Here is a 65198-nt window from a genome sequence, read left to right on the forward strand (position 1 = left end):
AAGAAAGGGAGATGAGCACTGCCCCCTATAGTCAGACACGACTGGACAGGGGAAACCTTTACCTTTTATAAATACTATTCTAAATGCTACAGTACAGTAGGCTGATTGAAAAAGAAATGGTCTTCAGATGTCTTAATACAAGACATGTTACAAAGAGCAGGTTGAGAAAAGAATGGTACCGAAGTTCACTTGATAGCCATGAATTAGAATACATGATGGCTTATGGGTTATACAGTTCACCTCACTAGTTACAGATATTTGTTAATATTTTCATACTGACAACCTTTGAGGGAGTCTTGTATACAGTCACAGTTAATAGAGAGAGCTTAATTTGAATCTCTTTAGTCCTTTCCTACATTTTACCTTGCACTTGACTAGGAAGAATTTATTATTTAAATTAAATATAAATTCTTTTATTTTCTTTTACATTCCTCAGATGTTTTTGTAATAATTTAAGAAAAAAAAATTGTGGAGATCTTTGAAAGCTTGTACATTTTGTGAACCTTTATTTGGCTTAACCATAATATATATTAGTTAATGTGCTTTTTAGAATATTGCATCTAATTAAGACGTCAGCCTTTGCTTTTTAGTCATCAAAGTTAGGCATTTTCTATTGCAATTATCTAGTACTTTGTATAATTACATAATTATATTCCTTGCTTGAATACTTTCTCCCTGAAGATAATGTAATGATATTTAGCAGTATCAAATGCAAATTTCTTCCCTTAGGAATCAGAAATCAAATCTACAGGTATAGGATGGAGGACACCTGGCTTGGTAATAGTACTTACATAAACATTTTGAAAAAGTAGATAATTACATACAATATATGAGTGAATGGTGCAATGTAGCTGCAAAAAAGGCAAGGACAATTTGGATACTTTTAAAAACACAGGAAGAAAGTGCTCCATTTCATTGTGTTGGCCAAATCCCATGTTGAATATTTTGTACAATTTGGAGCATAACACTAAGAAGGATTCAGAGAGATCCAGAGAATAACAACAGAAATAAATCCAGGGGAATTTAATATGCTCCAGTTATTGTGTCGGCAACTTTAGGATTATATTATTCAACAGCAGCTGTGTTTTATGTACTCCTGAAGATAGAGACTTTTGCAAGACCATCCAAGTGTCCAAACATTTTAGTTTCCTTACTATTGTTTTAAATTCCCAAGAACAAAAACTGGGTGGCTAAGATTGACCAAACATAACTGCTTGAAGAATCATACCACTTTAATCCTGAATTCACAGATTCCACAGTCTTATTTTTTAATTATGCATGAATTTGTATGAATACATTTTTTTCAACTAATCACAGCTAAGCCAACAATGGTTATTCATGGAAACAGATCTCGATCACCCCTGTAAACCCATAGTTTGCTTACTCCTAATGATTTCGGTACTTTCTTTGCTCACACATATAGCTAAATGTGAGATTTAAATGCCCATCTTGATTTACAAGCCACAAATAAGCAAACCACAGCCTGTTAACACAGCTGCACAAATATGTTCACCGCTTTTGTTGTCTCTTCCAGATGACTTGTCGGATGCAAGAGACTTTTGAAGTCCCACACAAACATTTGGCGGAACCAAAATTATGTTAGTATCAGAGAAAAAGATCAGTCGGGACGGGAATCTCTCCCCCCCCCCCCCTATGATTTTTGGCCTTCAACGAGCTGCGTGAACAGGAGGGCAAAGCTCTGCCGAGGGGATTTCAATCCAGACCCCCAACAGCTCTAAGTCGGCCCCAAAATAGTCGCTCTGCAATCGCCTTAAAGGCGCAGGCGACCCGTCGAGGGAAAGGCCCGGAGCGGCCCCTAAGGACCCAGAAGGGGCAAATGTCTGTCGTAGCGAGGCGCTCGCGGTGTCTTTAAGGCGCTGTCCCCGCCCCGTTTTCAGTCTGCTGGACACCCCGCCTTCCTCCTGCCGAACCGGCGGCGGAGGAGCGAGCAGTGCCGTGAGAGGCTACGAACCGCAGGTGTAGGCGAGGCGAGCGCTCCCACACGGCGGCGGCGGCGGCGGCGGCGTGGCCGGAGGAGGTCATCTTCGTCGGCAGCCATACCTCCGGCGACGCTCCCCGAAGCCCCGATCGCCCGGAGGAACGGATCTGCCCACGAGGCTGAGCTGGAACATGTCGGTGGTTACCGGAGGTAGCGAACCGGGCCCCGCCGCCGCCGCCGCCGGGGGAGGCACCGGCGGAGGGACCCGGGTTTTCTTTCAGAGCCCGCGCGGGGGAAGCGCCTCCCGTGAAGATTCGGTCGCCCCAGCCGCCGTGGTCCAAGTCCAGCAGCAGCGGCGCCACCAGCAGGGCAAAGTGACGGTCAAGTACGATCGGAAAGAGCTGCGCAAAAGGCTCGTGCTGGAGGAGTGGATCGTGGAGCAGCTCGGGCAGCTGTACGGCTGCGAGGTACCCGTCGTTGTTGCGCCCCTTCGCAGACCGATCTCGCCCTGTAGGCGCGTCCGAATTACGGACGCCCCGAGCCGTCGAGGCAAGCGCGCCACACCCCTGACGGTCCGGCTCTCCTTCGGGAGAGCTGAGCCGCTGGAAAGCGGGAGCCGCGGACTGGGCTCTCGCTGCCTGCCTTGTGCAGCTGGAGGGGAGGCTGCGCTGCTCTCGGCCACCTCGCCGGGAAGCTTTAGCTCACCCTCGCGGCTCCTTCCTCGCGGGATTAAGTCTCTCCCTTTTCTACTCGTGTTTTTGCAGTTCAGACGTTCCGGAGTAGAGACGGAACCACCCATCCGCTAGCGAGGAGGTCCTTTCCTAACAGTTTGAAAAGGACGAGGGTTGGGGGAGTGGGTGGGAAATGTAGTTTGCCTTATTGGGAGCGGGCGTGAGTGTCCCTGAGCGCTGCCACCTCCAAATGACATTCCTGATGTTCCTTCTCCCTTCTTTGCCGCCTTTTCCTGCTTCCTCTCCTTTTATTTGCCAGGGCATTCGGTGCATCAATGAAGGGGTCTTATTTTGCACACTGTGATAGTTACCTTTGTTGTTTCTTGAAAATAAGTAGACCGTATGTATACAGTTTGGGGGGGGGAGCTTAACGTTCATGCATGCGGTGTGTGTGCTTTATGTACCATGTGATACATGTCATACTCTGTGTTTCTGCCTATATCAGTTTAGCTGAGGTCCTTAACCCGGCAAGGCAGTGAAGCTCTGATTTATTTCAGCCAGGAGGAGGAGGTGTCCTTTTCCTGCCTTCCTGGGTTTAAAATTCCTAGTGACATATAATACCACACAGTTTTTGTAATTATAGATGCCATGTCTGTTCATCTTTCTGACTGCTAAATTCCCTCCATCTGGGATTCTAAACTGCAGTTTTAGGATGAAAATAGGTTTTATTAATCTCAGTTGGTTAGGCGAAGTGGGCTTTTCTGATTAAGTAAAGCCACCTAAGGTGGAAAGAACTTTAGGGATGAACCTCTTGCAATCTTCTCCCCTTCCCCCCAGTATATTTAAAGCTTGAGCCGGAATCTGTTGAGGCTTGTGAATAGAGAAGGTAAATGAGAACCTGATTTATTTTCCTCTGCACCAAGGATCTTCCCGTTGAGTGAAAAGTGACATTTCGATGTGTGCGCTAGTGAAAGCGAACACTGAATTAGTAAAAGATTATTAGTTGTCCCTAGAGCCAAAGGAAATACAGTGTTAGCAAATAGCATTTTATGTAGGTTCTTTTAAAAGTGCACCTGAAGGGATAGTTTTCAGCTTCTTCTGGTTCTCAAATGTATTCTAGTGGGGTTTGATTTTTTTTTTTTAAAAAAAAAATGTTAATCAACAAAATTACACAATGACAGCATCGGTTTCCATAAACATTTTGCCATTTTTAAATCTTTCACTGCCTCACGTCGTGGCAATAAATAAATGAAGTCTGCTCCTTTAGAAGTAGCCATGATAGCCTATAATACCAAAGTCAGTTTCCTAAGAAACTATCACTTTACTGCACAGCTAATATTTTGAAAGCAGACCTTTCTTTAAAACCCGAGGAACAATTGGGCAAAGGAATTTTTAAGAAACTGGTGCATTTTACAAAATCTCCCATATTTTCCCCATCACCTCTTCTATCTTTTTGCTTACCAGAAAGTTCATTAAGGAGGGAAAGCTGGTATAGCTCCATATCTGTTTTGACAGCACTAGGGCAGTGTTTTTCAACCTTGGCCATTGTAAGGTAGGTAGACTTCAAGTCCCAGAATTCTCCAGGCAGCATAGCTCTCTGGAGAATTCTGGGAGTTGAAGTCCACACATTTTAAAGTTGCTTAAGTTGAGAAGCCTAGAAATTAATTATCTGCAACAGGGAAGTGGAGACAGTGGGTCCAATCCCATATGTCAGACTGGACTATCTGACTTGTGGATGTCAGGTGAGGTCATGCTGTCTTCCCCTTTGGTAGCTGCTCAGTGCTTTCCTCCACCACAGCCAGCTGCTCTGGGCTGTCTTAGCACCATGCCTGGCATATGTGTCAGACAAACCACTCCGGATTTGTCTGACCTATGTTTTTTTTTTTTTTCCCATTGGGAAAGCGTATGTCAAAATACAAGGATTTCTGCTCTGACAGGAATCGTCTTTTAACTCCAAAACTTTTAACTATGCTTTTGAAGATTGAGAAGTGCAGTTACGCTGTTTCAAGTCAGTAGAGGTTAATTTACTCTGAGATGGGGCTTTGTTGCAACCGAACAAGAACAAAGGATTTAATTAACAATGGATTATGTTGCAAGGTACGTGTAAGCTATGTCTTAGCACAACCACCCGATCTACAACAGAGGTAGAATAGAGAATGATATTGGAATAAAATAGTGAATGATGTTGGAAGGTTGTTACGTATTATTCTTTCTATCTAACCTACAGTGCAGTAAGGAAATAAAAATACTGGATAATATTATGGGATATTATAATCTGTATTTCATTCAGTCTTCGTTCAAAATTTAATATAGCTGGACCACATCATAGGCTGCATTCACCCAACATAAATAATGTGATTACTGAATCAGCCAGTGTACTGAGTTTGTATAGTACATTGAACCTTAGTCTAACCAAATGACCTGTTTTTTCTTTCTTGCTAGAGAAAAACTAACCAAGTTAGCTTTTAGTAAATGTAGCTGCTAGGTGTGTAAGTAACCCGTTTAAGCAACTTGGGCAACCTGAGCTTGTGAGATTACTATGAACCATTAATATGTAGTGTGAACCATGTTGTATGGCTGTCACACCCTGCTGTCTCTCAGGTCCTTCCATTCTGCAAGATGGGCAATGCTTTTTATGAACAAGGCTATTAGTTTAACATGTCATGCTAAATAAGAACAGGATTAGAAAAGAATAAGAATACTACTCTTTTCTGCTAACTTCTTCAGTTGGGAAACTGGAATGAGCTAGATCAGGGGTAGGCAACCTTGGCTCTTTTATGACTCGTGGATTTTAACTCCCAGAATTCCTGAGCCAGCATGGCTGGCTCAGGAATTCTGGGAGTTGAAGTCCATGAGTCATAAAAGAGCCAAGGTTGCCTACCCCTGGGCTAGATGGACAGATGCCCTCTTCCAGTTATTTGCGCATCTTACTTTTTCTTCACTGATTTGTGTGGTAGAGCTCACTTCCATGCCTGTGGACATTTAAATTTTCAGAACAATTCAGGAAAGATGCCTGTGGCTGGTGGTAGATCATTTTCTGGCTAGATGCTGCAGAACTACTGTGAAGATGACAAAGTAAGTTAAAACAAACTGGGCAACTGCTTTTTAACTTTCATGCTTGAAAGGAGACACTCACCAGTGGTCATGTTCACCAGTAAGCCACATTTTGGCTTGTCGAGTCATTTCAATACCCAACTAATGTTTATTCCTAAGAGCTCCATTTTTAGCTTTCTTTCTAAAGATTTCTTGAACTAACACACTGCCAATAGTTCTCTGGCGTCGGTTGACATCTGACATTTATGTGTGGAACCTGCAGTTTTGACTACATACAAGATGGCATTCCCGTTGAAGACTAAAAATAAAATACATCAGAGAATAGACATGTTGGAAGCCTATCCTTAATATTGTAGACTTTGATCAAAAGAATAGCATGGGTGGAGAAAAGAGCCAAGTCAATCTTCTTTCCCTCCTCCCCCAACCCATTTTTGGGTGTATCCTCTCTTGCATGGAGAACGTATGAATGCCGGTATCCCTCCACCAGGGATAAATCAATACTGGCCGGCAATGAAAGGGTAATATCTTTCCTCGCTGTTTGTTCTCACTCTTGCTAGTCTTTTTATTTAGGGAAAAGGTGATAGACTGTCACTGTCCTAGGAGTGGGAGTGGGAAAACAAGAAGAAATACATATTTGATCTATTACCTTTCCTGTTCAATGCCCTCATCCCGGTAACATCTTATTGCTTGGTCTTGTTCAGCTTGCTATAACTAAACATTGAGAATGAGAATGAAGAGTGAGAAAGGGCTCAAAATGTATTAAAGGTAATCCTCAACCTACAACAGTTCATTTAGTGACCATTCAAAGTTACAGCGGCACTGAATATAGTGACTTATGACCGTTTTTCAGATAACTATTGCAGCATCCCCATGGTCACATGATTAAAATTCGGACACTTGGCAAATGACTCATATTTTTTGATGGTAGCAGTGTTCCGGGGTCACGTGGGGGGTCACCTTTTGTGACCTTCTGCCAAGCAAAATCAATGGGGAAGCCAGATTCACTTAACAGCCGTGTTATTAACTTGACAACTGCAGTGATTCGCTTAACAACTGTGGTGAGAAAGGTCATAAAATGGGGCAAAACTCACTTAACAAGCGTCTCATTTAGCAACTGAAATTTTGGGCTCAGTTTTGGTTGTAAGTTGAGAACTACTTGTACTTCTTGACTCACTGCTGTGCTTAAGTTCTGTTGCTTAAGATAAAGACAATACTGTTGATGTTCCGAGGAGATTTGTTCATTCATGAATTCTCATTCAGGAATAGAATGAACAAAAATAAACTTCTTGCTGTCCATATGAAAGAGAACTTGGATTTTATTTTTTCTATATTATTGGCAGAGAGCAAGAGACACCAAATCCTAACATGCTGCTATTATAAACAGAGACTACCCCAAATTGAACTTGATTCCTGGTGATTACAGGGATAATCCATATCATTTTCTCAGCAGAGTAAGAAATTGGTTTGCCACTTTCTTCTTTTGGGAGCTTTTTTATAACTTCCCAATCTAATCTGCTGTCCTGGGATTTCCTACTGTAGTGTATGGACATCCAGGTGCTAATCAAGACAGATCTTGCTTAGCTGTCTTAGAACTCAACTGTGGTTGACTCAGTGTTGTCATCTTTGGTGATACCCTCATTATAGCTCTATTCAAATATGACGTGTAATGTATATTACTTTGCTTGAATCTTGGGAGCAAAAGATTAGAGAACAATGAACTACCAAAATGGTTCATTTATTTTTCGGTAAACATGATCTTCCTTTTCTATTAAAATACTCAAGGTGACTTACAGCAACAGTTCAAATAAGACAAGTGCACTCTAAAATCACAAGGTAAATGGAAAAAATGGAATATAGCAGAAAATTAATAGATCAGCAATTTGCCATCTCATTTTTCTGCTTGAAACAAGCCATTGTGAGCCAATTGCAGAACATCATGGAGAATGTAACACAAGCCTCCTAGCCTACTGAAAAGGTTTTCACAGATTAGGTAAGCCTTCTCAACATGGGATATCCTTCTGGGATTTTGCTGGCATGATGGACAGGTATTCTGGTTGAGGTCTTAAAGAGAAAATTCCAGCCTGTATCCTAACCAAACACAAACCATATGTTGACAAATAATAAAAATTGTCAGTGGCTGACCTAGAATGGATCCTGCAGTATTATCCTGGGACACGTATATTCACCTTCGTTCGCAATAAGAATTCCCTCTGCAATAGATTCAGTAGTTTCATAAAGGAGATCTTCTTGATCTTAGTTCATTTAAGATTTATGGTAAAAAAAGATGAGACCACAAATGAACTAGAAGCTGGTGAAAAATTTACAAAAAGTAGGGTCACAGCCTTCTAAGAACTGACCTGTGTCAGAAACATTGCTGGTACTGAATTGTATCAAACAAATTTCTTAAAATGCTCAGAAAGACAATCAAGTGTAAAGAAGATTTCAGTGATGCAGTGATAATGTGATTAGGGCACAGCTCTAGAAATGGGTCTGCTAGTTTAAAGTGGACAAAAGCGTATTTGCTCAGAGCCAGGAGGATCTCAAGAGGATGAACCTGGTTTCTCAAGTGGACTAGAGCATAAACACAAATCCAAATAAGGACCTATTCTCAGATAAAATGTTCTATGCCTGCAAGCAATTTGGATTACTGAGAAAGCAATTATGTCTTTCAAATAACTTGAGCACTGTGCAAATTCTTGTTTGAATCATAACTGTATTACCCAGATTAAGAATGTGAGTTGCCAGCAGGCAGGGCTTATTTGTTGCCTTTTTCCAAGCATGTGTGTAATCCATTTGCCTGACTGAGATAATGCCACTTGAATATTTCAGACTCACTTTCTTGGGAAAGGGAAATGTGAAATTTTGCCTTCCAAATTTCAGTTATGTGTGCATCCTGAATATACATACAGAGAATTTGATGAAAGCACAATTTTAAAGTTGTGATGTAAATATGGGTGTCAAAATGGCAGATATCATTCAACATAAGCAAGTCTAAAGGATTGCATATTGGTGCATAATATAAACAATCCTATCTACTAAAATCTAAAATCAATAGGACCAGAGATTAACAGTGAAAAATGAAGAAAGAGATCTAATGGTAAATAGTTCAATGAAGGTGTCAGTTCGATTAGTTTTTTTTAAAAAAGAGATTGACCAATTCATGGAAATTTGGGGGATCAACAGTTATTAATATTGATGGGAATGTGACTGCCTCTGAAGGCCATCTCCTGGGAGACTATTAGGCTTCCTTGTGCAATTGGTTGGCCACTATAAGAACAGACCGCTGGATAAATGGGCCAGGGGTCTGATCTAACAGGGCCATTCTTATTTCTAATGTAGGCTGGATGGATGGATGGAATTATTCTAAAGGATGTTCATTGGTCTAAGGATTTCAAATGTTAGTGGTAAGTTATCAAATCTTACTATGTAGAATCATTCTTTTAGGTCAAGGGACTTCAAACTTGGCAACTTTAAGACTTGTGGACTTGTGGACTTCAACTCCAAGAATTCCTCAGCCAGCCAGGGGAATTGAAGTCCACAAGCCAAGTTTGAAGACCCTGTTTTAGGTATTAGGAGCCAAAGGTACTATTATTGTGCCTTGTTTCTGTTGTTCAATAGAGATATCTCCATTAGAGCTGTGCAAATCTTTGAAAATCTGTTTTGCTCGGTTAGGTATTTGAATGAATCCCCCCCCCCACATTCACATACCTTCAAACCAATGAGAGTGGCACCCTGCTCCCCACCAGTGAAGTGTCTGGGTTCTGCATATGTGTTCTGCGTCCACGAAAGCAAGATGGATTTTCCAACATTTCGTTGAGGCAAAGCAGCCCATCCCTACGAGATGAAATGCTTATGTTGAGGTGAATCCCCTACAAAAATCTGTGAAGGATGGGGAGGCATTTGGCAAAGTTGGGGGCACCTGGTGGTTTTTTTTTTTAATTAAGAAAGGATATGTCTTCCAGAACAAGCGCTGAATGTGAACAGAAAGAAAGCTTCTCAAGAGCTTAACAATACTTCTGAACAGAAATGATTCTTTCCTTATCAGATCAGCAGGGAATAACTAGCACTACTTGTTGAAGATACCAGATGCAGTTGGTAGGAGAAGATATGGAATATAATAAGGTACATCCATCACAATAATCTATCCTTACTCAATACATTCTGCACTCTTGGCTCTAAAAAAAGAGCCATGTCACAAAATTGGCTGTGTCTTTAGTAAAAATGGCGGAACTAAAACCCATTATCTACAATGTAGATAAAATAATCAGAAAAGAGGCTGAAAATAAGTAGCCAAGACCAGTTCTCAATTCTTTAGAGATCAATGAATTGCCTCCACATCCATTCAAATTAAGAAAGAGTGCACTTATTTTTTTAATATAAACAATAGATTAATGAATGAAATATACCGCAGATACTGAATATGCACAAAAGCTGATGGAATTGAGGATAAATGCAGGGAAAATCTGTGTTTCATCTACTATTTCTAAGAACTAGGTGTTCCTTCAGACAATTTTTAAAAAAAAAATACACAAAGTAATTTCCTATCAACTTAGCATTTGCAATTATAATAATTTAAGGACAAATCTCAAAAATTCAGTTATATTCAAAAAAATTCATTGATGGAAAATTAAAGATACATATAAAAATCTAAGATCAGATCCTTTAAAAACTTAAAATGATATATTTGCCAGGCAGCTATAGCATACAAGGAGCTCAAGAAGAAAACCTGTACTGTTCAACAATAATTTTTTTAGAGCAGTAATGGGGGTCCTTTTGGAAAGTAAAGGAATGTCTGATAGCTTTCGAAAAAAGGGAGATTTATCCAAATGGCTTGTAATATTAGCTTTGTTTACACATTAAAACAATTAATTACAGATAGTCTTCGACTTATAACTAGTTGCTTAGCTTCCAAAGTTAAACAGACCTACTTTGGGGTTACAACCCAGATTGAAAGTTCTGATAATCGCCCACCCATCATGATTATAGTGAATTTGGGGCGCTTGGCAGTGCAGCTATATTTAGAGCCATTTGCCATTTCCTGCAGTCAAGTGACCACATTTTGGTTTTCAGCACAGTTTCTGACTGTCGTGACTTATGACCATAATGGGTAGTCTCCAGAATAGATGTAATTTGAAGACTACCTGTAATAAATAAAACAGCCCCTGAAAAAAATATGTAACTTTTTAAAATTTTACATTCTCCTGTATTCACATCCTGCAGTTGGTTCAAACCCCCCTAGATCCTTCAAATATTTACATTACATTTCCCAACAGCTTTTTTGTTCCCTTTGCTTTCTTTTCCTCCCTAGTATACTTTCGGACCCAAACTGATATTATTATCCTACGACAGTGATGGCGAACCTTTTAGAGACCGAGTGCCCAAAAACTGGCCCTGTCCCCACTCCACCCCCTGCCCTGCCCCCGCTCCACCCCATCCCCCGCCCGCCCACAGGACCACTCACTGCCTCCAGGGCCCGCCGCAGATCATCCAGGCAGCCCAGCAGCGCTATGGAGGCCACACCCTCTGCCCGTGCCCTGAAGCATCAACTGCATGATGGGGTGTGAGGGCAGAGTCTTGTCTACGCTGCCTGGCTGCCATGTCCTTGGCTGCGCTGCTCCGTGTGGGCCACGCTCGGGGGCGACTCTCCTTCAGGGGGGCTGCTGGAGAGGAAGGGGTTATGGGGGGAGGCAAGGCTGGGGCAACAGCACGTGTGCTCACAAAGAGGGCTCCGAGTGCCGCCTCTGGCACCCGTGCCTTAGGTTTGCCACCACTGTCCTAGGATCAACTTCCCTTATTTCATGTGTTTGTTTCTCTGTACAGTATATAAGTGGATCATTGAATACAAAGTGGATTATAGAATGTGTGTGCTTTTTAGAATATAACAGATAATAGACCATTCATTCATTCATTCATTCATTCATTTAACTTCTTCTAACCAACTCAAGGTGGTTCCTAATAATAGACGGTTGAAGTTCTTGTTTAAAATAATATTAGGTCTGCAGGCTAATGTAAGTATTTCCCCTCCTAGGTGGGTGGATGGAGGAGGGGGGGATGCTTTGCTTTTATGAAGCTCTAATTGGATAATTACTAGCTCAAAGGGCATAAGTATAGTACTTATAGCAATACTCTGCCTGAATACTGTATGTACCTTTCAGACATCAGTAACTAAATGAATAAATTGCAATGCTGCTGATTTTGCATATAAAAAAATGTGATTATATAAGTAAGTGGTTGGAACCCAGCCATTCTCTTCAAGGGAAAAATGAGTTGTGTTAATGAAGCTAGAAGCTCCTTTGATAGATTGTGAAAATTAAGTCACCAAGCCAGAAATCTGTTTTTATTCTATCTTCTTATCCTCATCAAGAAAAGTTATATCATACATAACTTTGTCAACGAAGAAAGGCATTGAATTTCATGTTTTTCTTACATGTTCCTGCTTAAAAGAATTTACTCTGGAATTTTATAATTCAGACCTGCAAAGATTTATATTATATTAAATGTTATATTATTAGCTCTTCGAACTGACAGCTGTTAAGTGAAACTTTTATTAATACTTATAAAATCGGTACAGCTTTTGCATACATTCTAAATGAATTTAGAATACATGTTAGCCCCCAAAATAATCCTTCTGCTAGAAAATGAATCTGTTTGCACATTGCTACTTGTATGTCCTGTCTAATAGTTGCACCATGAGAGAACATTTTTGATTCCAGGCATACACTATTTTTATCTGCTTTTTTTCTCCTTAAGCCTTGAAATGTATGTAGTATAAGAAAAAAAATCTTATGTCAGGCTGCATGTTGCAAAATGTTAATCAAATATAGATTAAAATAGTATTCTTGAATGGTTTTTGGTTCACACACACTGAAGACTTTATCAGGTGGACCATCAGTAATAACCAGTAGTAAGCCATGTAATAGAACATGAAAAAAATCTCATTAATCTCATTAACATTTATCCAAATGTGATTTTTTTTCCCAGTTCTGGTGCGTCTTCATTTCTATTTTATGCCGTGTTCAGTTTATATTTTGATAGTTTTCCTGTTGCATAACCTTTTTGATCGCTGTTGCCAGCAGTTGCTCTTCTGTGTTCAGAGAAGGTGATGGGAACATCCAGACAGTTTCAGTTTGAAGAAATTATGGGACAATTTACACATTACAAGAGAATCTCAGAATAGCTGTACGTCTTTAGGCCTTGGAATAGGCATAAAGCTGTCCATTTAGAAGCATCCATAGTTCAGCAGTATGATTTGTGTTAATACCAGTTGAAGGAGTTATATCCAAAGAGTCTATAAACCTTCATTTTGACAGGAGAGGAAACTATGATTTCTTAGTTATTAAAAGTACATATAGCAGCAAGAACATTGTGGTGTACATTGCTTTTAGCATCTTATGAAGGGGCAGTAGAATTCTTTAAAACTTAAGTGATTAACTGGATATTTCAAAAGCATATTTAAATCTAAACTTTATACTTTATTTTAAGCTTCTTTGCTTAGCCATTATACCTTGCACTGCTGCTGCATGAAGCAACATGAAGCCTCCCTGCTGGCTTTGAGCAAATTTGAAAACTGAAGCTTGGGAATTGTAGTCTGCAGAGATGAGAGTTCTTTATAAATAGATATAGTTGCTTGAGAGATTTTGATTCATCTGGATGCTAGGAATTGCCTCTCTATCATCATTTTCTCCACTGTTTGACTGAGGTCTATAGGAACTACATATTTACAGGATTGTATGTTTTAGTTCTAGTGTCTCATTATCTTTAAAAATCGGCCCATTGGGTAGAGAAATAATTGTAATGTTTCTTTCTCCATATGATTGCTTCTGGCAAGCATTCTCTGGCAGCATAGGAGATGCGTCCCAAAGCATTCAAGTTTTTTCATTCTGAAGTAAAAAGCCCATAGTTTTTTTTTCTTTAAAAGTGGTTTACCCCTTATTATATTTCTTCAAAAAACTGGAGCTACCCATTTTTAGAAACAAGACAACTATTTGATATTTATATCATGGAACAGTGGTTAGTTCTCAAACTAATCTTTAGTAATTTTCATAGGGATCACTACAATGCAGTAATGCCTCACAGGAGCCAATTATGGTTGTACTGAATCATTGTCTTGAATGCTACATCAGATGTCCCGGGGGGCCTTATGTGGCCCTTGAGAAAACGTGGCTGTCATGCTGCAAAGCAACTCTGAAGACTAATCTTGTGACCTGCGTTTGTTGTCCTTCAGCATCTCAGCAGAAGTTTTGGAAGATGTAGGAGGCCCTATATAGGTAATCCTTGACTTACAACCTCTTGTTTAATGACCATTCAAAATTACAACACACTGAAAAAAGTGACTTATGACCATTTTTCACACATGACAATTGCTGCATCCCTAAGGTCACATGATTAAAATTTGATATGTATTATGATTGCAGTGTCCTTGGGTCATTAAATCATCTTTTGCGACTGAACAGAATAACGAAGTTGGAAAGGACTTTGGAGGTCTTTTAGTCCAACCCCTGCTTAAGCAGGAAGCCCTATACCATTTCAGATAAATGGCGGTCCAACCTCTTAAAAACCTCCAGCGTTGGAGCACCCATAACTTCTGAAGGCAAGTCATTCTAACGGTCAGGAAATTTCTCCTTAGTTCTAGGTTGGTTTTCTCCTTGATTATTTTCCATCCATTGCTTCTTATCTTGTCTTCAGGTGCTTTAGAGAATAGGTTGATCTCCTCTTCTTTGTGGCAACCCCTCGGAAGTTGGAACACTGCTACCATGTCATCCCAGTCCTTCTTTTCTTTAAACTAGACATACCCAATTCCTGCAACCATTTTTTGTATTTTTTAGCCTCTAGACCTCTAATCATCTTTGTTATTCTTCTCTGCACTATTTCTAGAGTCTCAACATCTTTTTTATAATGTGGTGACCCAAATTGGATGCAATATTCCAAGTGTGGTCTTAGTAAGGCATTATAAAACAGCATTAACACATCACGTGATCTTGATTCTACCCCTCTGTTAATGCAGCCTAGCACTGTGTTGGTTTTTTTGGCAGCTGCAGCACACTGCTGGCTCATATTTAAGTGACTGTCACTAGAACTCCAAGATCCTCTCAGAGTTACCATTATTGACCCAGGTTCCACCTATTCTGTACCTGTGCATTTGATTTTTCTTGCCTAAATGTAGAACCTTACTTTTCTCACTATTGAATTTCATTTTATTAGATGGGGCTCAGTGTTCAAGTCTGTCAATATCCTTTCGAATCTTAAGCCTATATTCTGGGATGTTGGCTATTCCTGCCAGTTTGATGAGTTCTCCGTCTATCCCTTTGTCTAGATAATTGATGCAGATATTGAAGATTACTGGGCCTAAGACAGTACTCCACTGCACACTTCCCTCCATGTATATGCAATTCCATTAAGGATGACTTTCTGACAAGCAAGGTCAATGGGGAAGGCAGATTCACTTAACAATTGTGTTACCGGTACTAACCTAACAAGTGCAGTGATTCACTTAACAACTGTGGCAAGAAAGATCATAAAATGGGGCAAAACTCACTTAACAACTGCCTTGCTTGGCAATGGAAATTTTAGGCTCCATTGTAAGTCCTAACTCAAGCAATACTTGTCTACATGGATGACATCAATGGATTTGTAGGACAGTCTCTAGACTGAGTAGCTTGTTACTTCTAGAGGCAATAATTTTAACATACATTATCTAAGCATAAGTAATCTGGGATAAAAGTTGAAATCACACTAATCAAGCACTCCACTTCCAAAGCAATAACCCAACCTCCCACAAGAGAAGCTGCATCAGAACTTTATTTAGATGAGCACAAACTCATTGTAGCAAACTTGAACAACAGCAACATACACAACCCATCACAGCAATATTTAACATTATCAATTCAGATGAAATTTATCTCTTCAGTTAATGGATTTGGAAAATAATGAATAAAGATTTTGTAGGGTCTGCTGCTTTAAAAATCTGGAAACTTGATGGGCTTAGCTATATTTAGAATATAAATAAATTATTCAAGGAACCCTTTTTAATAGTATTCTAAGGCAGCAGGAAGGGATTTCAAAATGCTGGTTCCCACAAATAAGAGTGCCATTTAATACCACAGGATGAGGAAAATAGTGTATAGTAAGCATGTTTAAAGTAGCCCATATCTGATTTTTAATAATATGAAATTGGATTGGGTTCATATATAAGCAGACACAAAGAAAAACCAATGTCTTCCATGTTCTTAAAATAGACTTAGATAACAATAAAATTCACTTATCAACAAGTTTGTTCCAGGAGTTCAGGTCAGATTGTCTTGAGAGGATTTTTACTTTAACCTAATATCTTTCTCAAGTATATGATGCAGGAGTGACATTAATACACAGAGCTGTGTTCACACTGCAAGCAGTAGAAAAGCTTCAGCATGAATTATGATCCTGTAGACTCTTCTGCTCAAACTACTAACCAGAGTATCAGCTATGTTCACTAGCATGGGTGAGGTCCATTTTCTTCCTGTACAAATTTAGGTGGAAGAATATCTGTCACTCCAAGACCCACTAAGATTACAGAACTGCTGTTAGAACTTTGGAAAATAATGTAAATCTCATTTTGAGGTTGTTGGTTTTTACTCCCCCATGTATTTATTCATTGAACACAAAGCAGCTAGGACTAGGTGATCATGGGCCAGTCATTTTCTCTCAACCTTAGGAAAGAGGCAATGGCAAACCACTTCTGGAAAATCTTGCCAAGAAACCTGCAGGGCCATGTCTAGACAGTCTCAGAGAATCTCATACGAAGAGAGAGAGAGAGAGAGAGAGAGAGAAAGCTCGACATATGAGCGTAATGGAGCCTGCCCATTACAGTTGTATGTCATAATGGTTGTAAAATAGGTCAGTCATGTGACCAATCCTATTTTACAATGGTTTTTTGTGGCTATTGTTAAGCAAATACCATGGTTGTTAAGTGAATCATTGATTTGCTGTCATTGTGATTTTGCCAAAAATCCAGAAGTAAATGCCAGTTTTCAGCAAAACGATCATAAAATAGTCACTTGACTGCAGGATGCTACAAACAGCCGTAAATGTGGCCATCTTGCTGAGCACCTGATGTTTAGTGACATAACTGTAGAGGAGACCATTAGAACTCATAAGTTACCTTTTTTGGGGGTAGGTCATTAGTCAAGGATTATCTGTCTGTCTGTCTGTCTGTCTGTCTATCTATTATTTATCTATCTATCTGAAATATAATTTATTAGTCCTAAGGAAATGACCTTGCAGAATCCACAAAAGCTTATCATTCACTTTAGATTTTTTTTTATTCTATTCTCAAATATTTTGTAAGGGAATTCACTGGAAGTGTTTATCTACTTTCCTGTTTGGGAAAGCATATTTGTCATGCCTAATGTGTAATCTTACACATATTATAAACTTGACTAAGCTTGAGGGGGAAATGTGACAACTTTATCGACAGACTAAAGCAGATTTATTAATTATATTCTATATCTTAACTATCTGCAAATTTAAATGATTTTTGCTTCCCCAAATTGAATCTTATTTAGTATTATAATTCTGTCAGATTAAACTGGTATGATCTATGACTAGGGTTATTAGGTTGTTAGGAGTGTCTTGATTAATACTTTGGAATGTACTGATTTTTCCAAGTACTGTATTTCTTTCATTTCAGAAGATAAATCAACCTGTCCTACTATTGGACAACCCTCTTGCCTAAATCAGAAGTACATAAACTAAATATCCCCATCCTGCCTTTGGATGTAAAATGTAAAGTCTTTGATGTGCTCCTTCTCCCCCCAATTTCATAAAATTGTTATCAAATTGTATTGTTTAACAATAATTAAATAGAGGAGTCATATATGCAATGTTTATTTTTGCTTACATTTCAATATAAGTGAAATTCAATTTAATTCCAGACTAGGCAACCTATGGCATTCAATCCCAAGTTCAGGAGTCTGCTCAGATAACTGCAGCTCTGCTCTAAATGGCCCACTGCTTCCATTTCCAGTCTCAATTTCATGTCGCCTTCCATCTCTAGAATGCCTTTCCCTAAGAAACGGGATTTACTCCTTTTTAAATCATGGAGACAGTGTTAATGGTCCGACTCGCTGCTTTCTCACATGGATGCATGCTACACTTTTAATTAATGTATTTTCCTGCTGCTGTTCTTTTTCTAGTGGTATTCTAGAGTTCATGGTTCATATATTGAACATTGTGATGGTGTATTTTAAGTGATTTGAATGTTTTAGCCTACACCTATGACTGCACGCGCTTGTTACAATGTAGTAGTTGCTGCAGTGTTGTGAAACTGGTTTTATAGGTTAATATGAATAAATGGCAGCTACTTTCTGAAGGCTTTTACAGAGATACGTATAGGTCACCAAGGTTAAAAAAAATATTGCCTGTATTTTATTAGCTTATTGTCTGAACCCTTATGCTCCCATTATAATGCATGCTGATGAAACACATTTAAAGATGGTCCTCTATTTATGCCTGGTCAGTTAGCAAGTGTTAAGTGTTACAGTGGGGGGTGGGGGGAAGAGCTATTTACCACTCGGATGTGAAGTCCCAATGTGGTCATGTGGCTGCGTTTTGGGTACTTGGCAACCTGACCAGATTTAAGAACATTTGACTCCAATTTATGCAATTTGGGTGTTTACTTCCTGTTTCTGGCAAAAAAACACCTCATAGTAAACAGTGAGTTTGCTTAATAACTGCAGTGTTCGGTTCATGACCACTGCAAAAATGGTCATAAAATTGGATGTGGTGACCCACTTAATGACCATCATTACTTATGACCAAAATCAAGGACTATCTGTATTACATTTATGTCAAGTCTTTCATCATGGAACCTTGCTTTGCTATATAGCCCCAGAATAGATATGTGAAGTAGGCTATACTGAGAGATGACTGGTTAACAGTCACTTGGAAGTCTCCATGGTTAAGTAGAAATTTGAACTTGCATCTCCCCCATACTCTTTGCTAAGCATCATAGCACCATTTCTAACTACTGTTGCAGTGATACCTGCTGCACACCCACAAGACTACTTCAAAATGCATAGCTCTCCAAGTAGATTGTATTTTTTGGTTTTAAAGCTACTTAAATAGTAGGATTCTGCATCTGTTAAAAGTGTATATTTCCTCCTATAATGCTCATTGTGGAAACAATGACTTTACAGAAAGATTGGAAGGGATTTTTGGAGACCATCTAGTCTACTTAGAACTAAGGAGAAATTTCCTGACAGTTAGAACAATTAATCAGTGGAACAACCTGCCTCCAGAAGTTGTGAATGCTCCAACACTGGAAGTTTTTAAGAAGAGACTGGACAGCCATTTGTCTGAAATGGTATAGGTTTCCTGCCTGAGCAGGGGGTTGGGCTAGAAGCCTCCAAAGTCCCTTCCATCATCATCATCACCATCATCATCATCATCATCATCATCATCAATCATTGCACAGTCAGCCAGATGTTCAGACTGGATTGGCATTTGGCATTTTTGTCTACCTATCAAGTCCTTACCAAGGACCTGGAATAGGCAGATGTGGATGTTTCATGGTATTATAGATAACGTCGCAGGATGGAAGCAGTTCCTAATAAGGCTGCCTTTTGCAATTAATGGCAAATTTGTCAATGCAATGGTGTTAAAGTGGTGCTCCACTTGTTTTGGGATTGCACTCAAGGTGCCTATTACTATTGGTACTACCCTTGCTTGCCTTTGCCACAGTCTTTCTATTTCTATTTGTAGGTATTTGTATTTTGTTATCTTCTCCAGTTCTTTCTTGTCTATTCTGCTGTCTCAAGGCACTGCCACATCCACTATCGAGACTTTTTTGTCTTTCTTATTGACAATTGTTAAGTCTGGGGTGTTATGTTGCAGGTGCTTGTCTGTTTGAATTCTGAAGTCCCAGAGCAGTTTAATTTTACCATTTCCATAACTTTCTCTATTTTATGATCCCACCAGTTCTTGCTTATAGGGAAATGATATTTCTTGCAGATCTTCCAATGCACCATTGTTGCTACTTTTTTTTATTATTATTATTAATTTTTTTTTAACTTTTACAATAAAAAACCCCTTCCCCAATCCCTCCCAACCCACCCCAAAACCCTCCCCCGTTCTTCCCAGAGCTGAATACAGGCTTAACTAGATCTTACAAGAAAAAAAGTTTTAAACCCAAATAAACCTTAAGCAAATATAATTACACTCAATAAACAGATTGTAAAATACTTTAACTCCATTATATATAAAGAACAAAAAGAGGGAAAAAAAAGAGAAAATAAAAAAATAAAAAATTAAAGAATAATAACAATTACACTTCTAAATAATATTTTAAACTTATATAAATTATTCAAAAGCTAGATAATATTTTCTTATATCATACTTATATTGTATAAAATTTATCCATCTTTTCCACACCAAAAAATACTTCTCTTGCGATTGATCTTTCAAAAAAGCCGAATTTTTTGCCATTTCCGCTAAATAAGAAACTTTAAAAAACCATTCTTGCAAAGTAGGCAAAAATTCCTTCTTCCAATATTGCCCTATTAACAACCTAGTCGCAGTAATTAAATTTAACATTAAAATAATCTCTTTATCATCACAATCAGAAACAATAGCCAACAAAAACAATTGTGGAGTAAATTTTATCCTTCTTTTAAAAATTCTTTGAATATTCTATCATATCTTAATCCAAAAAGCTTTAATACTTTTACATGACCACCAGATATGATAATAAGTAGCATCCGAACAACCACATCTCCAACATTTAGGCTGCAGGTTTGGATACATACGAGACATTTTTTGTGGATCAAGGTGCCATCTATAAAACATTTTATAAAAGTTTTCCCGTAAGTTTTGGGCTTGCGTGAATTTAACATTCCTCATCCAAATAATCTCCCATGTATCTAATAAAATCGGTTCATCAAAATTCTGTGCCCACTTAACCATACAATCTTTAACTAGCTCTGCTTCTGAATCCAATTCCACCAAGACACCATAAATTCTTTTAATGTGGGTTCGACTTGGATCTCTAATTTGTTTTAACAAATTCTCATCCTCTCTAAGCAAGCCCACCTTGTAATCTGTCTTCCACCTTTCCAATAATTGTCTATACTAAAACCATGAATAAATAATATTTTCTTGTGCTAATTCATCCATAGATTTTAATTTTTTACCATCCCACTTAAGTAATTGTATATAAGAAATAATATCCACCTTAACTCCTCTCCTTATTCCTTCTATTGCATGCCATGGAATAGCCCATAATGGAATTCTTGAATCACTTCTATAGTATTTCTTCCAAACCCGAAGTAAAGAAATTCTTAAGATATGAGATCTAAAAACCCTATCAACCTTTTTATTATAAATTAAATAGGCATGCCATCCAAAAAGTAAATCCCATCCCTCCAAAAGGAGTATATCCATTGTTGCTACTTTGTCATGCCGCTGCTTGTAGTCATTCTTGTGCAGCCAGAGCCGTCGGTCTCTTTCTTCAATTTTCCTGCTCTTAGCCATTGCCAGGTCTTCTTATTATCTGCTTTCCCAGCTATTTTTTTAATGTACTGGCCATGTAGTGCTTTGTCTTCCCATGCCTCTATTCTGTTCTTCATTTGGTCTTTCTTGTAGGCCAGTTTGGTCTCTCCAGTAGTCAGTAAGCCTTCCTGATATACTAATTTCAGTGCATCTTCATCATTGTCCTTCAGATATTCTTCCAAAGCCATTTCTTCTTCTTCAACCATCTGATGTATTTGCAGCATTCCATGCCCACCTACTTACCTTGGTAGATAGAGTCTGTCAATGTCACTGCGTGGATGAAGGGCATGGTTCATTGTCATTATTTTTCTGATCTTCCTATCCATTGCTTTTAGTTCTGCTTGAGTCCAGTCCACTATTCCAGTTGTGTATCTAATGACTGGAATTACCCAGGTGTTGATTGCCTTCATGGTATTTCCTTTATTGAGTTTGGACTTTAAGATCTTCTTCACTCTCTTGATGTATTCACCTTTAATCTTTTTCTTGACTTCAGTGTGCTTGATGTTGTCAGCTTGAAGGATGCCCAAGTATTTGTAGTAATCTTCCTCATCCAGACTCTTAATGTTATTTTTGTGGGGCATCTTGATTCCTTCAGTTTTCACTATTTTTCCTTGTTTGATAGTAAGTGTGGCCCCTTTGTCCAAGCCAAAATCCATTGCAATATCTTGGACAGCGTTGAGCAGCGATTCTATTTCAGATGATGTTTTTCCATACAGCTTCAGATCATCCATGTAAAGGAGATGGGATAGTCTGGCAGATGTTTTTGATGTTTGATAGCCATGTCCTGAGTTATTCAGTATTGTTGACAGAGGAAACAGTGCAATAACAAATAGTAGTGGTGATAATGAATCTCCTTGAAATATTCCTCTCTTGACATTAACCTCTCCCAGTCTCTCATCATTGATCTGCAACTGTGTCTTCCATTGTGCCATCGATATTTACACAAATTTTCTGATGTTTCTACTGACTCCTGTTATTTCTAGGCACTTGATCATCCAGTCATGTGGTAGAGAGTCAAATGCCTTTTTGTAGTCAATCCATGCCACATTCAGGTTGGTCTTCCTTTTCTTGCAGTTTTCCAAGATCATTTTGTCTATTAGGAGTTGATCTTTTGTTCCCCTGCTATTGGGGCGGTTTTCTTTTTGCTCAGGTGGAAAGAGATTGTTTTCAACTAGACACTGTTGTACTGCATCAGCTACCACAGTTAGCAATTTGAAAGTTGTTGGTAAGCAGGTAACTGGCTTGTAGTTACATAGTGTTGCCCCTTTTGCTGGATTTTTCATTATTAGGTAGGTTTTCCCAGTTGTTAGCCACTTTTCAATTTCTCCTCCTTGTAGTATATTGTTGAACTGCTTGGCAATGAGTGGATATATAACAGTTAGATCAGTGGTTCTCAACCTGTGGGTCGGGACCCCATTTGGGGTCAAACGACCATTTCACAGGGGTCGCCAAACAACGCAGTCCGCCATTTTTTTCCCTTTTCCCTAGCTGTCCTACACCCTCTTATTGGTGGCCACACCCACTTGGGGGTCACCACAACATGGGGAACTGTTTTATGGGGTCACGGCATTAGAAAGGTTGAGAACCACTGAGTTAGATGTTTCAACCAAAACCCATGCAGTTCATCTTCACCTGGTGCTGACCAATTTTTGATCTTCCTTGCTCTTTTTTCTACCATTTTTGTTGTTATTACTAGTTCTTTCATTTTAACTTCTGTTTTATTTGCATCCACCTCTTTTAACCAAGCCACATCCTTGTATTTCTTTGGGTTATCCCATATCTGCTTCCAGAACTGAACTGTTTCTTCCTTGTCAGGTACTGACTGATTCATTGCAGTTTCTCCATTGATGGATTGGTAGAAATGTTTCTGATTGGATTGAAATTGGAGGTTCTGCCTATAATTTGCAATTTGAGCTTCTACTGATTTTCCTGGCTATAGCTGTTATTTGCTGCTTTATTATTTCCAGTGCTTCTTTGATCTTCCTTGTTTCTAAGTGGTATTTCTTGATTAGGTATTCTTTGGTCTTCTTGTTCTTCAGCTTCTTTTCTTTCATCTGTTCTAGCTTGCTTGCATGTGATCTTAACTTGATCACATTTTCTTAACTTGATCTTATTTTCTAGTCTAACTTTCCATTTTTGTAGTGCACTGTTTGTTTGTTTTTCTTCTTTGTTGATTTTGCATCCTAGGTATTCAGTTATAACTGCAGCTGTGCTGTACATTAGTTGGTTTGTTTCTTGCAGTGAATTGGTACTTATACTTGATATTGCAGTATTTGAATCTTTTAATGCTTGTGCTAGCTGTTTCTTTGGAACAAGCTTCAATGTAGCCTTACTATGTTGTTTTTGTGCTGTTCTAGATGCTCAGTTATTCTTTGTTTCAATTCTTTTATTTCTTTAGTTAGAGGGTTTTGTTCTTTCTGAGGAAGAGGTGCCTGGTTTCCAAATGACAACAGTTGTATATCTCTGCTGGATTCCTTCACTGCCAACTCCCCCTGGTTTGCCTCTACATTCTGAATTACTCTGGCAAAGCTTTGATTTCTTTGTCCTGGGTAAACCTTTGCAGTTCATCCAGTTCTGTTTCTGTGAATGTTGTTCTTTCCAGAACTGGTGCATTCGTTTTAGATACCCTCTTCTTGTTGGACTTGATCTGTCATAACAGATCATTATTTCTTTGTTTTCAATCACTGTGTATTTGTGACGGGTAAACACTTTTTCTTCCAGTAGTTCTGCAGCTGCTGGCCTTGGTTGCTCAGCCAACAGTCCTGAGTCCTGTAACCCATTTTTCACCAGATATCCAGGAACTACAACATCTATCATGGACCTTGTTAACCTGGGCGACATCCAAGCTGGTATGGCTTTCTGAAATTTACATCTCACCATATTTTTTATGGGAGAGACACTGTTTGTCTGACTCCTCTGATGAGACCTGTCCAGTATGGCTGAACCTTTGGCATAGCTCTTAGAGTACACAAGCCCCACAACCACATCAAGGTAGTGCCTCACTGGGGGATGATGATGATGATGATTGTTGTTGTTGTTATTATTTCCTCCCAATTAGGGAGAACCTCTGTCACATCTATAACAATTATCATGAACATCTCCAGAGAAGAGAGTCCACATCTCCTAGGGCAATTTATTCCATTGTTGAACAGCTCTTACTGTTAGGAAATTTCTTGTGATGTCCAAACAAAATTTTTTCCCTTGTGATTTAAACCCAATTTCTTGTGTGTCTTCTGAAACAGCTTTGAACAAGTCTGCCTCATCTTCTACAGACAGCTATCACGCATCATGCAGTTTGTTCTTCTTGAAGGTAAACGTAGCAATGGCTCCAGTTATTTCCCATACAGATATCCTTCTAACCCCATCATCATTTCAGTTGCTTTCTTGGAATGCACTCACCATCTTTCTTAAATTGCAGCTCTCAGAACAGGACAAATTATTCTAGTTACAGTTTGACTAGATCAGTATAGACAGGATCAGAGATTTTTCTTAACTTTGACAGTATCTATCTGCTAATGCAACCTAGGATTGTATTTGCAATCTTTGGGGATCCTGCCCATTATTCCAGGTGGTTAAAAAAAAAACACCTCTTGACTATTATTGCCTTCTAAAGTGTTGTCCTTGTGTTATCTGCAAATTTAATAAGTCTATTTTCTAATCTCTGTCCAAATCATTTATAAATATATTGAGCAGTACAGTGCAGCGCCCTGAGGTAAAGCACTTGATATTTCTTTCCAGCTTCATGTGGAAATACAGAGGTACATTCATCTCATGCTAGCAATCTTTGCCATCTCCTCTTCTAAAATCTAATGAGTTTTTATCAAATGCTAAATCAAAATATAGTGTATTAACTCTAGCAAAAGTGGTAAGATTGGTTTCTCGTGCATTTATTCCTAAAGAACTGATGCTGCTTCTTGTCAAGAAAGGCGTTTTTTTTTTTAAAAAAAAAATGTGCACAAACCAACTATTTAATCTGTTCCAGAGTTTTGGTCAGTAATGATGTCAAACTGACTGGTCTGTAATTATCCTGGTTTTCTTTTTTCCCCCCATTTGAAGATGGGAACAACATTTATTTTTTTCCAACTCTCCAGTACTTTGTCCATCCTCCGTGATTTCTCAAAAATCACAGAAAGAGGCTCAAAATGGCATTTATAAGCTCCCCAAAGACTCTCAGATATAAGTGGCCTGGTCCCAGAGACTTAAACTTGAGAAACATTTTACAGGTAATCCTCAACTTACAACCATAATTGACCCCAAAATTTATGTTGCTAAGTGAAACATTTGTTAAGTGAGTTTTGCCCCATTTTATGACATTTCTTGCTACATCTGTTAATCTGAATCACTGCAGTTCTTAAGTTAATAACACAATTGTTAAGTGAATCTGGCTTCCCCATTGACTTTGCTTGTCAGAAGGTCGCAAAAGACCCCAGGACACTGCCACAGTCATAAATATGAGTCAGTTGCCAAGCATCTGAATTTTGATCACGTGATTGTGGATGCTGCAATCATCGTTAAGTGTGAAAAATGATGATAAGTCACTATTTTCAGTGCTGTTATAACTTTGGTCATTAAATAAACTGTTGTAAATTAAGAACTACCTGTATTCAAACATGATTCTATTGTTCTGATATGCCCTGTGCTAGGAAGCTCTTTTCCTGCATCACGTAATCATCTGCAAGCCAGTTTTCCCTGTCTGTAATTCTTCCCGGGATTTTCACTGTAATTATAATCTAAATTTGCAGACTCCTGTACTAGATTGCTTTTCTGATCATATTTTGGGGTTCTTGACATTCCCACTGATGTAAAATCTAAATACAGATATCGATGGATAAATGTGATGGAGGTTCTGCTGGGGTTTGTCAGTTTTAATTGCAGTTAGTGGAATAGTAATTCTGGATTTTTCCTCATGTTACTTCCATCTTACAGATAAAACTTAGCTTTTATTCATAAGCTCAACTTTTCCTAAATTGGAAGATATTTTTCCTTGAAGGGACCATTTTGAAATAGTCAGCATCCTAGATACTTCAAGAGTTTTGCATATTTAGATAGGGATGGTGGTGTTTAAAGGACACCGCCTTAAGCTTTGTAGAAGTTTGAAGATACCTATTTTTATCGCTGATTTACCTCCCCCCCCTTCCCTCTCAGATCCTGACTTTGCCAAGTGTTGGAGTGTGAACATTTATGTTCTGGGTAAACCCAAGGGCAAACCTTGAACTAACAGATGTAACTTTTCTGTACAATTATCTTCTTCCATTTGAAGTCCATTATTTAGCCTGATGGTGTAATGGAGTGTGCGCCTGGAGAAGCAATGGAGGAGCAGTTTTGGCAGCACAGAGCTTTCCCAGGGAGAAGGTAGTACATTCCATCAAAGAGAAGCTCAAATTAAAGAACTGCACAGTCTTGAATTGGATGGGGAAGGGAGGAAGAGGTTCAGGGTAGCCACATCCTAAAAATCTCTCAAGAGATCTAGTAGATCTACAGTATCTAGATCTACAGTATCTAGTTATAGATTATAGCTGTAGTTTGGCAAGATTCTGTCCATTGTATGTAAGCAAATAAAGGTCTGGAGTTGATTGGATTTTGCTGTCTTGTCTTCGGATTTCGACCTGACAGAATGTTACATGTTTTATCACCATCACTATAGCACATGTATGCATTTGTTTCAAGGACATAAATATAAAACTACCTTGAAATATTTTTTGGTATATATAATGTTCAGAATATAAAGAAAAACAGAATCTTTAGTTTTTGTTTGAGCAGCAGTCCCCAACCTTTGGGGCACCAGGGACTGGTTCTGTGGAGAGAGGTTTTTCCATGGACCGGAGGGGGTGTGGTTTCGTGTGCTGCCTGCATCCCACAGATGGGGTTTGTTTGTTTGTGTGGCCTGGTTGCTGGCATGCTGTGGCCCATTGCCGGTCCACGGACCAGGGCTTGGGGACCTCTGCGTTTGAATGTATGTATTTGATTATTGCTCTAATATGTTAAGTAGAATAGAATTTGGTTATATTAGAAGTGCATTCTCATTGAAGCTATGGAGAAGTATATTTACATAGTCATAAGAGAACAATATTCCACCACAAGGATTCCCAAACACCCCTGCATATCATCCGCACACTCACAAGATAATGTGGTGTCTGTTCAGATGGATTGTAGATTAATTCAATCCTGTAGTGTACTTGTAGAAGGCAGTTGCAGAACAACTGTTGCATTCTGACATGGTATTATGAACTTTTTATTGATGGCAAAGAGGTACCTAAATGTTTTGTATGTGCTTTAAATCTCTTTGTCCGGAAATATAAGCTGTATGGCCGACTATGTTGGCTTAGGTTCTGTTCTGTGTTGAAATGACAGTTTGGAAAATGTATTTATCCTGGAGCTTAGAACAGATTAAGAAAATGAAAAAAATGTATTTTTGACATATCTGTGTCCACTGAAGTATCTGCTTGTTTTTCTTACTATTGCAATAATGGTCCAAAAGTTTCCTTTAGCTCATGAGGGCTATTATCCTAAGTATATTTTATACAAAAGCAGGTTTCTTTTTGCCGCTGGCTTAACAGGTCTTTCAGGAAAGGACAGAGATACACTGAGCTACTGTGGAAAGTTGTCTTATTTTTTCTACCAGGAGGAATAATCACCATTAACATCTCTGGCTCAGTATTAATGGTATCTTAGTGTATATGTCTTTATAACCATGTGGTGGTTTATGCGAAATGTTTTTTTTTTTAATCATTTCCTGGAACTTCATTTGTGCTAGCAGTTAACGGACATACTAATACTTATATTTGCTTTTACCTGCTCCAGTGAATCCTCCTACCTGACTGTGTGCAGTGCAGTTCAGGATGGAGCTAGTTGCCATGGTTACTCCCCGTTTCGGTTCAGGGGCTACAGCAACTGTAAATTTCAGGCCTTTTGCAGCACTGATGGAGGTTTGTAGGTCCTGTTGTCATACCCAAGACTTACCTTGTGTATGTTTTTTTTCTAATGTCTACTGTTAGAACAGGTGAGCTGCTATGTAATGCTGGCAGCAAGTATCAAGCTATTATAAAAGATTATGATTATTGTTGGCTACTAGCATGCAGTGATGATACTTGGGTATCCTAGTATCATACCTGAGTATATAAGTACATTGTATTGGGGACTGGGAAGTTGGCAGTTTAGTTATATGATTCCCACAGCATTCTAAGCAGGGGTCTTCAGACTTGGCCCTTTTATGACTTGCGGACATCAACTCCCAGAATTCCTCAGCCGGGCCTGCTGGCTGAGGAATTCTGGGAGTTGAAGTCCACAAGTCATTAAAGGGCCATGTTTGAAGACTCCAGTTCGAAGTTGTAAGGGGTGAGTGTGTTGTTTTTTTGATATAGCATATTGGGTGAACTCAGCCATTGTGATTTAGTTTTGTTTTTCTTTAAAGTACAATTTTATTGAAGAAATTTTAACAAGCTAAAACAATATAAATATTAGAAACAAAATGGGAAAGAATAAGAAAAGAAAATAGAAAAGAAAAAAAATTACACTATAAAGAATCAATCTTTTTGATGGTATTCATATTTTACCTTCTTTAAAAATATACTTTTGTTTTACTTTCTAAGATGTTTATGTTTGATTCATTGTATAAATAAGGAAAAGCATCCTTTCCAGTAAGTGAAGATGAATCATCAGTTTAAATTAAAGAATTTGTAAACATGTTAAAAGCAGTCTTTCAAAGGAGGTTATGTTCTATAGCAGGGGTAGGCAACCTTGGCTCTTTTATGACTCGTGGACTTCAACTCCCAGAATTCCTGAGCCAGCATGGCTGGCTCAGGAATTCTGGGAGTTGAAGTCCACGAGTCATAAAAGAGCCAAGGTTGCCTACCCCTGTTCTATAGTGATGTCCTTTCAAAGATGCTTTTTTCACAAGGCAACTGGACTTTCTTGTTTTTCTTTGAAGACATTTCGCTTCTCAACCAAGAAGCTTCTTCAGCTTCTCATCCAAGAAGCTTCTTGGAGAGCTGAAGAAGCTTTTTGGATGAGAAGTGAAACATCTTCAAAGAAAAACAAAGTCCAGTTGCCCCGTGAAAAAGCATCTTTGGGATAACTATGACCTGGATGACTGAGAATCTCCATAGACATTCTAGAGCAGACATGTCAAACAGGGCAGTCAGTTTGATACCCCTGTTCTAGAGTGATAGCTTTTTAAATGACTAGTTTTAATTTATGCCAAGTAATTTGATTCAGAACTTCAGTTCACAAGATCCATAGGGCTTGGAAGGAACATTCTCACTGCCGAGAAGAAGAAAATAGGAATAAAATTCTGCCCAACATAATTTCAGGTTATAGGTTTAGAAAGTGAATCCTTTTCATTCATTTCTGTCATATATCTTGTCTCTCATCAGGGAGCTTATCTAAGGAAGCTGTACTAAATTTTCCTGCCATGTAGTTTTCTGATTTAAGGTCTGCAGTATATGCAGAAACCCATCTGAAATGGCTACTGCAAAAAATATGCACTTAAACATTCCTGGAACAGAGATAAATCAAGACTAAATGAAAGGCAGAGTCACCTTCTTTAACTTTCTTTAAACATTTTTATAAGCAGTATTGTATTGTATCTTTGTCCTTAATACAGAGTTCATTTCCCAGGTGTGCTGGTACCAACCCATAAAATATTTTACGTTTGCAATTATTGTGTGTCTGAAAGGTTCTTTGCAAATCTTACTGGTTTTTTGGAGCCAGAATCTTTATCTTTTGAAGAAGCAACCACTCAAACTTGGGATATTTTGCCCAGAGAGGGGCACTATTTTATTCCCATTATTGTTTGATGTTAATCTTTATGCTGTAATTCAGTGCCCTAATCAACAGTAACTTTTTCAACAGCAATTGATTGATTATCATTTTGCAAAGCCTTTGAAAGGACTGTTAACAACACACCATTTAGACCACTGGTGAAATGAACCAGCTGTGCCTGCACATCTGCACTGACAGAATAATTCTTGGACAAAACTGTAAGGAGATGCCAGAGGATCCAACTGCTTTAACGTTTAAAGAGGGATACGTCTCTGGTGCCAACATAAATTTCAAAGTTCCTGTTTTGAATACAATTTGCAGCTCTGATGTTTATGTCATTTCAGCTGTTTTTATTATATGTTGCTCCAAAAATCAATTCTGTAGGCCACCAATGAAAGAAAATATCACAGGAGTGCGATGTGTAGCATAAAACAATCCAAGCAGGGATATCCTAGGGTAAACGCTGCAAGGGTGTGTTGTTGGAAAAATTCCCATTTAATTAGAAACCAAAGCTATTGGAGGCAGTTCCAACGAAGTCTGGCTTATTGGCAGGCACAGCTACAGTGATTATTAGGCTCTTCTTAAGTGCCCATGCCAAATATTCATTTATTCTTTTACTTATTAATTAAAATCAAAAGCTGCCAGTTTCCAGATGACTCTCGGCAGCCTACAATCTAAAAAGTAAAAAAAAAAAAAAGAACATAAAAGAGGAAGAGAAGAAAGAACCGTCTACAACCCAAACAACAACATAACTGGAAGCAATTAATGGGCTTGACACCTACCCTACCCCAAGGCCAGAGAGAACAGCCAGCTTTTAAAAGACTTGTAATGCTATGTGGGAATGATCTTGGGAAGGGGGGGGGGGAAGAGATGCTACCTAAGTAACAATCAAATAAGAGAGGGCATGGCCCCCAGCTGCAGAATGGGCAAGAAAGAAACTCAGCAAGGAACCTCCCTAACTTAGGCTGTAAAAGATGGCAGAAGATTGCTACTGTCAGAGTTGCAAGAATCTGTTAATGTAGCTTTACAATAAAGTAGAAGTAGCTCATGTGGTGTGTTTCCTGTCTGGAATATATGGGAAGGTTAACAAAAAGCTGACTTCTGGAATTTCATTAGGGTTAATGCTATACAGATTCCGGGGTGTGGGTGTGTGAGGATGATCCAGAGGGCAGGTACAAGACATATTTCCTAGATTTTGATGGGTGACACTGTTTAATCAAAGGGACTTGGAGCATAACCACTCTGCCTGATCTTATTGGATGGGCAGACATTATGGGAGAAAGGTGGCCCTCAAATAACCATGCCCTGTGCACCAAAGGGCTGAAAGTAGATTTTTCATATCTTAGCGATTAAAAAAAAAATACTTATTTCCTGCCCTTAAATTGCCCCATGCCCTTATTATCCCCAACCTCTAACGTGCCATATAGCACGTAGATTTGTATGACTAAGGTCTATTTGAAAGTTGTCTCTGTTTCGTTATTGGCACATACCTGTCTGAAATAAAAATAACCTCGTTAAAACTGGCACTTACTGTACATCATCTTATCGCTGTGTTTCAGAAATAGGAACATAGTATCTGGGTAAAACTGCAGTCTAACAGTAGCCAGACTCCAACCAATTGCAGAGCAGCTCAAGTTAGCTCTTAATCTTCAGCCAAGTTATTTGGTAATTGATTTCACTTATTTTGTCCAAGCTTCCAGCTAGCTGAAAGTGGAATTGGCTACATTTGACTTACTTTTGAATCTCAAAATGAATGGCCAGATAAGCAGAAAACTGGAAAAGAAAAGAAGGAAGAATGCCAATGCAGAACTAAGGAAAGGATCTTTCAAAATTGCTCAGGAATGATTTATTAACCCACTGCATTTCAAGTCTTGGCATTCTTTCAGAGCAACAGCTGTTTGAATCCATTCATTTTGAATGGTTGGGAGAAATAATTCCTGGAATGTCTATTTTTGGGAGCATTTCAGTATTGATTGTTAAATCACCATAAGTTTATTTCACTTGTCGAACTGTCTCTATTGTGGTTTGGTGTCGTCATTAAAGTGTTGGTATAATATAAAGGAGATTCAGGTGTAAAACCCTGTCAGCCATGGAAGCTCATTAGATAGGTTTGGGCAAGTTCCCTCTTTCAGCCCAGTCTACTTCACTGGATTGTTATGATGGGGGGAAAAAAAGGAGGAAGAAGTGTTCTGTAATGTACCATGAGTCTTTGTAATAATTATGGGATAGAAAGCTAAACCGATAAATAGTTTGTATGATGGATGTGCTTTTGTTTACCATGAATCAGTATTTCTTCCTGTTGTTAGTCCTATTGTTGATTCTCCTGTTGCTGTTCCTACTGTTAGTCAGAGTAGATAATATTGACAAGATAGACCATTCTTCCAGAAGACAAATTCATATCTAGTGGTCTGTGTTGTTTATCCATACATCATGGTTGAAACATGCTTTACTACAGACATGTCAAACACAAGGCCCGTGGGCCGGATGCGGCCCGCAAAGTGGTTTCATTGTGGCCCACGAAGCCATCCTGGAAACAGTGAGGGAACAGCCCCCTCTGCCTTGGCCCTGGCCCAGGCTGGCCGGGAGCCAATGTACAATTTTGTGGTGGCCATCTATGCTGAAATGTATTCACTTAGCTCCACAGGGCCGTCTGGAAACAGCGAGGAACCAGCCCCTGCTGCATCAACCCCACCCCCTGGGTGCATGCTAGGGAGGTGTCACCCTTTGTGAGGAATGAAGAAATGCATCATCACCTGGAAGTGGCCAGCAAATGGCCCTCACCTACTTCACATATCCAGCTTAATGGGCTCTGGGGGAGGGGTTTCGGCAGGCAGTGGGGCACTCTCCTCACAGCGCCAAGAGCTGAGCTTGGTGGTGTGAATCTAATGAGAAATGCAATGCTGCCTAGCCCCCAGCCTGCCCAGTTTCAGCAGGCAGCAAGGTGCAAAGTTGGCAAGCTTCACGCCGCCCGGCTCAACCTCTCGGTGCTGTGAGGAGAGCGCCCCGCTGCCTGCTGAAACCATGCCCACCCAGTAGGCCACACCCACTCCATCCATGCCTACCCAGTAGGCTGCACCCACCCTGGCCATACCCACCTGGCCCCCCGAGGGCAACCGCAGTGCTGATGCGGCCCTCAATGAAATTGAGTTTGACACCCCTGCTTTACTACATATGTAATGCATATTCAGACATTATTGTATATCTAAGGCGTGTCTGTCTGCACAAGTAGAGATGTATCCAAAGTGCATGGCACCTTGAATTATGTGAAACCAGTGTCAGATTAGAAATTTTTTAAATCACTATTTTGGGACGCAAAGGTATACCCAAATTTGTCTGGTTATCATGAAATTATGGGAAGGTTTATTAAGTGCCCAAGAAGGAAATGTCAGGAATGCATTTCAGACTTCCACAATAGCCAAAGCTTCTTCAAAGCTTCTATCTAGGATATTACCTTCAAGTTTACATAGTGCCAAGTTGTCTATGGGACCACCAATACTTGACTTTAGCTACATAAAATAAAATTACTTCTATACAAACATTTATTAGAACCAGGAATGGAGGGTGGTATACATAAAGTATTTTAGAAGAGATGGAGGTTGCTCAGAATCCACTGATGTTACAGGAAGGCCTTTTTGCATGTATTCATTTATTCAAATATGACTATTATTGAATTGCTGACAGAAATGGGGTACAGGTGGTTTTTGGACCAAAATTTCTGTTGCTAAGCAACAGAAACAGTGAGTCATATCCAGTTTTATGATTTTTTTTGCCATGGTTATTATGCAAATTATTGCAGTTGTTAAATGAATCATGCGATCGTTCAGCGAATCCAGCTTCCCCCCTTGATTTTGCTTGTCAGAAGCTGTCTGGGAAGGTTGCAAATGGTGATCCCATGTCTCCAGGACACTGCAACCATTGCAAATGGATGCTGGTTTCCAAGTCTGGATTTTGATCACATGACCATGGGAATGCTGATGGTCATAAGTGGGAGGACCGATTGTAAGTTATTTTCTAATATTGTCCTAACTTTGAATGGTGGCTAAACAAAAGGTTGTAAGTCAAGGACTATCTGTTTATACCCCTCTTTGTAATGGTTAAAGGCATCAGGCTAGAAACTGAGAAACTGCAACTTCTGGTGCCACCTTAGGCACAAAGCCAACGGAGTGACCTTGGGCCATTCACTCTCTCTCAAACGTAGGAAGATGCAAAGGCAAACACTTCTGAAATCTTGCTAAGAAAACTGCAGGGATTTGTCCATGCAGTTGCCAGGGGTCAGTACTGACTTAAAGGCACAGATTTCTTTTTTTCTTGTACCTCCTAAGACTTGCATTTCCATGCAGTACCTTAAAATCAAGTAAAAACAATACCAAACTCCAAACCTCTATACAGCTATAAACTTTACATTGTACACTAAATTTTAGACAGCATAATTAGGGCTTTCTAGTGAACATTATCTTATTAACCTGCTTCAACTTCCATAATCACTGCCATAATTTTAAGCAGTTTTAAGCTGCTTTAAATAAGGTAACTGTAGTTCTATAATATAAAAATGATTTTGGCCTCCATCATGTTGTAAACCTATTTCTCTATCTACTTTAGATGACAAGCATAATGACAGCTACAGTAATTCAGGCCTGACCCTTTCTTTGTTGGTACATAATGGACACTAACTGGATTTATGTGTGAGGGTGGAAAGTGGTGCTCTGTGAAGATCTACAGATAACATCAGGGTCATGTATTATAAAAGGCAGAATAGCCTTGATTGATAGGCAGAAGCTGAGTATACACTTGAAAATGAACATGGAACATTGATTGAAAGCATGGGTTTCTCTAAGCTTATTTTGAGAGCTTTGATATCAAGGGTTTGCTTTTATGGATAAAATATCCTGGTGTAGTAAACATGACACCTCTACATACTATAGTAGCTGCTTGAATGATGAAGTGACATTAATTTGCTGATGTGATTCTTTTGCAATAGGAAGAATAAAATGTCACATTGATTACCCATATGGTGGTAAAATTGCTGATGGTTGAAATCAAAACCCATGAGTTATTTCAGTCCTCCTGCCCAATCAGACTAAGTTGTCAAAGTTGTCATGCCCATCCTTGCCTGGTACCTCCCAGTTTCAACTTAGTCTGTTCACCCATGAGGATGTGACAATTTTGACTCTCAAAAATTTTAACTTCTAACAGGTTTGATTCAAGGGAAATATTTTCCTTCTAACCCATTAGTGGATTCTTCTTGGAGGGGAAAGAAATGGAAGCTACACAGCTTCTGTTCAACCTTTCTCTTAAACTCCTTAGGTTTCTACCACCTGAAACCCTCCCCCCCCTTAACTGTCAGCTCCACAGGGAGCTACAGCTTCCACTTTGGGAACGCTGTTCTCCCAAAGTTTCAGGGTTTTAGAAATGCATTAGGGTTTGCTCTCTGACAGGGCAGCCAGCAGCTATCTAGCTTCTGTTCGGCTCTCCTCTGTCCCCTGAAGCCTCCCTTAGCTGTCAGCTCCGTAAGTTGAGCTGCGGCCGCCATTTTGTTGGCCATTAATCTATCAGTTGCTTCAGGGACCCTTAACTGCCTTTGGACACAGCCAGGCACCTATTTACAGCGCGAGGGTTAAAACCTCGCTGCTGTTTTCAATGGCACTTACCAGAGGGGAGGGAGACTTGAATTGACATTTTCATTCAATTTCAGCTCCGGACTTGCCGCAGCTGCCGAGAGGCATAGCGGCCGCCGTGCCTCTCAGTTGTTCGGTGCGGATCACCAAATTCTCCTGAACGACTTAATTACATCAGAAGGAGAGGGAGACTGCTCTCTGTGCGTCTCCTAGAATTTTTTTAGAGCAGCGATTGGCCATTCCAAGCCCCAAAGCTTCAAGACTTTGCCCCTTTTCTGTTCTCGGAGCATGGCCACCATTTTGGCGCCACATGGATCTCTTCATGTTTTGTTCTTAACTACTTAAGTTAGGGTGAAGTGTTGCTTTTTAAGATAAAAGAGGGGGAGATCTCTCTGTTCATGGCCTTGAGATTTTAGAGGAAAACCAGAATATAAACGTAATAAATCAATAAACATCCAGTTCTTATACCCGATTAAATTAAATCCTTTGGTTTGTAATTTGGCTTGAGTTTTGTGTTATTGAGTTATTAAGCAGCTGATATAAGATTCAGTTCCTACTTATCCTGTCAGCCTGTTCATTAATTAACTTCCTAGGAGACCATTCTTGACATGAAAATGGCAACATATTTTATTCCTTTGCCAATTTTTTTTAATAAAGTAGATACTTGCTGATATATATGAAATGAGATGCACTTGGCTCATCATGCGTTCATCTTGGGTGGATGCCAGTTGGGTCGGAGATAATAAAAGCTGTCTATAAGATTGGGCATTTTTATCCACCAAATGTATATGCTTCTTTATATGAAATGAGATGAGGCAATTAAGTTCATCCAATACACTCAAAGCAACTTGTGAGTCTTTCTGGAGTCATGCTTCTTATTAGAGCTGGTTTAATTTCACTGTTCAATTGCACTTAAAGATAGTTCATATTTTAATGCTCAGTGATGTTCATTAGAACTTTAAAGAGGGCTTGAGCAGTCTTTGGTCTCCAGGAAGTCCATACACATCCCGAACTTCTCATTTTGTGGCCTTGTAAATTCCCTTTGATCGTAACCTGAAAATTTAAGGTACAGTTTCCTGCCATGGAGTGGGAAACAAAAAATAAAACCCTTTTCATCTGCTGCAAGTTCAACCAGCTAGTGGCAGCATCTTACCAACCTTAATTGATGCCCCAAAGCTAAGCAGAATTAAACCTCATTGGCACTGGGAGTAGAAATCACCAGGAAACACCAATTAACACTGTTAATTATACTAGGAAGTTGAAAAGAAATCCTGCAATAAAATTTTCATATATTTGCCCAGAAAACTACATGGAAAGTGGCCATGAAGTCATCAACAGTAAAACTTGATTTGAAGGAAATGTAACTTTAAATTTGAACCTCCGTGTTTTCTGGTGAAATGAATGTAAAGCTACAGGGTATTTTTTCTTTGTCTACAGCAATAAATCGTGAACTTTGATTTCTTCAGTACAAGCCTAGATTCAGAGGGAAAATCTAGGGACCATTAGATTCATACCAAGTGTAGGAATCTAGACTAAAGCTCTCTGACATGCCAAAATATGCTTCCTACTGACTTACAGGGATCTCAAGCCAATTAGGTCCTTTTTTTTTTTCTTTAAGTGCCACAGTCAACATGGAATCTAAAAGGGATTTTAGAGATCATCTTGTCCACCTCCTTATAGAATGTATAAGAAATTACAATACTGAATTGCTGTAACTACACTAACTGTATATATATTAACTGGCAGTGACCTCCCAGTTTCAAGAGTTTTTCCAGGTTTGACTAGAGATTCTGTGAACAGATTGTGGAATAGTTTTTTTAACGGGAAGCGCAAAATTGACGATCATGTGACTGCAGGATGCTGCAATGTCATAAATGCAGGGATTGATTGCAAAGCTTTTTTTTTCCTGTGCACTGTTGTAACTTTGAACGATTGCTAAACAAGACAGTTGGTAATCAAGAACTACTTGTATAATCAATCTCAATAAAACAAGTGTTGGTCTTCCTCTGGAACTGATTGCCTGGTCTGTTCTGCCTAATGGTGCCCATAATCCTAGGGCAGTATATAGTTTCCTTGGTGTTTGGTCCATTATATATTGGAATTTATTTTCCTTTTTTTTTTTTTTCAAATACGGAGAGCTTGCTTTTGGATAATGTTGCCTTGTAAACTTTCAAACCTTGTAAAAACAGCCACTACTGCAATCTTAATATTAGTATTTCTAGACAAATATTTACATTGTTGTAGAAGAATGTTTCCTGTTATATTTCTGAGCTCAGATTTATGATCAGGATAAGTCTTCTTAAAAAATAGAGCTGTTTTAGCAATAATTACTACCCCTCCTTTTGTCTAGTTCACCACATGGTAAAAACTGAACTAGCCATGATATGGCAGAATGGAATAAAAGCAAAACAGCTTGATCTAAAAGGATTTTATTTTGAGTTGCTTACACAGGTTATCCACTGGGAGGAAAAATAATTTTGATGTAGGCTGTTCTTTTCCCATCCCTTTGATAACATGTACTTGGGTGTTGCTATTATAAAAGGCAACATAAGTTGTTAGTAAACAAAATGAGCTTACAAACATCTTTGCTCACTTCTGTGGGAAGTTTTTCCCCCCCCCCCCGAGAAAGAAATATTTTTGGAAATATTTAAAAGACAGAATATATTTTCCTAAAGGATTTAAAGGCAGAAACCAACCCTGCCCCCAAGTCTCTCTGTCCCAAGCAGAAAACAAGTCTGCAGAATTGCAGATAATAATCTTGTCAGAAAGACTGGAATCAGGAAACTGGGATTAGGAAGAAAGATCCCTAGAGTCAATACCAAAAATCTAAGAGTCATCAGCCACAGCTCCAGGAAAGCAGGATATGACCCTTGGGACATAATAGGATTAACCCATCACCATCAGAATATCAGAAAGGTACACTCAGACTCAGGTCAAAGTTCATGCCACAGGAATAACTCCAAACAAAAGGCTCAAGAAGGTATAAAAACCCATTCCCTACATGTGCTCGCCCTTTTTCTTCCACAGCCATCTGTCTGTCTGGCTCTGCTCTTCAATAAACTGCAACCTTCTTTCTAAAGCAGTCATCATGTTGTTTATTCCCGGCTTGGACTGAACCATGATGAAGACTTTTCTTTTAACACTTCTAATCTGCAGTAATTCTGTTCTCTATAAGTTATGACCTCTGGAACAAAACTTCATGTTGTTCCATCCTGGTGACCTACCAGATTACAAGTAGCATTATCAGCTTTCCTGTTTAATATAAAGGAGACTATCACAATGGACTCTGTCCTGGAAGAAGAAGGTATTTCTCCCTTTCCCTCTTACTACAGAATTTTTCCTACTTTTTAATTCTTTGGTCCTCTACCCAAAACACCCCAGGTTTTCAAGATACTGGAGGAGCTGAACTATTGCCTAAGTTATGAGTATATATACCAGACTAGCCAATGCCCAGTTACCTAGCTGCCTCTTGTGTTTTAGGATTGGCACAAGATGTGTTAAGTTTGGGGAAGTTAAGTCTGGAGCAGGAAGACCCGGACTTTGCATTCTGATTTCCTGTAGATAAACTGAAGGGAGAAGTCTTAAGAGTTCAGTCACTGATGCCACCAGCATCATCACCACCACATTTAATTTGGAATATAGCACCTAAAAGACTGAAGCTCTTCCTAGCAGAACTGTTATATCTGTTTCAGCTTTCTATGTGGCAGGCTTTTTTCCCAGCCTGCTACAGGTCCAATGGAGCAACTCTGTTTAACATAGGAGAGCACATGAGAAGTCATTTCCTTCTCCAAGTAATAATCTAGAGCATACAGTGGATGTAGATAAAAATTCCCATCTTTCTATGCAGCAGAAAAGGAGTTTTCCAGCTGACAAACACACTTTATGTAGATCAGTGGTTCTCAACCTGTGGGCCGGGACCCCATTTGGGGTCGAACGACCATTTCATGGGGGTCGCCAAACAACGCAGTCCGCCATATTTCCCCCCCTTTTCCTTAGCTGTGCTACTCCCTTTTATTCTATTGGCTTTTGAAAGCCAATAGAATAGACTCTCTTGAATAGAGTCTAATTCTATTGGCTTTCAAAAGCCAATAGGAATTGTCCAGGCTGTCTCTGCCCTGCTGAGCCCGCCAAAAGTCCCATTCTGCAAACGGTGCTGCACCAGTTGAGTAGTCCTCGACTTACGACCGGTTGAGTAGTCCTCGACTTATGACCGGTTGGGGGGTCACGGCATTAAAAAGGTTGAGAACCACTGATCTAGATGCTAGACAGTTTTCAGTTCTGAAAAAGATCAAAGTAGTTAAAGAGGTTTTGAGAAGTTTGATTTTTGAATTATTTTGTTTTCTGTTATGTTTAAGTGTAGAAATCTAGGAATGTGATTTATATAATTATGAATTTACCATTTACATTTCAAATGTATGTGCTTTGTTTCCAGCCTGAATACTCCTTAAAAATATCCTACTGTGTTTCATTCAGTAACTGATTTTATACATATGTAAAACAGATGCATTAAGTTTACTAAATTCTGGGATTTCAGGAACCTTCATTAGATAGTAAATGGAATAAGTAAAATGTATTAGGAAAAAAATATACAAGGAGAATTGTATTGCATCATGATCAGTTAAGTTGATGATATTGTGTCTCATAATTGCAATATATATTATTATATATTAGTATATCCTGCTGAACAAGTGTTCTGTTATTTCTGCATAGAAGTTGGACCTGTGCAGAAATTTGCATACAAAAAGTGCTTTGGAGAAAGTAGATATATAACCTTTATTGTCATTTTTTACTGTGGGCACAATGGCATACATTAAAAATGAAATTTAGTTGCTTACTCTCAAAGGGTACACAAATATAACACACATTTAAACATATTATATACAACATATGTATAGACCTACACCCTTACATATAAATAACATATAACATATAAATATTAATCACTGTCCATCTTGAATACATAACGGAAGGAGGAAGCTTTAGAGTGCACAAGGTTAATACTGTCTGGCACAATACTGTGACTGAACCTGGATGTTCTGCTTCGGATACCACGGAGCCTCCTCCCAGAAGGTAACAAGGAAAACAGGTCGTGAAGAGGATGTGTGGTGTCCCAGATAATCTTACGGACCCTGCTCAAGCAACGCTTCTGTGCTGTGTCCTGGATGGAAGGGAGGGAACTGCCAATGATCTTTTCAGCCATCCTCACCACTCTCTGCACTGCCTTCCTGTCTGAAGCAGTGGTGCTTCTAAACCAGACTGAGATGCTGTATGACAGGAAGTAGGGAGATGAACATAGGCTCTGTCTGCCTGTCTTTAAAGAAGCAATTTTTTTCCCTTGAGAAAAGCAGCTGCAATCCTGGAAAATGATGCAGCTGTTTTAAGGAGCTGCAGGAAGATACTATATTTATAATCCTGCAATTTTGAGGCATCTTTTTTTTCAATCAAATTTAAAGCCCAGCACAGGTCTAGTAGGAATGCTTTTCGGTTGGCAGGCTGGACCGTTAATTTTAATGAGTAGGCAAACTCTCAATGGTTGAAGAAAGTTGGAAAATATGCCAACTAGTTTGGTGTTTAGATTTAGGAAGTGATGCCTTCAAAATGCTTTATTATCGAATGTATTTCAGCAGTGAAGTCAATTACCAAGGGAGCTGCTGAATTCCCTTTCACTGAACGTGCTCGGTTTGCAGCTGGACAGCCATCTGTCAGGGATGCTTTAAATTAGATTCATGCACTGAGCAAAGGTTTGGAATTGATGGCCTAAATGGACGCTTCAGGAGTTTTGCCTTTGCCAGAGAGTACCAATGGAGTTTGGCTGTAGTCCCAGCATTCTGTATTAGCAAATTTTGTGTCAGATAGCAGGGGTGCTGCACAGTAACTGGGCAGCATTTGGAAAGAGAGATTAATGCACGGAAACTGTTGATGTTCTTCATCCCAAAGTCCAGGATTATTAATAGAGAGTGGCCTTAATACTAAATATGGGTAGAACTTCAGTTTGTGATACTGGAGAAATAATGGAGAGAATGCTTTTATAAACCTCTTTCAATAACTATGGTTATGGATCATATCAGAATTACTCACTGTGGTTTCTCAATGATTTTTTAAAAGAGTTTTGGCAGCACAAAGCGTTTCCAGAAGGAGGCCCAGACTGAGATACTACACAATCCTGAGCTAGATGTTGGAGCGGAGAAAAAGTCCCAGGTAGCCACATCTCAGAATCTTCAGAATATATCTAGTAGGTTAGAAGGTTACAGCTTCTATCCATTACCAGTAGGTGTAAACAAATAAAGGACTGAACTCAGTTGGATTTTTCTTGGTTGTCTTTGGGCTTTGGCCTGACAGTTGACAAGGTAGTGCTCTATGCATTCTTGCATTAAAAATCTTAGTGGAATCTCAGGTTTCCCCCTTCATTTTGACATAGCAATGCAGTTCATTTACAGACTTGTTACACTGGTGTCAGAGACAAGACATATATCACGGGCATTGCAGTTCTGATGCTAGCCAAGTTGCCCCAAAATGATGAGCTTGAAATCTGTTAACTTTTCTATAATCATCTCTTGTCTAAATCCATCAGGTTATTATTATTGGAGACTTTGGATGTGATGAAATTCTGCGGTTCTTAAGAGACTTCTTTCTGCTTCAATTTTCCAGCTGAACTTGTTGGGATGGTCTGATCAGACCTAGCTTGCAGTTTTTTGAAATCTTCTCCAATTGTAGGTGATCTTCTGGACAATTAATTATTTCACAATCTTTTTCAATCCTTTCCCAAACTCAATCTTCTTTCTGATGGCCTCAAAGAACTTTTTCAGTCTAGACATGGTGATGATGTCAACTACAAAGAGCAAATCAAACTCAACGTCTGAGGTTTAAATTAGCCAGGTTCCTCCCAGATCATCTCTATATATTCTAATAATTTGCACTTGATCTGATGCACCTGATTCTGATTTTGGCTCCAAGAGTTCAATGTAGGGTGAACTTTTTCCCCATAAGAAATTTGTACTTATATTTGTTTTAATTACATAATGGACTATAAAATGCAAATGGTACCTGATATTTGTTATATCTCCTTTTGCAGCATCTATTGATATTGTTGAAATGAAGATCAATTATCTCTGTGTGAAAAAGTCAAATATTTCAATGGGGTAAGCTTATTTTTTTCACAGGGCTGTGAAAAAGTGATGGTGATAAAAGGGAATAGTGGGTGCCTGCCATCATTTCAGGGGACTTCCTCTTCTGAAAATGAGTTTTTCCCAGGTACATCAGGTCTAGAGCTAGCCCGGAGTCCTATTTGCCAGAGTATCAGCACTTTCTCCAGAGGTAATCTTTCAAGGGAAAATTCAAAATCATAAATGGGATTCCTGTTTACAGTTTGACAAGATACTTAAAGACATTAAAGTATCAGAGATACGGTCTGTACACAGCAATTTATAAAAGTGGGCACCATCATGATTCTGTCCAGTTTTTAAGGAGATTTCTACATTCAAGCTATCACATGTTTAGACAGATAGCTTAAAGTCTTGAGCTTTAAAATAATAAACCTGTGCTCGTCAGGTACAGCTTGCTGATTGTAATCCAAGGATAAAAATTTAATTATACAGGAGTCTGAAAGGTCTTGATTTCATTGGTCTGTCTTACAGGGTTGGAATTACATTGGTCAGACTACTAATTTACCTTGCAAATTCCTCATGTGCATCTTAATAAAGATTAGATTTTCACACAAAGATATGCAAACATGTGTCTCTTAAGCCTTATGTAGCCTTCATTTGAGAATTCACGGGTACTTCAGTTATTTATTTATAACGTATTTGTACTTGTTGCAGCTTTGCAAGGGGAGTGATAGGATGAAGGTAAGAATATATACTCTATACCAGGGGTCCCCAACTGTGGCAACTTCAAGACTTGTGGACTTCAACTCCCAGAATTCCCCAGCCAGGCATGCTGGCTGGGGAATTCTGGGAGTTGAAGTCCACAGGTCTTGAAGTTGCCAAGGTTGGGGACCCTTGCTCTATACATCATTTTCAGGGCTACTCCTGCCATAGGCATGAAAACTGACTGGGTAACTTTGAGTCACTCTCAACAGGGGTTATTGTGGAAAAAAAGGAGAAGGAAAGAATAGGGTGTATATTTGCCCCCTTGAATCACTAATAAAGTAATAAAGGTGGGATAAAAATCTAATGTTAAAACATATGAATTGGGATGACTCATCCAAAGTCTGCCTTCTGCCAGTCTCACGTGCTATATAATACTATTTTTATTCCATACTTTTGAAAGCACAAACCATTTATGAGTATAAAAATGACTAAGCAATGTTTAATGTTAGTTTTTGTAATCCAGCTAAAAAGTTGTCCAACATCCTGTCAGTAAAAATCATTTTTTCTTTCTCTTCTGTGATTAATATGTAAATGTATCAATAAGGCTTGATTTTGGGGAACCTTTTAACAATTCATGAGGACAGCAGTCCAGCTGCTAAATCAGATATAGTCCCCTGCTTGGATGGCATTAAATCATCATAATCAAGCAGTAGGTCACATCATTAAATCATCATAATCAAGCAGTAGGTTTACTATCAGATTTTGTTTGAGACTGCAAAAAAATTATACACTCTCCCAGTTTGAAGGAAGGATGAAAATATCCAGTGTTATTGAGCACTGAATGTATGTAAGAAACCAATTTGTTTGGACAAGTTTCCAAGAAATAACAGCTTTTTTATTTCTGTAAATTCTTTCTGATTTACCATATGCACCAACCACATTTCATTTGAAAGGAAGGTTGAAACATATCATTAATAAAACAGAAGCTCTAATTCTAATTATGCAGTACGTTTGTTGGAAATATGTTCCACATGAGCATTGTCAGTAATTCTGCATTGCCCCAATCTTTATTGTTCAAATGATTTCAAAAAACCCACACATTGTATGCGTCTTTTCAAGTACAACTGCTTACAAGTTGTCTGTTAGAAGACAGTCCTAGCTTACATAGAAGTCAGTACACATACTACCCTATGTATGATGGCTTTCCTCCTGTAGACATACATTCCGAATGTGTGGATCAGTGTTTCTCAATCTTGGCAACTGGAAGATGTGTGGACTTCAACTCCCAGAATTCTCCAGACAGCATGCTAGCTGGGGGATTCTGGAAGTTGAAGTCCATACCTCTTCAAGCTATGTAGTAGTCAAGAACAGCTTATTGTTGTTGGAAAGGAACAAAGGCTATCTTTAGTCAAACAAAGAGCAGTGTATTTTTTCTTATTTCTTCTTAAAGGTGGTAGATCTAACTATCTGTGTCTGTCTGTCTGTCTATCCCCACCTTTATTATTTTTACAAATAACTCACAGTGATGAACAGAGCTGATATTCTTTCCTCCTCCTATTTTCCATACAACAACAACTCTGTTGAAACTGTGGGTTGGACTGAAAGTGACTGGTCCAAAGTCACCCAGCTGATTTTCATGGCTAAAGCCATGGTTGCACAATAATCTCTGTTTATATGGCTGAAGCGGTTGAAAACAAATTTAAAAGAAAAGTGTGCATACAGGATTGTATTGCTGGGGAAGAGGAGCAGAAATACAAGTTGGTCTTTTGATTGGGATTGTAAATTAAAAGTTAGTTCTAAAGATGTAAGATACTTTTACCTGTCTAACTTCAGATTCGCCCCACCCCTTCAGTCCTGTGGAACTATTCTACGGGAATAAATTCTTAAGAAGGTGTGAGAAATGTGACAAGAACAGGGTTAGGAAAACCCAACAGTGTCAAATGGAGCATTGGCTGTATTTCTTTGGATCTAAACCAGGATCTGTCATCTCTGCCAGCAGCAACAAGTGATTGCAAAAACTTTTTAGTAACAAAAGTGCTTTGTCAGATGAGTTGATTTTGTTGATACATGACAATTAACAAGTGGAGCTTGCTCTTTCTTTAATAAATCAAAGTCCATGTATAGTTTGGCTCATTAGATGTAAAGGTATCAGTAAGGCTGCTGCCATTTGAGCAGATTGTCCTATGACAGTGATGGCAAACCTTTTAGAGACCGAGTGCCCCAAAGCTGGCCCTGTCCCTGCTCCACTCCCTGCCCCGCCCCCACCCCGCCTGGCCGCAGGGCCACTCACTGCCTCCAGGGCCCACCGCAGATCGCCCAGGCAGCCCAGCAGCGCTTTGGCGGTCAGGCCTTCTGCCCAAGCCCTGCAGCATCAGCTGTGCACAGTGGGGTGTGAGGACAGAGTCTTGTCTACGCTGCCTGGCTGCCATGTCCGTGGCTGCGCTGCTCCGCGCAGGGGTGACTCTCCTTCAGGGAGGCTGCTGGAGAGAAGGGAGTTGCGGGGGCAGGGGAGGCTGGGGCAATGGCATGTGTGCCCACAGAGAGTGCCGCCTCTGGCACCCGTGCCATAGGTTCACCACCACTGTCCTATGAGGTAAATTCGTTTAATCAAAAGCAGGGCTTCTCCTGAATGCTGTATGCTCAACATGTAAGTCATGGTTAATATTCTGCAAATGAAACTAATGTGATTTCTTGGTCTAGATAAGTTTGAGGAAAGCTAATTGAAGGAAGGTATTTGCTTTCAGTCAGATGAGTAATCTAAGTGCTATGTAAACAGTAGAAGCCTTGCTTTGCTAAACAAATGTCTATATTGTGTCTGAATACCATTACTCTCTAAAAATAGATGCATACAACTTTGGAAGGGTATCATTATGGAAACTTATGAGCACCAATAAAGCTGAAGCCGCTATTCTATGAAATGATTGTAAATTGTCAGTGGGTTTTTTGAGTGGTCACAGGCAAACATCTCTGGTTGCTTTATGGAAAACAGAAATTGAAACCCAAAATGTAGGACAGGATGAGGAAGAAATTAAAGACTAATAATGTTATTTATAAAAATGTATTTTGATTAGTCACACCCTCCTCTTAAACCATTTTACTGTCAGGAAATAGTAACACATCAATAAAAGCAATAAACTAATTTAACATAAGGCATACTTGTACTATCAGGCCAATATACTCTGCAGAACAATAACGTTTCCAAAATGTTTCTGAAGGCTGGGGGCAACCAGAACATACCTTCCCCAGAGACTGAATTGGGCACATCAGATAAGAATGGGAAAAACAGTGCTGGATGTATCTGGGTACCAAATTTTGCAAGGCTTTGAAAGTGACAGCCATCATTTTGAATTGAACTCAAAACCACAGTAGGATTTACAGCAAGGCTCTTCAAACTTGGCCCTTTTATGACTTGTGGACTTGCCTGGCTGAGGAATTCTGGGAGTTGAAGTCCACAAGTCATAAAATGGCCAAGTTTGAAGATCCCTAGTTTATAGCATAGGTATAAGGCTGTTGAATCAGCTCCCTCAGTTAGCTGGTGGGATGCCAGTTGTAACTTTGAGTCATCTTTAAAGGCAGACCATAAAGACATATTGCAGTCATTTACTACACTACAGGATACACCTAAAATACATTTAAATAAATAATATTTAATTGATAGGGCAGTATGGTGCATTGGAGTCAATTGCAAAAAGGTGTTTGGAAGTATATGTGATGAATCTAGCACCTGTCTTGAGTTTTTTTAAATCAAGAACTACAGAGCACAGCTGCCCAGTCCTGGGAAAAGGCATGGCTACTTTTAGGAGTTGCAGACAAGTGTTACATTTGCATCACACATACTCTATCTAAAGCACTTTTCTGCCTTTAGTACCAAAGCACTGCAGAGGCTTTATAGCTGGAAGTGCGTATTTCCAATTGTGAATTGGTTGTAGTTATCAAGACTGTAAGCAAGCACAATGCCTTGTGCTGGCGAAATTGTCTTAATTTTTTTAAAAATCAGAAATAAAAATGAGTAGAAGTTATTCATTTTCATGACTTTTAATGAAACACAGACAAGAATCACACAACATTTGAATATCAAACCTTATTTATAACCTATAGTTATAGTGTTATTATTAAAATGTAGTAACTTTGTTGATATGTGAGAGACATAATTAATCAGCAACAACCAAAATAACACCCATATTATACAATTCTCTATTTTTCTGCAAAATATGATGAAAATATAATTTGAAATATAATTTCAATTTTATAATTAAATAATAATTTAATATAATTATTTTTAAGGAGGGAGGGGCTCACAAAAGCAAAAGACCTTAGGGCAGTGGTTCTCAACCTTTCTAATGCCGCGACCCCATAATACAGTTCCCCATGTTGTGGTGACCCCCAACCACTTATACATCACCAGGTGCCAGGGGCGTGGCCAAAGAAAAGGAGGAAAAAATGGCGGACAGCCTTGTTTGGCGACCCCCGTGAAATGGTCGTTCGACCCCAAATGGGGTCCCGACCCACAGGTTGAGAACCACTGCCTTAGGGCCTAGGAGTTATAAAGCTGCCCTCATGGATTCTTTGCAGAAGTACAAAGAAATGGTTACAATTAATAATATCAGGATTCTTAGCAGCATTACTTTTCTAATGATTTGGGGAATGGCTAATGGCTGCTAAGTATGATTTCCTCAGCAGCAAGAACTTTAAAAATGTCTGTCTTCTGTTAATTTACAGCTAGAATGTTTAACTAGCTTCTACTGGAAGATAATTATAGGTACTAAAACTTACGTTTGTAAGTTATAGGTTTTTAAAAATTACAATATACGCAACATTAAAGAGTGATCTAAGGAACCTCTACGTTCACCTCAGATGGACAACTGAAACAGTTAGATCATAATGTAGAAGTGCACAGCACATTTAGAATATTCACCTGGATAGTGTCAGGATCCTAGAATGGACTGGAGCTTTCTGTGTTGCAGAAGACGGCTGCTTTCTGGCTAGTTATACATTCATCTCTTTTAATGAGAGATCTGGTAATTTATTTCATGATATAAAGATGGGTTCACAGTTTGCACTTCCTGATAGAAATGCTTACATGTATGTGTATTCATCCAGCTCGTCAGAGTACAGGTTAGGTCAGTTATGTTTTTTCTTCAGCAGCTTTTGCAATTCAGCAGGAAAGTGACACTTGATCAGGAGGCAAGAGACATCAGTTATCATGATACCTGATGAGCTGTGAATGCTCCAACACTGGAAGTTTTTAAGAAGAGACTGGACAGCCATTTGTCTGAAATGGTATAGGGTTTCCTGTCTGAGCAGGGGGTTGGACTAGATGACCTCCAAGGTCCCTTCCAACACCATTATTATTATTATTATTATGGATCATCGCACAGTCAGCCAGATGTTCAGACTGGATTTGGCATTTTGTCTACCTATCGAATCCTTACCCAGGACCTGGGATAGGCAGATGTGGATGTTTTTTTTACTATTATTATTATTATTATTATTATTATTATTATTATTATTATTATTATACGGTGACTTGGATAGTTTGGTCTTGGTGTGGTCTAGTGATCTTCTTGCTATTAAATTGGTGTTGCTGTTATATAACCTTGCATGCTGTAAAAATTTAAGCATCCTCTTTATTTACTTATTTTTGATCTACTTCTAAGCCACGTGTGTCAAACTCGCGACGTCACATGATGTGTTGTAAAAAGAGCCAAGGTGGCGCAGCAGTTAGAGTGCAGTACTGCAGGCCACTTTAGCTGACTGTGTTCAGCAGGTCAGCGGTTCAAATCTCATCGGCTCACAGTTGACTCAGCCTTCCATCCTTCCGGGGTAGGTAAAATGAGGACCCAGATTGTTGGGGGCAATGTAAATATATATATACATTGCTTACTGGTGTACACCGCTTAGAGAGTGCTTGTACTTAAAGCGGTATATAAGTCTCATAAATAAATAAATAAATAAATGTTGCGATTTTTTCCCATTGCCAGCAATGGGGTGGGCGTGGTTTTGGTGTGACGCATCCAGCCCGCAGGCGGGCAGTTTGATACCTCTATTCTAAGCTATCCTGATGAACTTTACCACATGTTTTCTCAAAGTTGTTCATGTGCTATAAATTGAATTGGCTTGCGTTTGAAGTTGGGCCCTGGGCACATCAGCTTCAGAAAAAGAATAGTGCAAATATTTCTGACAAATTTCTGAGATACTTGGAAATCTAGGGGGGTCTAGAACCAACAATTTAATGAAAGTACGTATCTATACTTAGTTCTTAAAAGCAGAATAATGTTAAAAAGAGCTTTGTTAAAACAAATAACTTAGAAGATTCATGGACAAATCACGTTCATCTAAGAATTGGTTCCCACAATTATTGGTAACCTGAAATTTATTTATTTTTTATTGCTTTAATGGAACTAGGTTTTGTTTGGCTTGCTTGGCCTTGTTTTGACAGTGTGTGCACCAAAGAGTTAAATGTTATTGCTTTTCTCACTCAACTTCATCTACTTCTATAATGGAATCATAGAATCTGTTTCAGCAATGCGCTGAGACTAGACATTCTGTATGATTTTATTTTAAGATCAGCTTAATTTCACACAAGATCTCATTCCCCCTTGATTAAACTGAATACAATTATAGAAGGTAATTTCTTTTTTCCTAAAGCTGACACCGTTGTCTTGGGGGGGGGGGGAGAGAGAGAGAGAGAGAGAGAGAGAGAGAGTTTGTTCTCCTAAGTAGGTCGTCATTCTGCCTTTTTGTCTGCTGCCTAGGAAACAATCGGACAAGAAAGGGTTAGAGAGAGAAAAAACACTTAGGCAGAACTGCCCCTAATTCAGGGGTCTTCAAACTTGGCCCTTTTATGACTTGTGGACTTCAGCTCCCAAAATTCCTCAGCAAGTGTGCCTGGCTGAGGAATTCTGGGAGTTGAACTCCACAAGTCATAAAAGGGCCAAGTTTGAAGATCCCTGACCTAATTGATCAGACAGTTATAAGTGACAGGGGAAGTTTATACCTTCAGACTTGCAAGATTCTGCCAATGTAATCTTGCATTAAAGTCTAATTAGCTTATCTAGCCTTGTTTCCTTTCTGGTTTACCTGGAAGGCTGACAAACCATTCTTGGTTTCCTCAGGATAAACAAAAGAGAGATTCCAACAATGTGTGTGACATCTACTTTACAAAGCTCAAGTGCAATTTTCCAGCTCTTGGCCTAATTGACATGGGAGTAATAGAGGATAAATAGCATGTCCCAGGTATCTGCCCAGAGAGCTCATGTTGCTGTTAAAAAAACACTGGGCTAGGCACCTGCTTCAATTTTTTATGCAGAAGAGTGGCCAGCTGGCCATCAGTCTAACCTGGCCCAGGGCCAAATGTCAGGAGAGAGGCTTAAAAGGGTGTGTGCGAACTACATTATTAGGGAGAATGAATGAACTGCCATTCAAGTTTTGGAGCCGGACTAAAAAGGAAGTGAAAAATATAACTTAAATACAGTTTAATTTCTCACCCAGCTTTCTCTTTTTCTAGGAAGAAGAGATGCCAGATGTAGAAATTGATATTGATGATCTTCTTGATGCTGCTAATGAAGAGGAGAGAGCCCTCAAATTACAAGTTAGTTTGATTTTAAGCGATTTGGGAGAATATCTCGCGTTAATTCGGATTGTCTGTCTTCTAGAATATCCTGTTAAGGTTTGGAGGGCAGATTAACAAAGCATAATAAAGAAGGGTAAAATTAAGCCTGTAACATCTACCGTATGAATTGTGGCTGAGGATTAGCATTCCCATGATTGATGGGTATGGGTTTCTGAGAATGTGTCACTGTCTGTCTGGCAGTTTCTATTGGCAAGGAAAATAGTATACTTTAACATGGGAAATGCTTCACTTATCACACTTTTGCTATGGCTTTGAGTGACAAGGGAAAATGTTACTAAAGTATGGGTCAAAGTATTAAGCTTTTCATTGATGGTGATTTTCACACCCACGAGAGAAGCCTGTTTTGCATATGCTCCTTTAGAAAAGATGTGACAGCTATCCAGAAGTACCCAGTTCTTATATATGTGAAAGTAGAATGAAAGATAACTGATGCTTTTATTATTGTACTTCTAGGAAGCGCTTGTAGATTGCTACAAACCTACAGAGGTAAACAAATTTTATATTATTTTACATGTAAAAACTTGACATAGTCTTCTGTATAGACAACAGTTATATTTGCCAACTATCCTGATCAACACAGATAATCAAATAAAGAGTTACTTTCAGTTACATTCTGCATTTGGGTATTATATGTAATTGAAATTTAAAAATGCTAATCTCTACACAGACTTATAGAGTTAATGCCAAACATAGCATTGTTTGGTAGTGCCTATAAACTTTATTTATTTTAATTCCTCGGATCAAAAAAAAGTATTACAGCATCTTGAAGAAAAAAAACGTATTTAAATACAAGTTCATACAACTTTTAGAGATTTATTACAATATTTCCTGCCATTAGAAAAAGAACTACTAATGGCTGCCACAAAGAATTCAATTAATTCACCTATGCTGGCTACTTCTAGAGTTTATTAGATCATTTGACCTTGAAAACTATTTTTTAATTTTGTGAAACTACAGATTTTGTGGTGCTGAATTAAAAATGTTAAAAATAAGCACCAAATTTACATACAATTTCTTCCTTATTCTCTGTAAAAATGCTTTTACACAGTAGTTGTTTCAGATTTTTATCTTGTGAGTGATAACTGAAGTGTGGGTGACTATAGCAGCTATATGTGGACAATAGGGATGATTTTTAAACAGTTGATTTCTACCAATATAGAGTTAGAAATACATACATACACTACATCTCTCTTACTCCTTCTCTCCCTCCCTATTTAGTTTGAGCCTCTTAGAAAAAGTCATTGGACTACTTTACCTTTCAGTTCTTGAAATAAAGAATAGCATGCCCTTAGATTAAATAGTAGTAATCCTATCAATATACCACAATCATGGTATGAATCCATGTCTTCTCCTAGATCCTGGAAAGATTTGGTGGAAGAAATGAAATTCCTGATTCAATAGATTGTTATATTGTTCTGTCAGAAACGAAGTTTAGAAAGCTTCTTCCAACTACAGGAATATAATGCACCCAAGGGTTTTATTTCTATATCACCATCTGGAAAAGACAGATTTTTTTTTAGAGGTAATTCAGTTGTGTTTTCAGCATCTATGCTGTAATTTACTCTGTGTTAAAAAAATTAATTCTTTTTATGTGTTGTTAGCTGCATTTGAGAGATGGATGGCCAAATGCATTGATTATATAAATAGATACATATCTTATTTTTAAAAAGATATATACAGCCATATTTGTGCTCTTGGCAAATAGCCTGATGTTTGCCTACTATGAATTGTGAGTTGTGGTTTCTGAATTCAGAGGAGAAAAAACTTACAGCAAAGTTGCATTTATATAAACAACTGCTTATGTCCTGTAAACCCATGTGGCAGAATATGGGATGTTTGTCAACCCCACCCCCAAAGTTCTTAAGAGCTAAAGCTGCTGAGGATTTTAGTCTTAGTTGTGGTGATGGTAGCATATTTTGAATATCTTTGCCTGTTAATCTTGAGACAAAACTCCTTCCATAATAATAGTTAATAATTCAGGTTTGGGGCAGCTTATGTAACAGTGATATTATGCTGATATTCTGAAGAGATTTAATATATTTTGCATTTGGGTTTAATTTGGACTACAAGCTTATGTTTAAATCTTTGGTGAAATATTACAATATTAATAGCAATAGACTGGACTTTATACCGCTCCATAATAATAATAATAATAATAATAATAATAATAATAATAATAATAATAATAATAATAATAATAGTAAAGTTGGAAGGGACCTTGGAGGTCATCTAGTCCAACCCCCTGCTCGGGCAGGATGCTTTATAACACTCTCCAAGTGGCTTACAGAGTCAGCATATTGCTCCGAGCAATCTGGCTCCTCGTTTTACTGATCTTGGACAGATGGAAGGCTGGGTCAACCTTGAACCAATCAGGATCGAACTGCTGGCAGTGGAATGCAGAATTAGCCTGCAATACTGCATTCTAACCACTATGCCACCATGGCTCTCTGCTGCATGCAATCTTTCTCCCCTGGTGTCTTCTACATGATGGATGCCATTTTTCATTACTTTTGAATTCAAAACTAATACATCTGAGGGCACCATTTAGGGAAAGTTAAAGTAAAGTCTCCTTTGATGTGAATTCAACACTGGTGACTTAGAAAAGCTAAGGTAGGCAATAAGAGTGGATCAAAGCTCTGATACACTATATACAGCAATCTCTAAGATTAGTAATTGAAATGTGCTGTACAGCTGCTTGTAGCATTAGTGCAAAACATTTGGATGTCTTTCATGGCCCTTGACACACCAGCTTTACAGCCCACTAAACAAACACCTTGCTGTTGGGTTGTTTCTCCATGGCTTTCATTAATACACCAGCATTTTAACATGCAGGAAGTTCTCTCTTTATCTCTGTTGTTCACATGCATTGGATTTGTGCTCTACAAGAAGTGAATGCTGCATTATTATTATTTTTTTATGAAGGGATGCCTTATCTTAAGAGTAAGCTTGGTTGGTGCCAACAATTAAAAATAGTTTCTGTCTCATGACATTAGCCTTGAAGAAGATATTCTTTGCAAGCCAGTTATACACAGCATTCAGGCCTTTTGCAAATGAGGAAATGGCAAAATAAAAGCCTAGTAGCAAATCGAAAAAAGCAATGCTTCATCAATTGGTGTTTTACTCTAAAAGGTACATACAACTCTACCTTTTACTGGGCACTTGGAAGTCTCAATCCATTGGCACTTAAAATAGCTTTATTGCCTGGAAAGAAAAGCCCCTGGCATCAGAAGCATCCAGGAAATGTTTGGCTATTATAACTAATGAGTACCCTATTAATAAATACTTAGTTCCATTTCCAGATAGCAACCTAAAATAGAGTTATGCTTAGTGTGAAATTTCAGTCATGGCATTTTAAAGAAAGTGCCATTAATATTTGAGCAGAAAATTTTTGTTAGTGCCTTCTGATTTATTCAGATGAAACCTAGGATTGGGGAAATCAGTTCTTACAGGAGTCAGTGCACATGTTTTTAAAATACATTACCACAGTGCCTAGTTGGCGGGAAACAGGAAGCTAGTTCAGATGTCAACAGTTCTTATTTCTTCAAAAATTGCCAACTTGCTCAGATTTTTCCTTTTCTCTTTAAAATAGGCTTGGGCGTTAGTTAGCATAGTTAGACATAAAGAATATAGATTAGGTGACCTTGTTGATTCTTCAGAAGCTACCAGGAGGAAATAATTGATTTTATCTCAAGATATCTATCTATAAACAGTATGCGGTAGAAACAATGCAGCCTTAATGTCCATGGAAATTCTCAGCAGGTCATAGTTGTCCCTGGTGCTTTTTCTTTTTTTTCCAAAAGGCAACTGGACTGTTTTTTTGTTGTTCATCAGTTGAACTGATAAAGCTTCTTGGATGAGAAGTGAAATAACTTCTTTTCCTCCTTCTCCTTCTGTTCCTTCTCCTCCTCCTCTTCCTCGTCCTTCCTCTTCCTCTTCCCTGATTAAATCCACAAGGAAATATACATAGCCCAAGTAGTGTGAATGTAGAAGTCTAATTTAATAGAACATAGGAATGAATTTAAAAAATTGATGTACCTCCCCATCCCGCAAAGTGGAATTACTGAACTTTGCAGAAGGAGTGGCTGCACTCCACACTGTGAAAATACAAAATCATAGCCTTTGTAGACAAAAATAAAAAATGGAAAGCAATTTCCAAAAAGCAGTAAAAATGGAAATAACCACCCTAAAAAAATGTCTGGAAAAAAGACCACTAAACTTCGAAAGATATGGAATGAGTAATTTGTTAGATAATTCAGAATAATCATGTAGCACGTCAATGAAGGACCACTCCCACAATCAACTTACAGTTGACTATTATTTTGTACCTGAATGATGATAATTGACTGATTGTCAGAATGTTGCATTTTCTTTACTGCTATCCTGCAAAACAATGATTGAAAATGACCAACAAAGCAAATTTGGTGTTTGCTTGTAAAATCTTAAATAATGTAAAAACCTTCTGAAATGTAATATGTTTGGTGAGGTTTTGCTCATATATTAACTTAAGTTAGTTTATCCATACTAAAAAACATATACGGTACCGTTATCTTTGGAAACTAGATGAAGAACCATTTTAATAGATTTTGGATCTGATGAATTGTGTTTCATGAACTGGAGTCTGTTCTTTTGTTTGGTGAAAAGAATTAAGAATTTTCATTCATTTGAGTATATCTACCTTTTAGCGAGAGAACGGGGAGGATATGCTGAATGGGGATTAAACTGATAAGGTGAGTGGTCTGAAAGAAGAATACAGGAGAAATCCTGCCCTTTGTATGATGGTAGCAATCATCCTCTGCAACTGAATGAAGCAAGTGCATTGGAAGGGTGGAAAGAGTTGAACTTCTTTAGAGCCTCACACTCTATATAGGCTATAGAATCTTGGCAATGACATCAGTTCTTTAGAATTCAAAAGTGGTGATTTGATTGGATGTACCTTGATTCTGATTCACTTTCATGTAGGATCTTTGAAGAGAATTGAATGGCTGATATAGCTAGTCCTCGATTTACAAGAGTTCATTTAGTGATGGTTCAAAGTTACACCAGCATTGAAAAAACAAGTGACTTATGACTGTTTTTCATACTTTTCATGTGACCATGGCAGCCTCCCCCATGGTCACATGATCAAAATCCAGACACTCGACAACTGACTCATATTTATGACGGTTGCAGTGTCCCGGGGTCATGTGATCAGCTTTTGCAACCTTCTGACAAGCAGAGTCAATGAGGAAGCCAGATTCACTTAACAACCGTGTTAGTAACTTAACAACTGAAGTGATTCACTTAACAACTGGGGCAAAGAAAAGTTGTAAAATGGGTCAAAATTCACTTAAAAATGTGTCACTTAGCAGCAAAAAATTGGGGCTCAATTGTGATAATAAGTCAAGGACTACCTGTATTTGATATGTAAAAACAATGGAGGGTGGAGATGAGTTGCATTTTGAATACATTTACTATTATTTTTAATTAGCGATTTCCCCCCTCCCCTTTTTTTTTAGGATTTTATCAAAGAACTTCTAACTCGGATAAGAGGGATGAGGAAACTGAGCCCTCCTCAAAAGAAGAGTATATAAGTGAAGACGGAGCCTCTTGAGAGAAGTGATCAATAAACTGGAACTATTAAATAGGACACCTACTAGTTTGGTTGTTATGAGCAATTTTCTCTTTTTTGGCTGAATTCTGACATTTTAAAGAATTCAACCCCTTATGTTTAAGGCAGTTTTTTTAAAGTGTGATTTTATTTTATCACAGATAGCAACATTGTGGATGCTGCTTTTACTACCTGCAGATGATCAAGATAGATGGAAAAAACATCGATTTTAGAGGGACTTTCCTAGGCAGTTAATTCTGCCTGCTGGAGAACTACTAGGGAAATGCTGTTCCTTTACAGCCAGTTTGACCATTAAGTTGTACACCAGACTCATGGATGTTAAGGTTCTTGTGCTTGTGTACATACATTATCAAGTGAGTGTTACTATTGATTCACATCGATGGAAACGAAATGTGCTCTAAGTAACAATATAAACCGAAGTTATAACCAATGTGGTGTTGCGGGCAGGAGGGGAGGGGAGGGGTGCAGTCTGTTACGTGGGGGTGCTGCCACTGTTAAAGCATTGCAACAAATGCCTCTGTTCACAAAGCAACACATAAGCAAACCGGGGTCCAAGGGCTTGATTTTTTTAGGGTTTGAACTACTATTACCAACTTTGAGGCTCAGCCAGATGATCTCCCTTCGTTTTATGATCTGTTAGGATTGATCAACCTACTGCTAAAAGATCTGATAGGACAGCAAGAAAAAAGGCCAATACCGTTATGAGAAAGCCCTGCAGAGAAGGGAAATGCAAGTCCACCCACCCCCTTCTTATGATAAGAATATCTGACTATTGCTTCCTATTTTGACATCCAACTTGGTAGGTTGGCTGGCTGACTGGCTAAGTGATCTAGGTTGTAGAAGAGAAAGCCTGTTCCCCAAACTCTTCAGGAAAACATTCTGTGTTCTAATGCAGTGTTTCTCAACTTTAGCAACTTAATAGCATGCTGGGTGAGGAATTCTGGGAGTTGAAATCCACCTATTTTAAAGTTGCCAAGGTTGAGAAACACTGCTGTAATATTTCACAAGCTACCATCTGCTGGTAGATGCTAGTCTGGCATTTTATATCAAGGGTGCTCTGAACATAATTTTATTTTTTAAAAAAAGAAGAAATACATGTTTGTGGACTTTATGTATACTGGCAAGCTTTTTTAAATGTATTTAATTTTGTAATGTTTTATTAATGACTTTATTTACCAGATATTTACTCAAATAAATGCAACAAATGGAAATGTTGTTATGTATATGTTAACTGTTGATAGAAAACTGGAACATGAAGGTGAAAAAAGCTATTTTAATTTTGGGTAGGTAACTAACAACTTCATAAACTATATGCACACTGTTTCCTAAGGAGTTGATACATATATGCCCTTCAACAGCTTTTCTCTGTTTTCAGGATTATTTTTATTTAAATGATTCAGTTATTTGAATGGCAAAATTTCATGAAAAGAAGTGTATTTCCCAAGCACATTGTACTCTATTTTAATATTAATTGTGAGTTACATAAAGATATGTAAAACCTTTCCCTTCCTCACTTGAGCCAACTCATGTCCCATGTATTTCTCTGAAGTAAATATGAAAATATGTTTTATTTCATCCCCTACATTTTGTTTGAATCTGATAAATTTACTGAAATGCTTTTGGAATCACAGTTAGTAGAAATGATTGGAGAAAAATGACATACAACAGCCTTTAGAATGAAGAATGCTAAGTGGTATTTAAAAGATTACAAAGAATTAGCTATCTAGATCAGTTGCTGAAGTGTTGTTTTGTGACCTTGATTATTTTAATCCTGATATAATTACAGATGAATTTTAACAGATGTTCCTGACCTATAAATAGTAATTAGCATAATTACACTTTTTTCTTACAAACACTCACTTAAGGTGGGAAGGAGATGGCAATATTGGGGTCTGTCTGATTTAAAAGCTGAACTAAAATATTCCTGCTATGTTTAGGTTGATGGGAATGGAAACAATCTGGGAAATGGTTTGTCCAATATGAGGTTTTAATCCTAATTTTATAATCCTTGCATTGTTCTATTCTAAGACAAGAGAGGAAACAGAGAAACTTTCCCACTTGTTTTTTAAATGGTATAATATTATTAAAGGAATTCATTATATTCATTAATTCAGAATTTACTACAAAGATCATCATTTGAATGCAGGGCAGACCATATGGACTTTCACACTACCATTGCGTGTCACTTAAAAATGGCTTGAAATAACTCCATACTAATCTCCATTTCTGTGGCTGTCAAAAGCCCCATGTACAGTGCATAATCATAACTCAAGAAGACCCAGTGTAGTGCTGGTCTTGGAGGAACAAAAAATCCTTCACTCCACTTCACACAAAAGGGAAACAAAATGCTACCACCCCACTCCATATCCTTAATTTATCCTATGTGCGTTGGCTGGTCATATACAGTGATAATAAAGAAAACTCTGATAATTTGCTTAGAGGCAAATGAGGGGTGGTTTCCGTGAATGGAAAAACAAATTGCCCACAAGTTCAGCAAAACTAGCAGTATAAAGGTTTTGCTTTAGTTTCAGATATAAAACAGGATTGAGAGCAAGCAAATTTGATTCTTGAACAAAACTGATAAAGTGGAATTGCAATTTCCAGTTCCAGTACTGCCTCTGATACTCCATAGGGAGGTAACTCCACATCTTCAATTATGCTCATACAGGTATGTATCTATCTATGCTGAGGTTTTTTTTTATTAAAAACGGGGGAAGAATCTAATTAAAAACACCTTCAAGTGGAAAAGCGATGATTGTATTTGTCTAGTGGAGAAGCTTTTTCTGTTGACAATTTTTGGGTTCTAGTCTGTATTCCTAAATGCTTCTCCCCAACCTCTCAAAATCTTCTATAACCATGTGTTAAGGTTAGACAGACACCTTCTTACATGAATACAAGACACTGTTTGGACTTGAGCAACATGAGGCAGAAAGAAGATTCTGTTTCATTTTCAATGGCTTTTTTGCATAAGTAATCACATCCAGAATCAAGAGTTTTATTGCACTTTTGCTCATAATGGGTAGCTTGATTCCTCATGGATTGGCTGCCTTCTGCTGACGATCTGATTACAGGTGTTCTAATGGAGAACATGGCGGAAGCAAGAGGTGGGAGGGGCTTTGAAAAACTACCATTTAGAATGGAAAGGATTTTTTTTTTATCATCTGGCAGCAAAGTAAGAGCCTCAGTAATAATCTCTGCCTTAATCTGGGCTAGAAACGGCACTTTTATTTAGCTCCATTCACAAATGTCGTGATGGCTAAGTAGATATGGGGTGGAGCTAAATTGTTATTATTCGGCTGATGGGCAACTAGAAATGGCATTTTTATTTAGTTCCATTCACAAATGTCTTGTTGGCTAAGTAGATATGGGGTTGAGCTAAATTATTATTGGGATGATGGGCAACTTTCTTGTTTTTAAGAACATTTGATTTTTTTTTAAAAAAAAAAGTAAAAACCATACTATTATCGGTAGGGCAGCCCACAAAATGAATGTGATGGCAGCCTTCCTTGTATTGGAATAACATGGAAGCATTTGTTGCCCACTGTGCATGGGCAGAGAACACAAAGTAAATGTTCAACAATAGAAATGGTTTTACTTTAATTATCTGAAACTCTGAGTCACATTTGTGGTGAAATATAAAAACGTGTATCATTGGCTGAAAATCCATAGTTAATGTCCTATTTGGTGCCAAGTACAAACCTAGTGATGTTGCATGCTTTCAATTGCACAGTACCATCATGAGTAAAACAGCTTCTTCTTATGGAACATGTTTCTGGAAAGTTTAATGTCACCATCGATTCCCTCTTACAGTAAACCAGGAAGCTGCTAAAAAGCAGCGTCTGTTTCTTTTGCCTTCTAGAAGCATAAAACGGTTAGTGTTGTGGCTTGTACTCCTCCAGATTACGCATGCTGAAAATTCTTTGGCCTGTACACAGTATCAAATTGGATTTAAAATAATTCCTTGGCTGATTTCCTGCTCAAGTGGAAAGGGCTGGATTCTTCCCTAGAGCCACAGTGTAGCTTGGATTTCGGAGCTACTGTAAAATGGGAGTTGAATGAAGCAGAGATCTTATTGTAATTCACCTCTGTTATGCTGTGTGGGAGTCCTTTTACAAGGGTGGGGTGACTTTTGAATAGCACACTGTTAAGTTAAAAAGCATGGAAGCTGACTTCAAGCCAGAGAACTGGCATCAATGAAGACTTGTCTGACCCCAAGTATAATTGCATTTGCCTTTCAAAAATGCGAACGCCATTAAGCTTAAACTTGCATGGCAATGAATATATTCAAAAGGCAATTCTTATATTTGTGCTCTCCCTCCCTCTCCCTCCCCCCCCCCCAGTAAGGCAAGTTAGTCCAAACACTCAAACCCATTTTGGTATTCAATCTGAAGAATTCTTCCAGATGGATGAGCTTTGAAATGAGGCCATCTTTATAGCTACAAGTAGTGATATAGCTAGTCCACGGCTTACGACCACAATCGAGTCCAAAATTTCTGTTGCGAAGCAAGACAGTTGTTGGGTGACTTTTGCCCCATTTTATGACTTTCTTGCCACAGTTGTTAAGTTAGTAACATGCTGTTAAGGGAACCTGGCTTCCTCGTTGACTTTGTCAGAAGGTCGCAAATGGTGATGACACTGCAACCATCACAAATGCATGCCAGTTGCCAAGCATCCAAACTTTGATCACGTGACTGCAGGGATGTTGCAGTGGTCGTCAGTCACTTTTCTAGTGCCATTGTATCTTCGAACCATCACTAACAAATGGTCATAAGTCAAGGACCACCTAGTATGTATTAATTTGAAAATGCTGGCATCTTCCTGGCCATTGAGCCTGTTAGGTGTCTTATCACCTCCTCACTGGAGCAATGGGAAGTTGTAGAGTTATGAACAATCTGTAAATTATCCTTAGTCTATTCTCCCTGTTGAAGAGATAATAGACCCAGCATCCACAGAATATCTGATTTTGATACATTCATTTCTAAGACAATAATTGTTAGTTCAAAGCAATGTTACTATCTTATGGGTATAACCCAGGATGGCTCACACTTTGGCAGCAAAAGCGTTAGCTTTATAACTTTCAACCGCTGTGCTAACTTTGAAAGTGGCAACGGGTCAGGAAAGACTGAGAGAATAAGAAAAAGAAGTAGCTTGTAGTCTCCAGGAGTTTATACCACCTCTTCTGTTTGTCTTTAAAATGCCACAGAGAGCCTTTGCTTTTGCTGCAGGAGACTACTCTGCATGGACTGTCACAGGGAAATTGCTGTAATGGAAAGAAACATCTGGGATCTTCTAGCCCAGGGGTGTCCAACCTTTTTTATTTTAAGACTTGTAGACTTCAACTTCTAAGCTGGCTGAGGAATTCTTGGAATTGAAGTCCACGAGTCTTAATGTTGTGGATTTCAATTCCCATGTTCTAGCCCAAGGTATCTGAGCTTGTCTTCCTTAAGATGTGTGGAGTTCAACTCCTACAGTTTCCTGGTCGGGATTCTAGCCTACTGCTTCCCACCTCTTTTCTTGGCTGCCTGATTATAGAAAGGGATCACAGATGTTCTATTCTAGTTGTTTGCTAATGCCAGCATTTGGCTTAGTGCCTTAATCCATAGACGTTTAATGCATATTACAGAGCATCGCACAAATCATACAAGCACTCTGTGCATTTGCTTTTCTAAAAGTTCCAGCAGATCAGGCAAAATATTTTTGACTTTTGCAGTGTCAAAGCAGAGGCGATAAACAAAGAGTAGGTTACAAAGGCCAAAGCTTTTAACGGGATTATCAATTTATAATTTCTAATATATAAGGCAAGAAAGTATGGAATATTTTATTGATCGCCTTTTATTTAAATTGATTGCCATTTAGATTAAATGCATTTTTATTTTTCCCTCAGTTCGGTCTAGTTGTGCAGCCCTGGCACATCACCTAAGATTGTGTTCAGTCCTTGGGACAATAAGGGTTACTTTGGAGCAATATTGGTCGGAAGGCAGCCAGATTAAGTGATTAAAGTGACATAGCCTTGCTTTATTGATGGAATTTTAATGTCTTCTCCCACTTGTAAATTTCGCTTGTTTTTCTTCCCGTTTCTGTTAACCTTTTTCTTACCAAAATAATTGAATCATTTGATTTCCATCTTGGGCATTCTTCCTTGAACATACCCTTTGTGATCCCTATCTTTGGTTTAGCTCCTGTTGTTTAAAAAATTGGACATGTATCTGACTATAGAAGACATTGCTATACGTAAGTTTTTTTTTTCACATAGGAATTAAAGCTAATAATTTCCAGAACAGTCAACTGTGCTATTCTCAACAGTGTTATAAATTGAAGGCTTAGTGGAATTTTCTCTCACTTGGGTTGTCCTAATTGGACATGGGACTTTGTTTTTAAGCAATTCTTCTTGGGGTAAAAAAAAGTCTAGCAAACTCTCAGGACAGTCTGAGCAGAGATTTATGATGCTTCCTATTGCTTCCTGTTGTTCTTAAACTGGAGGAAACTAACTCAAGATAGAATACACTATATATGAGCTTCCAAGTTTCACGTCCTGAAAATTATAAAGGACTTGCTTTAGGTTTCCATGTCAACAGCTTACAGAACCGGAGAGCACTTAATGCCTTTATGATGTCTAGCTTTTTCTTAGTATTGTCTCCAAGTCTCAGCTTGGTGTTTGGAAGTGGATTGAATCAGATGCTTGTAAAAGCTCCTGCTTGGCTTTCTGGCTTCTCTTTCCAACAATACCTTCAAACTCTTCCAGAAATTAGTAGAATCGCTGAGAATTGAGTGGCATATGACTTTAATAAAAACGTTATTATTAAATTTGGTATCAAAAATTGATTTCCCATTTAAATTCTTGGAAACTTTGTACTTGACAAGTGTAAATGAGTGATCTACTGTCTAATAGAATTGTACTAAAAGGATGTTGTTCCCTGTAAATTATTGAACATTTGCAATATATATATACAAATATGCACGCTCCGTCCTCTTGTTCTCGCCACTTTTCCCGACTCATCATTTATTGCTGGATCAGAACCTCAACTGGCATCTGATTAAATCAAAGGCTTGGTTTTGCCCTCCTGTGTGAATTTTGTTATCAGGATATGAAGTAATAAAACTCAGGTTTCTTCTGAGGAGGAAAGAGAAGGCTATGGCCATTAACACCAGACTGTCTTTTTCTCTAGCAGGATCTTACAGCTCAGTTATAACATCTCCAGTTACAAAAACAGCAAAAGTAAATAAGTGAAACCTGGGGTCAATAACAAAATAAAAAAATAAAAGCATCTATATTTGTTGCAAGCTTTAAGGAAAACAATATTGCTTTTCAATTCTGGTGGAATTTCATCACAAGCACAGGACAATAAATTGGATTTATTTGAAGCTAGATTGCTGATGTGAACTTGGAACAAAAAGGAAATGAGTGCCAGAAAACCTATCAGAACCATTCTTATTTCTGAGCACTAGGCATTTTCTCGAAACATTTTTGCCTACAAAGGAGGAATATGAAATTTATTTATTGTTCTTGCCAAACTGTTGTGCATTGTTTAGCATATAAAAGCATAAAACACACAACACCTGTCCCTTCTTGTGTTTTTTTTCTCCTCCATTTAATCATGTCCAGTTCTCAGAAACTGCCTGGACAAATTCCTGCAGTTTTGTTAGCAAGGTTTTAAGATGTGGTTTTCCACTGCCTCCCCCCTGAAGGAGAAAAGTGACTGGCCCAATGTGATCCAGCTGGTCAACCCAATTCACAGTCTCCTGGTTTTTAGTTTGATGTCTTAACTACTCTACCAAATTGGCTCTGACTATAGTCTTTCCCCAAAAGGAACAGTCTTGCCACATGCACATGTAAAAATAAACAACAAATTATAATTGACAATGGTTATCCAATCCCCTTCAGGCCTATGTGTCAAACACCCAGTTAAGAAGGGTCTCCAGTGCCTTCTTAAATGTCAAAAGCAAAGTGGCCATGCTCACCTCTGGGGAAAGTGTATTCCACAATGTGCCTAAATGGAGCAGCATATCCCACAATGCCTTCTAAGCCATATCCCCCTCCCATTACCTTCAATTTACAGGATGCGCAGAATCAGTTTTGATAATACTGCTCAGTGTCGTGACAGAGAAAATAGTACAGAACCCTCAAGAAATAATTTGTCATCTTTGTTTTATGTATTGATGTAGCTTTGGGGGTGAAGTATGATGCAACCCATCTAAGAAGGCATCTACTTTCTCGTAATAGTATTTCAAGCATCTACAGAGAAGATTCAGAGTTTGGCTTTATGCCACATCTGGTATGTCCACCAATCCCATGGAAATTGAATCTTACTTGGTGTACTTGACAAGAATAAGAATATGAAAAGTGCATATTGTCCTAACCCTTCTCAATCTGATTACTCAGAGTCTGATGGATGTTTGGTTGATTAATTGCTTTTGGACATCTTCTACTTTCAGACTGTAACATTGTACTTCTGGATTCTCTAATTTTGCATAGCAGGACTGATCTGCTCACAATACATATGAACTGTCTTGTCATAAAAATATTAGTATATTGAATCAGCTGGAGAAATATGACTGTATAGAGCTCATTAGTTGATGGTAGGTTGGAA

At 38.6% G+C, this 65198-nt stretch overlaps 1 protein-coding gene across 2 annotated transcripts; it reads left to right on the forward strand.

Moving 5' to 3' along the window:
• The first annotated feature begins 588 nt into the window (after positions 1–588).
• On the forward strand, positions 589–58112 carry PPP1R14C (protein phosphatase 1 regulatory inhibitor subunit 14C). 2 transcript variants are annotated; one of them, XM_039346901.1, is made up of 5 exons: positions 589–2406; positions 50877–50960; positions 51456–51488; positions 55685–55729; positions 56498–58112. In XM_039346901.1, the coding sequence occupies exons 1-4, from the start codon at positions 2131–2133 to the stop codon at positions 55718–55720; spliced, it is 429 nt and encodes a 142-aa protein (XP_039202835.1). In that variant the 5' UTR covers positions 589–2130; the 3' UTR covers positions 55721–55729; positions 56498–58112. The 2 variants fall into 2 exon arrangements, with proteins under 2 accessions (XP_039202835.1, XP_039202834.1); XM_039346900.1 differs by lacking the exon at positions 55685–55729 and having other exon boundaries at positions 685–2406.
• The last annotated feature ends 7086 nt before the right edge of the window (positions 58113–65198 follow it).

The sequence above is a fragment of the Crotalus tigris genome, unplaced genomic scaffold (genome assembly GCF_016545835.1).
Source record: "Crotalus tigris isolate CLP2741 ecotype Arizona unplaced genomic scaffold, ASM1654583v1 scf7180000018030.5226217, whole genome shotgun sequence".
Lineage (NCBI taxonomy): Eukaryota > Metazoa > Chordata > Lepidosauria > Squamata > Viperidae > Crotalus > Crotalus tigris.

Coding starts and splice junctions, on each gene's coding strand:
- PPP1R14C (XM_039346900.1), top strand. CDS start 2,131: ATGTCGGTGGTTACCGGAGGTAGCGAACCGGGCCCCGCCGCCGCCGCC. Junction 2,407..50,876: donor GGCAGCTGTACGGCTGCGAG/GTACCCGTCGTT, acceptor CTCTTTTTCTAG/GAAGAAGAGATGCCAGATGT. Junction 50,961..51,455: donor AGAGAGCCCTCAAATTACAA/GTTAGTTTGATT, acceptor TTGTACTTCTAG/GAAGCGCTTGTAGATTGCTA.